General features: G+C 43.1%; 1 protein-coding gene across 1 annotated transcript; it reads right to left on the bottom strand.

Annotated features, from left to right (window-relative positions):
• Positions 1-9,726: 9,726 nt before the first annotated feature.
• On the bottom strand, positions 9,727-47,782 carry oxtra (oxytocin receptor a). Its single transcript, XM_073072488.1, has 3 exons — positions 47,573-47,782; positions 45,841-46,942; positions 9,727-10,535 (listed from the first exon to the last, which is right to left on the bottom strand). The coding sequence occupies exons 2-3, from the start codon at positions 46,751-46,753 to the stop codon at positions 10,273-10,275; spliced, it is 1,176 nt and encodes a 391-aa protein (XP_072928589.1). The 5' UTR covers positions 46,754-46,942; positions 47,573-47,782; the 3' UTR covers positions 9,727-10,272.
• Between the last annotated feature and the right edge of the window lie 19,970 nt (positions 47,783-67,752).

Here is a 67,752-nt window from a genome sequence, read left to right as displayed (position 1 = left end):
AGTGACGCTGACTGGCGGCCGCTCTTCCTACTGACTCTCCCTCCAAAGCTGCCCCTGTAATCCTCTCCCTTACACTTAGAACACAAAATGGGACCACAGCATGGGAACAGGCCCTTCAGTCTACAATGTTGAGCTGATCCAATTAAATTAGTAATCAAACGGGCATCCTAACTAATCACCTCTGCCAACACAATGTCCACATCCTTACGTTTTCCTCACTTTCATTTGCCTATCTGAAAGTCTCTAATGTGTCAGCCTCTACCACCACTCCAGGCAGGGCATTCCAGCCATCCACCACTCTCTGTGTAAAAAAAACTTGCCCTTCACATCTCCTTTGAAATTACCCCTCTCACCGTAAGTAACTTCTTGTTCATTTCTGACTCATGAACAGTTCAAATTACAATCTGATCTCAAGAATGGAACGCTGTGGTAACCCGGGGACCTTTTGTATTCCCTTCACTCTCCTCTCCTTTGGAGATGCTGCATCCTCATTCCTCCTACTCTTGCCTCCAGGACAATGCCCCCATTCTCCTTATTCCTACTCCCAGTGGACAATGCCTTATACTCTTTATCCTGCTCCATGTTAGAGACTGTAAGGGCAGAAGGTGTAGAAGCAGATTAGGCCATATGGCCTATCAAGTCTGCTCTGCCATGCCATCATGGCCGATTTGTTATCCCTCTCAAACCCATTCTCCTGCTTTCTCCCCGTAACCTTTGGCACTCTTACTAATCAAGCCCCTATAAACCTCTGCTGTAAATTCACCCAGTTACTTGGCCTACGCATTGGCATCTGTGGCAAGGAATTCTATAGATATCCCACTGTCTAGTTAAAGAAAGTCCTCCTTTTCTCTGTTCTAAAGGTACATCCTTGTGTTCTAAAGCTATGCCCTTTGGTCCTAGACTCCCCCACTATAGGTAACACGCTCATTATATCTAGGCCTTTCAATATTCGGTGGGTGTCAATGAGATAACCCCTCAATCTTCTAAACTACAGTGTGTACAGGCCCAGAGCCATCAAATGCTCCTCATATGTTAACCATTTCATTCCCAGAATTATTCTCCTGAACTTCCTCTGATTCCTATCCAATGCCAGCATATCCATCTTTAGTTAATGTGTCCAAACATGCTCACATTACTCCAAGTGCAGTTTGACCAATGCCTTATAAAGCCTCAGCATTCCATCCTTGCTTTTATATTCTAGCCTTTTTGAATGAATCCTGACATTGCATTTTCTTTCCTTACCACCTACTCAAGCTGTGAGATAACCTTTAGGGAATCCAGCAAAAGGACTCTCGAGTCCCTTTGTACCTCTGATTTCTGAATTTTTTTCCCATTTAGAAAACAAACTATGCTTTTATTCCTTCCACCAAAGTGCATGACCATACACTTCCCTGTCGTTCAAAGAGACTTTTATCTGCAGCAGGTGAGCCTCCTGTTACTCTCAACACCGAGGGGCAGACAGGACCATTCCCAGCCCTGGCTCTTGCTTCATGCCGTGACTCTCCACATCCATCCCGATCTTGTGCTGAGCTTTGGGTTGCAATGGGTCACATTAAACGCACCAACACCCGCCGGTCGTTCTCGTCATATGCAATTGTTGTATGTAAAACGCCTCCTCCAGGGCTTTTCTCCCCCAGACGAAGCCAGGCTCTGGAGGGCGAGAGGTTTTAGTTTTTAAATCCGCCAAGTTGCTTTTCATATTTAAATTACCTGACTGGTGCAGTATAAAAACAGGAATAAAGCACTTATGGCATCTAATCAGTGACAGCTCATTCATGCTGGGTCTCTAATAGCCCATCAATGCTTTAAAGGCTTCGGTACTTGAAGTTACAAATACCGTGACCTTTAGCTCCTTTCCCTAAAGAACTAATACATTGTTAAAAGAAAACATAGCTTAAGTAAGGAAAGATTCATTCACTACGGAAAGCATTGATTTCAATGTCATTGTGATCACCAAAATATGTTCAATAGAAGGCCCTCAGTGATGCTAATCTTGTTTCAATCAGTGAACAATTCTAAAAAGAGAATAGAAATTAACTTCACCATTTCTACCAGTAGTTAAACACTTTCTGTCAATAGATTAAATGTGTTTGAGGGTTTGGGGTCCACAATGAACGCAAATTGACAAGGCGTTTGGGGGTTTGGGGATTTTCTTGAATTTACTAATGAATTTACAACAGGGTGGAAATTAGCAAGGGTCTCCAAATGGCAGATTTTAAAGTGGAGAACTCACCAGGATACACAATTCTTAATGATTTAGCAATCAAACTGTATAGATCTATGACACAAGAAATTCTGTAGGTGTTGGAGGTCCAGGGCAACAGACTAAAAATAATCGAGGAATTCAGCATGTTGGAAAGGAGTTTACAGTCAGCGTTTCTGGTTGAGACCCTTCAGCAGGACTGGAAAGGAAGGGGAAAGAAGTCAAAATAAGGAGGTTGGGGCAGGGCAAAGAGTACAAGCTGACAGGTGATTGGTGAAACCGGATGAAGTGGAAGGTGATTGGATGAGGGGCAGGGGAACCAAGTGAGAAGCTGGAAGGTGATAGGTGAAACCGGATGAAGTGGAAGATGATTGGATGAGTGATGGGGGGACTAAGTAAGAAGCTGGAAGGTGATAGGTTGAGGTGGTAAAGTACTGAATTCTGGCGTCTTCCCTCTTCCTTTACAGTCCTGATGAAGGGTCCCTGAAACATTGACTGGTCCTCTCCATAGATGCTGCCTGACCTGCTAAGATCCTCCAGCATTTTGTGTGTTGTATAGATGTATCATTATCATTGTCATTATGGTGCAGATTTTTCACCATTTATTTATTTCTAGAGTGATTTGCATTATCATTATAACTAATCAATCAGGCTCTGTTGACAAAAAATGAAATCAAATCCTGAGAGAGAGGTGACTGGGATTGGAAGATGTAGAATCCTTGTGGGTAGAGTTAAGAAGCCACAAGGGTGAAAAGGCCTTGATGGGAATTACATTCAGACCTCTCAACGGTATCCAGGATGTGGCATTGAAATTAAAATGGGAGATAGAAAAGGCATGTTAAAAGGTTAATGTTACAATATTCTTGGGAGGATTTCAATATGCAGGGTGGATTGGGAAAATCAAGTTGGTGCTGGATTCCAAGAGAGGGAATTTGTAGAGCGCCAAAGGGGCTAGTTTTTGGAGCAATTCTGGATTGGGTTTTGTGTAATGAAGCAAATTTGATTAGGGAGCTTAAGGTAAAGAATCCTTTGGGAGGCAGTAATCATAGTTTGATGGAATTCGCACTGCAGTTTGAGAGGGAGAAGATAAAGTCAGATATATCAGTATTACAGTGGAGTGATGGGAATTATAGAGGCTTGAGAGAGGAGCTGGCCACAGTTGTTTGGAAGAAGCACTATCAGGGATGGTGGCAGAGCAGCATTGGTTGGAGCTTCTGGGAGCAATTCTGAAAGTTCAGGAAAAATTCACCCCAAAGACGAAGAGGTATTCTAAAGGCAGGATGACACAACTGTGGCTGATGAGGGAAGTCAAAGACAGCATAAAAGCAAAAGAGAGGGTATATAATATAGCAAAAAATAGTGGGAAATCAGGGGATTGGGAGCTTTTAAGAACCAACAGATGGCACCTAAAAAGCCATAAGGAGCGAAAAAATGAAACATGAAGGTAAACTTGAAGATATTATAGGACAGATATTAGCATGGATCAAAAATTGGCTGACTAGCAGGAGGCAAAGCAGTGAAATGAAGGGGGCCTTTTCTGGCAGCCTGCCAGTGACTAGTGGTATTCTGCAGGGGTCCATGTGGGGACTGCTTTTATCATGTTATATGTCAGTGATTTGGATGACAGAATCGATGGCTTTGTGACCAAGTTTGTGCACAATATGAATATAGTTGGAGGGGCAGGTGGTGTTGAGGAAGCAGGGAGTTTGCAGAAGGACTTAGACAGATTGGGAGAATGGGCAAAGAATTGGCAGATAGAATATAGTGTTTGGAAGTGTATGGTCATACACTTTGGTAGAAGGAATAAAGGTATAGAATGTTTTCTAAACAGGGAGAAAATTCAAAAATCAAAGGTGCAAAGTGACTTCAAAGGTTCAATTTAATGTCAGAGAAATGTATATAATATACATCCTGAAATGCTTTTTTCTTGGGAGTTCTTGTTCAGGATCCCCTAAAGGTTAATTTGCAGCTTGAGTTGCTGGTAAGGAAAGCAATTGCAATGTCAGCATTAATTTCAAGAGGACTAGCGTATAAAGCAAGGATGTCATGCATCAGGCTTTACAAGGAGACCACACCTGGAGTATTGTGAACAGTTTTGGCCCCCTAATCTAAGAAAAGATGAGCTGACGTTGGAGAAGGTCTGGAGAAGCTTTACAACAATGACCCTAGGAATGAAAGGGTTAACATATGAGGAATGTTTCATGGCTCTGGGCCTGTACTTGCTGAAATTTAGAATAATGGGGGGAGGTCCTCATTGAATCCTATCGAATATTGAAAAGCCTAGAGTGGAGAGGATGCATCCTATTGTTGGTGAGTCCAAGACCAAAGGGTACAGCCTCAGAATAGATGGATGTCCATTTAGAACAGAGATGAAGAAGAATATATTTAGCTAGAGGGTGGTGAATCTGTGGATTTTTTTGTCACAGATGGCTGTTGAGGCCAAGTCATTGAGTATATTTAAATTAGAGGTTTATAGGTTCCTGATTAGTCAGGGTGTCAAAAGTTACGGGGAGAAGGCAGGAGAATGGGATTGAGAGGAATAATAAATCAGCCATGATTGAATGGTAGAGAAGATCTAATGGGCTGAGTGGCCTAATCCTGGTCCCATGTCTTATGGTATCCAGCTATTTGAAAATCTTGATGGTCTTGGATCTGGCTCACTCATTAATGTGGAACTTGAGCAGGGGTTCTGAGTGCAAGCAAGGTGTGTCACTGGAGCCAGGTTGCTAAATATGGGAGAAGTGTGGGGTCGGGCTAGGGGCTGGGGTCAGTAACGTGGTTGGGTTTACCAGGAGTGTTTGAATATTTCCTGGTCCCTTTAAACGCACTGGGTTCACTGGAAAAATTATTGTATTGTCTAACCTGTAAAAGAGAATGAAATGAAAAAAATATTTAGATATCAGTAGGAGTAGAATCCAATAGTCTGGGGAACCTGCTGTTGTAGTACTACCAAAGTCCCAGGGGTGCCAGATTATCGGAGTTATTGGATGGCAAGGCTTAAACATTGCGTCAATTCAAACCAGGGGCGGATAGGTTTTTGGACATTTAGGTTAGGAAGATAGTGCTGGAAAATTGAATGAAGGCAGAAAACTAGGTGAAGCTAGGTGAAGGGCAGAGTGGACCTGAAGAGCCAGTTGGTCATCTCCTCCTATTAACCTTGTTCTACTATTTTATATTTATCCAAACAATTAGCTAGCAGAAACACAATGTGATAAATTGACTCCTTTACTGACAGAAACGTCAATCCTCATTGGGCATACTCAATCTGAAAATATTTGGTGTATCTGGGACCAGATGCTCGTATCTTTTTGATGAGGCTCAGAGCCAGAATATCTGAATAAAGATGGATTTCATAAATAAAAAGGTAGTTTACAGACCACTTTAAATAACTCTACACTGGAGATGATAGGAATGATTTTATAGTGTGAAATTATTTTTTTATAGTGTGGGCTCGGCTGCAATTGTATTAATTAATTGGAAAGTAAAATTATAATGGACCATATGGACTTCTTTCCATCACAAAGATCCAGTCAATAATGTGGTAATCCACAGGGCACGGTGCTTGTGTTATCAAGCAGTGTTGACGCAATATGAGATGAATGAATTTCTGACTCACTTAACTCACACAAAGATGAGTCATAGCTACTGTTTTGTTAGCTCACATCCACATACAGACACCAATGAGTTTAGAGTCTCTGAATAGTGCAATTGCAGAGGGGGAGTATTCCCTTCTCATCAGCTGGAGAACGCCAAATACTTTAAAACTTTACAAAGTAACCAAGCCCTTGATTTCTGAACAGAGATATGCCACATTTTCAGCAGCAGGATCAGGTTATCACTGAGATGTTGTGAACTTCAAATAGAAGATCTGCAGATGCTGGAAATCCAAGCCACACACACAAAATGCTGGAGAAACTCAGCAGGCCAGGCAGCATCCATGGAAAAGAGTAAACAGTCAACATTTCAGGCCAAAGCCCTTCATCGGGACCTTTGTGGTGAACTTTGTTGTTTCGTGACAGCAATACAGTAAAGCGATTGCGCTAACCACTATGTTTCCATGGCACTATGCGCAGTGGAACTGGCCCAGTCGACAGCATGTCTTTTGGTCCTCCAGATGGGGTGCAACCAGTCAGAGTTCGCTCCTCAGTATACGGGTACCTGCCGAACTTGCTGCAGTCTTTGCTGGTATACTAAATCTCCTGAGTTTCGGCAATATGTCTAGCAAGTTGCATTAGAATTTTGTCTTACCTCAGTTGCAAATCATTTATTGGAGTCACTGGTTTCAGATGGCTATAATGTGATTGGGTGTTTGGGGGCCAGTACATGCATCCTTTAAATAGCAGTGCGGGTGGCTTGCCTAGTGCAAGTAAATCATTCACAGGGAGGAAGCTAGGCAGACAGTCTCACAAGTATTCAACAAGAATGCTGGTAGACGTTAAATAAAGAGCAGGGACTGACAGAGTGGTAGAAGAGCCTGACATTCTAAAAATTCAGCAATGCAAGGTCTCCTGGACTGAGAGAGAGGTGGGGCCAACTGCTGGACTTTGATGAGTGGGTTGTATCATGCCCAGGGAGGTGATGCTAGCATTGCAGGTTGGCCCTCATCCCAGACTGCAAAGCAGTACCAGATGGAGACCAATGGCCTGGCCAGGGAAGACCAGGTAACAGAAGTGTTTTGAGACACAAGAGACTGCAAATGCTGGAACCTGGAGCAACAATCAAGATGCTGGAGGATAAACGCATGAGATTTTGCAGATGAAAGTCCCTTTCTCACTTCTCCGATTTCAGCCACGTGCATCCAAACAGCACACAGGCCACATTTGGTAACCTTCACCCAATCAGGACAAAGTGGCACACAATATCAGCGCTAGGCTCTACCCAGATGGGACAAAGCCATCTTGGAATCATTCCAAACCTTTGCACAAGCCACTGAGGTGAACATGAGCCATTCTACTCGAGTGCAAGGTAGGGCTGTATGTTCTTGGTGTCAAGGAACAGAGTAGCTGCACAGGTACGGTCTCCCTTTAAAGCAGCGTAAATCACCAGCAATTTCCCCCTAATCATGAGAGATTGATATTCATGTGTTGGAGACAGGGAATAATTCATATGTGCTTCACATTTACCCTCCTTTTCTTCCAGATCCTTTGACTAGCCATTTAGGAAATTTTATGCATAAGGATAAGTGCCATGCTTTTTGCCATATTTGTGTCATACACCCACCTGAACCATAATGAGATTCTATTAAACAAGTTGTAGAGCATGGACATGACATTTGTAATGTGAAGCTCCAAGTACAGTACTGGATATGAATTTGAGGAGAGAATATAGAACATAGAACACTTCAGCACAGTAGGCCCTTTGGCTCATGGTGCTGTGCTGATGTTTTAATCTAACCCTTCCCTCCTATGTAAGCCTCAATTTCTCAATCATCCATGAGCTATCTAAGAGTTTCTTAAGTGCCCCTAATATATCTGCCTCTACCACCGCCCCGGTAGAGCATTTCATTCACCTACCACTCGCTGTGCAAAAAAAAACCTGTGACACCCCCCACAATACTTTCCTCCAATCATATTAAAATTATGCCCCCTTGGTATTAGCCATTTCCGCCCTGGGTAAGAGTCTGTGGTTATCCATTCAATGTATGCCTCTTATCATTTTATACACCTCTATCAAGTCACCGCTCATCCTTCTTCGCTCGAGAGAGAAAAGCCCTAGCTCTCTCAACCTACCCTCATTAGACATGCTCTCTAATACAGGCTCTTGGTCAGTCTCCTCTGCACCCTCTCTAAAAATTCCACATCCTTCCTATAATGAGGTGCTAATGAGCGTGTTCTAATGCTGTAATGAGTGCTTTCAATTCCCAAAGAAACTCCAGTCAGAACTATTTGTGAAGCAAGGTTTGTTTAATCATGAATAGGGTCTCTGGTACAAACCAAAACACAAAGGCACCTCACATTTTCCTTTTATTTCACTGCTCTCTCCCTGCACTAAAATTTACATCTGGCTTTAGCCACTTTATTCACCCTTTTTCCCAAATACCTTTCTCATAATTGAAGTTCTCATGATTGGTCCAGCCCACTGCAAGCTTACTCCAGGAAACTCCTCAGAATGTTCACCACATTAGGCCCCTAGTTTTAGCATACGACAGAAGCTCGGCTGTGCATCAGTCTGGTGTTTCTATTGACCCTATCTTATTGTAGCAGAACACTTCTGGAAATTACATACCATGAGATCGACATTTGCTGCCATATTTCAGGTTCATACTTAGCTTGTTCTGAGTTTTGTACCCACTTTTCACTTGTAGATTTGCCAAAAGAGCTTCCCCTAACAGTCTGGAGACCAAATGATCATTATGTGTTTTTTTCACTCACAGCCCTTTTCAGATCGGTGGCACAGCAGTGGAAACTGCGAGCAGTTTCAAACTCGTGGGAGTGCACATCTCAGACAACTTCTCATGGTCTCAGAACGTATCCTCTGCAGTCAGAAAAGCTTACCAAAGCCTCTACTTGCTGGGGAGGCCGTAGAGAGCCAGTCTATGCACACCGATACTCACGACCTTCTACAGATGTGCAGTGGAGAGCATCCACTGCATCACTGCCTGGTACAGAAACTGTACAGGAAGGTCCTCCAATGGAGAGCCAAAACTGCCTAATGCATCATTGGCACTAGCTTATGTGCCATCAAAAGGTGCAGGGAAAAGACCAGCAATATCCTGAAGGATTCCATCCACCCTGCTCATGGACTGTTTGTCGCGTTCCTACCAATGAAGAGGTTATGCAGCATCCAATCAGGACCACAGGACTCAAGCCTTCCCTCAAGCCGTCAGGTTGATCAACACCTCAGTCCATTAACCCACCCTACCAACACTACATATACATCACCCAGCAACACTTTATATACATAAATCTGTCTATGTGTATAACAGTTAATTACACATTGTGTTTTATAGTGGCTTTTATATTTATATTTACTGTGTTTTTTTAAAATTCTGTTTCTGTTCGTTTTTTAATGCTTAATATGTTTTTAAGCTGCATCAGATCTGGAGTAACAATCATTTCATTCTCCTTTATACTTGCGTACCAAAACAATCTTGAATTTTCAGCCTCTCCTGGTTCTGGATGGGAAGGGATGACTCAGGACTTGGATGAATCATTTCCAATGTTGATCTCCCCATCAGATGGTTGCCCATTCCTTACCTGTGCGAGTAAATGGTGATCAATCTCTAACTCCAGGTGGCTAGTTGGGGGAGGTGAGCACGAGCCTACAAGGAGTTTCTGGGATCTGTAACAACTTAAAACAAAATTCCTGCAAGACCCCTATCAAAACTTTCAGTCCTTTCCCAATCCAGGAGTGGCATTGTAATTTGTGAGGAATTCCCATCTTGCTAGCCGCTAGACGAAATGTGGACCCAGAAAGTGATTAACTTCAGGTCACAACAACACCAAATTGATGAATGCATTCGAAATAAATACAGAGAAATCTGCATGACAAATATGACAAAGAAACTTCCTAGTAAAAGTTAAAAGTCATAGCATATTTTTATCAGCTAATTCTTGTTTCATGCCGCTAACTAAAAGACAACCAGAAGTTGGTAAGGTGTAGACAGTAATGGACATCAATGATATCTAGAGCTTTAGTCACGTTTGTGCCAGCCTATCTATATGACGCTGGCATTTCAGCTGGTTACAAAATTTCCTCCATCCAACAAATGGCAACTAATTACGTGGACCACTTCTTTCCGTGTTGGCCTCCTGAAGTGGACTTTGACCTCTCTAAAGTGAGACTGTAACATTGCCTCCACCCTCAGTAGCTATTTAGTTCAAGCTAGTTGGAGGACAAATAATGGTCCTGTGTTATCTCTGTCCTCAGAGAACTGCTGGTTGTAATAATGGCACACCAAATGAAACTAATGGTTATAAGGGTCAGTTCTATCAGTGCATTAAAGGGAATTTGAGAGGAATTAGAACTTATCACTAGCATAGCATCTTGTGAAATGGGTCAGGAAATAAGCTAGAAAGGGAAAGTTCCAGGGAACAGTCTTCACATTGCCCGGTCGAGATCTCCTCTGTCTATTGCTCCCCCTGCTGCAGCTGGAGAGAGATGCTCCTCTGACTGCTTGAGCTCTTGAGACTGACGGCAAAGGTGGAGGAATTGCTCTTCTTGCTGCAGGTCAGCTCCCCGCTGGGCTGCTCGACGCGGTTAGGCCTCCTGGGACAGCAGAGGAAGTGCTGGACCAGGTCGTGGAACAGCCGCCCGGTGAAGAACATGTAGATCCAGGGGTTGCAGCAGCTGTTGAGGCTCGCCAGCAGCATCGTGATGACGAAGGCTATGTCTAGGGGAAGATCAAAGCAAACAACTGGATGACTCCTTTAACCAAGCATTCATCACTTCATCAGTCAGAATACTGAGTCCAGGATTTGGGACATCACGTTACAAGACTTTGGGCAATATTACACTTGGAGCATTATGCGCATTTCTGGTTGCCTTGCTGTAGGAAGGATGTCATGAAACTGGAGAGGGTGCAGAGATTTACGGAGATGTTACTGGGACTGGAGGGCTTGGGTTCCGAGAAAAGACTTGTTAGACTGAGGCTTTTTTTCCTCTCAAGCATAGGAGGCTGAGCTTATTGAAGTTTACAAATTCATGAGGAGCCCAGATAAGGTTAATAGCCACAGTCTTTTCCCCAGGGTAGGGAAGTCCAAATCTGGAGGGCATTGAGTTTAAAGTGAGAGGAGAACTAATTAAAAGAGACTTTGGAGGCAACTATTTCACACAAGAGTGTGTTAAGGAATGAGACATAAAACCATAAAACATAGGAGCAGAATTAGGCCATTTGGCCCATTGAGTTTGCTCCACCATTCCATCATGGCTAATTTATTATCCTGCTCAAATCCATTCTTCTGCCTTCTCTTGGTAACCTCTGATACCCTGACTAATCAAGAACCTATCAAGCTCTGCTTTAAATATACCCAATGACTTGGCCTCCACAGCCATCGCAGCAATAAATTCCACAGATTCACCACACTCTGGCTAAAGAAATTCCCCCTCATCTCTGTTCTAAAGGAATGTTCTTCTATTCTGAGGCTGTGCCCTCTGGTCCTAGGCTCTCCCACTACAGGATACACCCTTCTCTCATCCACTCTATCTAGGCCTTTCAATATTCAATGGGTTTCAAAGAGACCCCCCTCATTCTTCTAAACTCCAGAGAGTATAGGTTTAGAGCTAACAAATGCTCCTCATATGTTAACCCTATCATTCCTGGGATAATTCTTGTGAACCTTCTCTGGACCTTTTCCAATGCCAGCAAATTCTTTCTTAGATAAGGGGCCCAAAACTGCTCACAATACTCCAAGTGTGGTCTGACCAAAGCCTTATAAAGCCTCAGTGTAATGTGCTTGCTTTTATATTCTAGTCCTTGCAAAATGAATGCCAATATTAATTATTTGCTGCTCTACCTGCCGGATGGAGAGGTAGAAGCGAGTACAATTATGACATTTAAAGAGCATTTGGACAGGTACATAGGTAGGAAGACTTTAGAGTGATCTGGGCCAAAATCAGGCAAATGGGATTGACTCATGAGCCAACTTGTTCAGCATGGAGAGTTGGGCCCAATGCCCTGATCCCGTGGTGCATAACTTTATTGCTCCATTCATGCTCATAATATCTCAGTTTGGTGTGTTCTAGTTTGAAAATCACCTCTTTCAAATTATAAGTTTTGTTTAAAAATCCTTCCACAACCTTGTTCCCAAGTATAATTTCATTTAACATTCACTGGGCCAACATTGGTTGCTCTCGCATTGAGTGGCGTTCTAGGTGACCTCAGAGGTATTTAAGAATACAACTATTCTCAGATTTCTAAACTCCCAAGGCCTTGAAACTCCCCAAAATTCCAGCCTTTCACTCAGTGTAGGTTCCTGTTGTATAAACTGAAGAGGGAGGAAAGCATTGTTCATGGTCAGATCACCTGACCCCTCCTGAAGAGAGCAGTTTGTGGAAGTCGGTCATTTTCTTTGGCAGTTTAACGGGAGCACGACTGCGTAAGTGGGTGTAAGTCAGACCGTGAGGCAGTGGGAGTATTTAAAGAGAGCAGTTAGACGGAGCGGGTGATGGAGTAGAGGGGGACAGAGTAGGAAGGCTTTGTCTTGAGAGGCTTCAGCGAGCAGAGGCTGAGGACGAGCTTCACTCCAAGTGAGGTAAGGCCAGGTAAGTTCCTTTAAAAGAAGAACGTTTCAAAAGTTGAGGCAACGTATTGGGTAGGACATGACAGCTGAGATCGGCCCCGTGGTTTGTTCATCCTGCAGCATGTGGGAAATCAGGGATACTTCCAGTGTCCCTGACGACTATGTGTGTAGGAAGTGTGTCCAGCTGCAGCTTCTGGCAGACCGCATTGAGCAGCTGGAGCTGTGATTGGATTCATACTGGAGCATCTGCGATGCTGAGAAAGTTGTGAATAGCACGTTCAGTGAGTTGGCCACACCGCAGGTAAAGGCTACACAGGCAGAAAGGGAAGGGGTGGCCACCAGACAGCGTAGCTGTAAGCAGGAGTCCCCTGAGGTCATCTCCCTCCTAAACAGATATACTGTTTTGGATACTGTTGGGGGAGATGTCTCATCAGGGGAAGGCAGCAGCAGCTGAGTTCATTGCACCATGGGTGGCCGTGTGACGCAGGAGGGAAGGAAGAGGAGTGGGAGAGTTATAGTGATAGGGGATTCGATTGTAAGGGGAATAGATAGGTGTTTCTGCGGCCGCAAACGAGACTCCAGGATGGTATGTTGCCTCCCTGGTGCAAGGGTCAAGGATGTCTCTGAGCGGCTGCAGGACATTCTGGAGTGGGAGCGTGAACAGTCAGTGGTCGTGGTGCACATAGGTACCAACGATATAGGTAAAAAATGGGATGAGGTCCTACAAGGTGAATTTAGGGAGTTAGGAGATAAACTAAAAAGTAGGACCACAAAGGTAATAATCTCTGGATTACTACCAGTGCCACGTGCTAGTCAGAGTAGAAATAGGAGGATATTTCAGATGAATATGTGGCTTGAAAAATGGTGCAAGGGGGAGGGATTCAAATTTCTGGGGCATTGGAACCAGTTCTGGGGGAGGTGGGACCGGTATAAACAGGACGGTCTGCACCTGGGCTGGACTGGAACAATTGTCCTAGGGGGAGCATTTGCTACTGCTCTTCAGGAGGCTTTAAACTAATGTGGCAGGGGGATGGGAACAAGTGCAGAGAGACAGAGGGATGTAAAATGAGGGTAGAAGCAAAAAGTAGTAAGGTGAAAAGTAAAAGTGGCAGGCAGGCAAATCCAGGGCAAAAAGCAAAAAGAGCCACTTTTCAACATAATTGTATAAGGGCTAAGAGTGTTGTAAAAACAAGCCTGAAGGCTTTGTGTGTCAATGCGAGGAGCATTCGTAACAAGGTGGATGAATTGAATGAGCAGATAGTTATTAATGAATATGATATAGTTGGGATCACAGAGTCATGGCTCCAGGGTGACCAAGGATGGGAGCTCAACATCCAGGGATATTCAATAGTCAGGAGGGATAGACCGGAAAGAAAAGGAGGTGGGGTAGCATTGCTGGTTAGAGAGGAGATTAACGCAACAGAAAGGAAAGCCATTAGCCTGGAGGATGTGGAATCGATATGAGTAGAGCTGCATAACACTAAGGGGCAGAAAACGCTGGTGGGAGTTGTGTACAGGCCACCTAGCAGTAGTAGTGAGGTTGGGGATGACATTAAACAGGAAATTAGAAATGCGTGCAATAAAGGAACAGTAGTTATAATGGGTGACTTCAATCTACATATAGATTGGGTGAACCAAATTGGTAAGGGTGCTGAGGAAGAGGATTTCTTGGAATGTATGTGGGATGGTTTTCTGAACCAACATGTCGAGTAACCAACTAGAGAGCAGGCCATTCTAGATTGGGAGTTGAGCGATGAGGAAGGGTTAGTTAGCAATCTTGTTGTGCGAGGCCCCTTGGGTAAGAGTGACCATAATATGGTGGAATTCTTCATTAAGATGGAGAGTGACAAAGGTTCTGAACTTAAAGAAAGGTAACTTTGAAGGTATGAGACGTGAATTAGCTAAGATAGACGGCAAATGATACTTAAAGAGTTGATGGTGGATATGCAATGGCAAGCATTTAAAGATCGCATGGATGAACTACAACAATTGTTCATCCCAGTTTGGCAAAAGAATAAACCAGGGAAGGTAGTACACCAGTGGCTGACAAGGGAAATTAGGGATAGTATCATGTCCAAAGAAGAAACATACAAATTAGCCAGAAAAGTGGCACACCTGAGGACTGGGAGAAATTCAGAGTCCAGCAGAGGAGGACAAAGGGCTTAATTAGGAAAGGGAAAAAAGATTATGAGAGAAAGCTGGCAGGGAACATAAAAACTGACTGTAAAAGCTTTTATAGATATGTGAAAAGAAAAAGATTGGTTAAGACAAATGTAGGTCCCTTACAGTCAGAAACAGGTGAATTGATCATGGGGAACAAGGACATGGCAGACCAATTGAATAACTACTTTGGTTCTGTCTTCACTAAGGAGGACATAAATAATCTTCCGGAAATAGTAGGGGAACGAGGGTCTAGTGAGATGGAGGAACTGAGGGAAATACATGTTAGTAGGGAAGTGGTGTTAGGTAAATTAAAGGGATTAAAGGCTGATAAATCCCTAGGGCCAGATGGTCTGCATCCCAGAGTGCTTAAGGAAGTAGCCCAAGAAATAGTGGATGCATTAGTTATAATTTTTCAAAACTCCTTAGATTCTGGATTAGTTTCTGAGGATTGGAGGGTGGCTAATGTAACCCCACTTTTTAAAAAGGAGGGAGAGAGAAACTGGGGAATTATAGACCGGTTAGTCTGACATCGGTGGTGGGGAAAATGCTAGAGTCGGTTATCAAAGATGTGATAACAGCTCATTTGGAAAGCGGTGAAATCATCAGACAAAGTCAGCATGGATTTGTGAAAGGAAAATCATGTCTGACGAATCTTACAGAATTTTTTGAAGATGTAACTAGTAGAGTGGATGGGGGAGAGCCAGTGGATGTGGTATATTTAGATTTTCAAAAGGCTTTTGACAAGGTCCACACAGGAGATTAGTGTGCAAACTTAAAGCACATGGTATTGGGGGTATGGTATTGATGTGGATAGAGAATTGGTTGGCAGACAGGAAGCAAAGAGTGGGAGTAAACGGGACCTTTACAGAATGGCAGGCAGTGACTAGTGGGGTACCGCAAAGCTCAGTGCTGGGACCCCAGTTGTTTACAATATATATTAATGATTTAGAGGAGGGAATTAAATGCAGCATCTCCAAGTTTGTGGATGACACGAAGCTGGGCGGTGGTGTTAGCTGTGAGGAGGATGCTGAAGAGGATGCAGGGTGACTTGGATAGGTTAGGTGAGTGGGCAAATTCATGGCAGATGCAATTTAATGTGGATAAACGTGAGGTTATCCACTTTGGTTGCAAGAACAGGAAAACAGATTATTATCTGAATGGTGGCCGATTAGGAAAAGGGGAGGTGCAACCAGACCTGGGTGTCATTGTACACCAGTCATTGAAGGTGGGCATGCAGGTACAGCAGGAGGTGAAAAAGGCAAATGGTATGTTGGCATTCATAGCAAAAGGATTTGAGTACAGGAGCAGGGAGGTTCTACTGCAGTTGTACAAGGCCTTGGTGAGACCACACCTAGAGTATTGTGTGCAGTTTTGGTCCCCTAATCTGAGGAAAGACATTCTTGCCATAGAGGGAGTACAAAGAAGGTTCACCAGATTGATTCCTGGGATGGCAGGACTTTCATATGAAGAAAGACTGGATCGACTAGGCTTATACTCACTGGAATTTAGAAGATTGAGGGGGGATCTTATTGAAACGTATAAAATTCTAAAGGGATTGGACAGGCTAGATGCAGGAAGATTGTTTCCGATGTTGGGGAAGTCCAGAACAAAGGGTCACAGTCTAAGGATAAAGGGGAAGCCTTTTAGGACCGAGATGAGGAAAAACTTCTTTACACAGAGAGTGGTGAATCTGTGGAATTCTCTGCCACAGGAAACAGTTGAGGTTGGTTCAATGGCTATATTTAAGAGGAAGTTAGATATGGCCCTTGTGGCTAAAGGGATCAGGGGTTATGGAGAGAAAGCAGGTACAGGGTTCAGAGTTCGATGATCAACCATGATCATACTGAATGGCGGTGCAGGCTTGAAGGGCCGAATAGCCTACTCCTGCACCTATTTTCTATGTTTCTATGAACATTATAGATACCATGGTAATGTTAGACACTGACTGGATTGTTACCCAACTGGCTAAAGATCAAAAACACAAGGGGTTCTGCAGGTGCTGGAGATCCAGAATAACACACACAAGATGCTGGAGGAACATAGCTGGTTAGGTAGTATCTATGGAAAAGAATAAAGATCTGATGTTTCAGGCCAAGGATTTTATCAGTTCTAAAGTGAGGTCTTGGCCTGAAATATTGGCTATTTTGCCTTTCCATAGATGCTTCCTGGCCAAAATTTAATTCAATTCATCTGCTCATTACATTTTTTGTTGTTTATGGGACCCAATGTAATGAAAAATGTTTAAAAATTTTGTTATGTATTCTTTCCTTGTACAGCTCAAGCTACTTGCATACGCATCAGCCAACAAAGGAGACTCTTCACACATATTCAATCAAAAGAAAACACTATTAGAACAATCACAAGTGCAAATTAGAGAGCAAAACAGATGTCTACAGTAGTAGCAGTACAGGAATCAAAATAATACTAAATCGACTAAGCAAGCTGATCTCTGCGATATTGGAGGGAGTCACAGATCTGACAAATCTACTTGGAGCCAGTTTTTTCTCTCTCTCTCCCTCTCTAACTTGACACTCGCTGACTCTCTCAGCATACTGTTCCCTCTCTCAGCACCAGTCATGATCTAGCCTAAGATAAAACGCTCTCTAAACCCCACCCCCCGCCCTGCACAATGTGTTTTATACCCTTCAAAACCCCTTGCACCAGTACTTTTCCCACTTGGTGATACCAGCTGCACCCACCATGTCTCAGCTCAGACAAACACGTCTTTCACTATATTCCACCATTATGGCTGCATTCTTATCCTCCATGACTCTCTCAGAATGTTGCTGTGGACTGGTTCTCTTGTACTTTCTCAGAACCACTTTCTCCCACTCCAAGCTAACACCATTTTGTCTTGCAGACTTCCATTTTAGCATTTACCAAGAAGGAAGCTCATTTAACTCTTCCCTTACATCCAAAACACTAATTGATTCTGACGTTACAGAATTCCAAATGGGCCACATTAGCCCTAGTATTAATCCATAAGGATGTGAATTAAATTCTCAGCTGTACTTAGGAGGCCCAATCCATTCATTGCGCAATCAATCGGCCGGACACTCCCCATACTCTCGCAATCGAACCAAAACAGTTCAGTAGTGATATGCAGATTGACTGGGTGAGATGGGAAGAGAGTTGTTAAGAATGGGATTTGTTTTCGACTCGTAAACCAAGGACTTCCATTTTAATATCAGCCATCTCGTGCCTTCATAGCACTCCTTCTCTCTGAATTCACCCTGGGCCAGTAGCTGGATAGTAAAGAGTGACTCCTGAACAGACACTGGTCCGGTGGAAAGTAATACAGGCCATCACCTAGAGCAGCCTTGAAGTGTGGTCAGCAAGGAAAGTCTCATGGTTTCCTGAGCGACAGATATTTGCCTGGGAGTTGGTTGATTATAGGGTGGGTAGTTCCTTCAGGTAATACTCCATAATCAACAGTGGTCAATGGTGGAAGTTCTGGTGTTACCTGGAGGGAAGCCAATGTTGATTTAAGTGGAGCTGTTAGTATTTGAGGGGTCTGATGTTCGTTGGTCTGTGGGAGGGGGGATATTCCACATTCATCAGAAGAGAAACATTGGTGATCAGGGGATCCCAAGGTGTTCAGTCTGATGGTGGCTGGTCCTTTGGTGGTCAGGCCGCTCATTCAGTGGTCAGGATTAGTTATGGAAGTGGCCAGAGTGGTGGCTGGTGAAGACATTAAAGGTGGCCAGCACTACCAGTTTGAGAATATCTGGTAATGGTTGGTTGGAGAGGCCTGATGTGGATGTGTTGAATGGTGGATGAGTGGAGATCTAATATCAGCCCTTGGGGACCTCATGGGGTTTGGTAGGAGATGGGGTCTGATAGCATTTATTGGGAGAGGTTAGTCTAATGGTGGGAATCAGGATAACCTGATGAGGAACCTGTTGAGGATCAGTGGTTGGAGTGTGAACTCAGGAGGTGGCAGTGAATGGCGGGGTATGGGGAAGGAAGTTATTTAATGGTTTATTATTGTCACATGGAACATGGAACAGAGACCACTACAGCACGGTACAGGCCCTTTGGCCCATGATGTGCCGACCTTTTAACCTACTCCAAGATTAATCTAACCCTTCTCTCCTATCAAGCCCTCCATTTTTCTATCATCCATATGCCTATCTATGAGTTTCTTAAATGCCCCTAATGTTTCTGCCTCTATGACAGACAGACAGACAGATAGACATACTTTATTAATCCCGGGGGAAACTGGGTTTCGTTACAGTCGCACCAACCAAGAATAGTGAAGAAATATAGCAATATAAAACCATAAATAATTAAATAATACAAAGTAAATTATGCCAAGTGGAAATTAGCCAGGACCAGCCGATTGACTCAGGGTGTCTGACATTCCGAGGGAGGAGTTGTAAAGTTTGATGGCCACAGGCAGGAATGACTTCCTATGACACTTAATGTTGCAACTCGGTGGAATGAGTCTCTGGCTGAAGGTACTCCTGTGCCTAACCAGTACATTATGGAGTGGATGGGAGTCATTGTCCAAGATGGCATGCAACTTGGACAGCATCCTCTTTTCAGACACCACCGTCAGAGAGTCCAGTTCCACCCCCACAACATCACTGGCCTTACGATGAGTTTGTTGATTCTGTTGGTGTCTGCTACCCTCAGCCTGCTGCCCCAGCACACAACAGCAAACATGATAGCACTGGCCACCACAGACTTGTAGAACATCTAGAACATCTTCGGCAGATGTTAAAGGACTTCAGTCCCCTCAGGAAATAGAGACGGCTCTGCCCCTTCTTGTAGACAGACTCAGTGTTCTTTGACCAGTCCAGTTTATTGTCAATTCATATCCCCAGGTATTTGTAATCCCCCACCATGTCCACACTGACCCCTTGGATGGAAACAGGGGTCACCGGTGCCTTAGCCCTCCTCAAGTCCACCACCAGATCCTTAGTCTTTTTCACATGAAGCTGCAGATGATTCTGCTCACACCATGTGACAAAGTTTCCCACCGTAGCCCTGTACTCAGCCTCATCTCCCTTGCTGATGCATCCAACTATGGCAGAGTCATCAGAAAACTTCTGAAGATGGCAAGACTCTGTGCAGTGGTTGAAGTCCGAGGTGTAGACGGTGAAGAGAAAGGGAGACAGGACAGTCCCCTGTGGAGCCCCAGTGCTGCTGACCACTCTGTCTGACACACAGTGTTGCAAGCGCACGTACTGTGGTTTGCCAGTCAGGTAATCAATAATCCATGACACCAGGGAAGCATCCACCTGCATCACTGTCAGTTTCTCACCCAGCAGAGCAGGGCGTTGAATGTACTGGAGAAGTCAAAAAACATGACCCTCACAGTGCTCGCTGGCTTGTCCAGGTGGGCGTAGACACGGTTCAGCAGGTAGATGATGGCATCCTCAACTCCTAGTCGGGGCTGATAGGCGAACTGGAGGGGGTCTAAGTGTGTCCTAACCATAGGCCGGAGCTGCTCTAGAACAAGTCTCTCCAGGGTCTTCATGATGTGGGAGGTCAATGCCACCGGTCTGTAGTCATTGGAGACACTGGGGCGCGGCGTCTTCGGTACAGGGACGAGGCAGGACGTCTTCCACAGCACAGGAACCCTATGGAGACTCAGGCTCAGGTTGATGACATGGTGAAGTACTCCACATAGCTGGGGGGCACAGGCTTTGAGCACCCTGGGGCTGACACCATCCGGGCCTGCAGCCTTGCTTGGGTGGAGACGTTTCAGCTGTCTTCTCACCTGTTCAACTGTGAAGCCCACAGTGGTGGTTTTAGGTGGGGGAGGGTTGTAGTCATGAGAACAGGGTGGGGGGCTATGAGGAGGGGGTTAGGAGGGGAGAGTGGAGTATGTGTTGGTTGAGGGTTGACAACAGATGAATCATGTGGGGGATGGGCAGGGGCCACAGTGTCAAATCTGTTGAAGAACAGGTTAAGTTCCTTGGCCCTGTCCACACTGCCTTCAGCTCCTCTGTTGCTGGTTTGTCGGAACCCAGTGATGGTCCTCATCCCACTCCAGACCTCTCTCATGTTGTTCTGCTGGAGTTTCCACTCGCTTTCTCCTGTCTTTAGCCTCCGTGATCTTGGCTTTCAGGTCCCTCTGTATTATCCTCAGCTCTTCCCTATTTCCATCTCTAAACGCCCTCTTTTTAGCATTCAGGATGTCCTTAATGTCCTTTGTTACCCATGGCTTGTTATTTGAATAACAAAGGACAGTTCTTGCCGGAACATTGCAGTCCACACAGAAGTTGATATAACCAGTGATGCACTCTGTGAGCCCATCAACGTCCTCTCCATGTGGCTCACAGAGGGCCTGCCAGTCTGTCGCCTCAAAACAACCCTGGAGTGCCTCATAAGCCTCCCCCAACCATTTCCTCACTGACCTCGAGGTTGCAGGTTTACTCTTCACCAGAGGCACGTAGCAGGGTTTGAGATGCACCAGGTTGTGATCTGACCTTCCCAGTGGGGTGAGGGGAGAGAAGCTGTAAGCATCCTTAATGTTAGCAAACATCGAGTCCAGGATCCTCTCCCCTCTGGTTGTACAGTGCACATACCTCTGGCAGTGTGTTCCGTGTACTCACCACTCTCTGCGTAAAAAAAGTACCTCTGACATCTCCCCTACACTTCCCTCTAATCATTCAACCATAAATGAATACCCATAAGTGCCTACAAATGAAATAACAGTACTCTAGGGCCAAGGTACAAAACACAGTACCAACAGTCATATACAGTACAAGACACACATAGCACATATAAGACAGCAGTAAAATACAGTCACACAAAAAAATATATATAGTCCCAGTTCCCAAGTCCATGAACATTGCAGCAGTCTGCATTCGAACACAATACATTTTGTCTTCTGCCGAGCGAACACTGGAGAGCAGCAGCACTGTATGCACCAGCATGTACGTCATGCCACACTGCCCCTTTCACGCTGGTGGGGCGCACCAACTCTGATGCCTCTCTCCTGGGAGACTACAAATAGGCGGGAACATGTCTTGAGGCCTCGTCCTCACTACGACTGAGGCCACGTAGCTTCCCCTCCATCTACCCCCACCGTTCGCCAATAAACCAGTGAATTGGACTTGCAGCATCCCACATTAACAATGTGCAGCGGGGTCTTGTGATCACAAGAAAAGCGACTAGGACAATCACTCGCTCTTAGGCTGCACACTTCCTTCATGCATACACCCCGACGCCTCTCAGACACAGGCGGCAGCACGATCTGCACCGGTTCCTTCAGTTTCTCTGTCAATGAGCAACTTGCTGATGGGCTATATCTGCAGTCCTTTAAGTTTTTAATGTCCAGCAGGGTCTTGCGATCATAAAAATATGTTTAAAAAGAACAATTACACCTTAGGTTAGCTCCCTGCTTTCTTATCAGGAGTCATTTTTGCTCTGGGAAAAGTCTCTAGGTATCCACTCAATCTATGCTTCTTATCATCTCGTACTCCTCTATCAAGTCACCTCACATAAACTGATTAGAAAGGCTGGCTCTGTTATAGAAGTCAAACTGGACACACTGGAGGCTGTGGTAGAACAAAGGAGCATACAGAAAATCCTGGCAATTCTGGACAATGTTTCCCACCTTGGCTGAACAGAGAAGCACTTTTAGCAATAAACTAAGACAACTGCGCTGCTCCAAAGAGTGTCATATGAGGTCATTCTTACCCTTGGCCATTATAATGTCAACTTATGGTTGGTGAAATGATGACCCCCCCCTCCTGTTAGACTGTTTGAGGTAACTTATTTTAACATTCTTTCTTACTTCTCTTCTAATACTTGTATATCTGTGCACAGGTAATGCACTGTAATTTCCTTTGGGATCAATAAAGTATCGAATAAAGTATCCTTCACTTCAAAGAGAAAAGCCCAAGCTCACTCAACCTAACCTCATAAGACAAATAGCATCCTAATAACTCTCCTCTGCTCCCTCTCTAAGGCTTCCACATCTGTCCTGTAATGAGGCAACCTGAACTGAACACAATATTCCAAGTGTGGTCATGTATCTGGATAACAGTGAAAAACATTTGTCTGCATGCCTTCCAGGCAGACCCTTCCAAATATAAATACACTAAGAGAGAGCAAAAGGACAAAATGCATGGTACAATGCGCCAGTTACAGCAAAAGTGCAGTGAAGGTAGACATTAAGGAGCAAGGCCATGTCAAGGCAGACTGACAGATCATGAGTTCACCTATATTGTACAAGAGACGTTGAAGTCCTCCCATCTCCTGCAGCTCAAGACATATTCAGTTCTCTAAAGGGACCTACTCTCTCTCTGGCCACACTTTTAATAGACCTATAGAATCTCTTAAGATTTTCCTTAACTCTACCTGCCAGATCCATCTCATGCCCTCTCTTTGCCCTTCTGCTTTCACTCTTGAGTATTGTTAATACTTTTTAATCATCATGAGATTAACTCATCCCCAATCTCCTAAACCTGATGCATGCTCCCTTCTTTTTCTTTTCAATGTCTTTCATCAGAAAGGCTCTCTCAACTTCTCAACTTGCCATGTTTACCCTTTACCCCAACAGGAAACTGCTACTCTTGAACGCTTTGACATCACACACTGCAGCTGCTTCTGAGCGTCCAACCAGAGGTGTTATCTTCTGTAAAACTGATTTTTACTATTGCAACACCCTGCAGGACATTGAGAACGTGGAGTGCTGCATGCCAGAGGGTTGCTTGTTGGCAGAGCGGCTGGGTTTGCTGTGTGCATCAGACAGACATGGAAGGAGTCGGTGAGCAAAGGAGGTGCACTCTCTAACAGCGGGTGATTGTCTCACTCACTTTTCTTGTGACCTCATTGTTGCTGTGGAATGCTGCAAATCCAATCCATTGATCTATTGGTGGACCAAGGGGGAGCTGTGTGGCTTCAGTCTTGGCAAGGACGAGATCCAAACTGGTGTCATTGCTGCCCCACCATGGTCCGCTTGGCAGAAGACAAGTCACATTGGGTTCAGCTGCAGACTGCTGCAGCATCCATGGACTCAGGGCCTTGGACTAAATATGTTTTGTGTGACGATATTTTACTGATAACTTACATGTGCTTTTATGTACCTTGTGCTGTGTGTGACTGTCGGTACTGTGGCCCTGGAGTAACGCTGTTTTGTTTGGCTGTTTTCGTGGGTACTCATGAATGGTTGAATGATAATGAAACTGGAATTGAATTGGGTTGAGTTAAAAGCCTCACACTTGCCATTCATTCCTTTGCCTTCAAACAGACTCACCCAATAGACCTTTGTTAGATCCTGCTTAATTCCCCAAAAATTAGTTGAGGCGTTTTAGAATATTAAAGGATTTTGTATGGCAGGGAAATGAAAATACGAGGGGTGATTGACAAGTTTGTGGCCTAAGGTAGAAGGAGTCAGAAAGTTTGAAGTTAATAACTAATCAGTTAATAACTCATCGGGGTGATTGATAAGTTCGTGGCCTAAGGTGATGAGTTATAAACTTCAAACTTTCTGCATAATCACTCAAAGAGTTGAACTGCATGTGCATGTAACGAGAGCTGTATAACTCATCTTCTTCTACCTTAAGCCACAAACTTATCAGTCACCCATGCTGTGGACACTTTCTGAAGGTCCAAGGTCTGTATGCTCCACGACCGCTGGACTAAGTGTGTAAATGTAGGAGGGGACTATGTTGAAAAATAAATGTGCTAGGTTTTCTAAAATTGACTCCTTCTACCTTAGGCCACAAACTTATCAATCACCCCTCGTATTCATTTAGGTGCAAAAGTCCAGAACAATGAGCCTGAATTAAAGCTTGGTGATTAAATGTTGAGCACACAAAGACTTTTTAACAAAAAAAGTACTGAAAATTTGGAAATCTCTTCCCAAAAAGCTACTGAGTCTTATTATCAATTGAAGACTTCAGAACTCAGTCTGGCAGACTTTCAGAGACAGGGATATATTAGTCAGTTGAAGTCAGGCATGTCTTGACTTGTGGAACATTGCACAAGGATGAACTAAACACCATTGTTCCTATGCCCTATCCCCACTGAAAAAACTGGGAGGAATTTGCCTTCAGTGCTGTATAAAAGTCACATCAGACTGTTTCGCACCAGTAGCAGTCACCTCTCTCCAATCACCTAATTGATTTGCCAAAGTGCATACTCAGAGGCTCAGGGTAACATCTGGAGCCCGCATTCCGGGTCTTGATCCGGTCCGTGGACTCCGGACTCTGGGTCTTGTAGCCATCCCTCCTTTCACCCTTGAGCCCAATTAGTCACACCTATGGATCACCTGATGCCCATCGGCTGGCGGTGTATATAAGGGGCTCTAAGACTGAGTGGAGCTGAGGGTTGTCCTGCCTATCTTGTTCCATTGGTTGCCCTGGCTTGGAGTTCCCCTTGTTAAAGGTGATTTCTTTGAGTAAGTCTGGCAGTCACCCTGGACCTAGTTCCCTTCCTATCCCTTGCCTCTGTTGGACAAGCCTGGCTAGACTGCTGTTGCCTGGTGGGGGACTTCTGCCCCTTTCCATCCCTTGCTGCTGATGGGTTGTGCCCTGCAACCTACCCAGGTGCCCTGTGACCTGCTCAGTCCCCTGTGTCCCTGCCTGGGAGGTCCAGGCCCTGCCTGGGAGGTCTGGGCCCTGCCCAGGAGTTGTGCGGCCTGCCCAGAGGTCTCTGCCCCTACCTATCCCTTGCTGCTGATGGGTTGTGTCCTGCTACCTACCCAGGTGCCCTGTGACCTGCTCAGGCCCCGTGTTCCTGCCTGGGAGGTCCGTGCCCTGCCCAGGAGTAATGCGGCCCACTCAGTGAACTCCAGGATCCTGTCTTGCCTGAACTCTAAGACTCTCCCGGAACCCCAGAATTACCTCGGACATCACATCCCTCACGCACACCATGGTCAACACATCTTGTCTATCGTTTAGTTGTTCCTGTCCTGCCCCTAGTACTTCAGTGCCTGCATCCTGTTATTGTGTCCAGCCTCATATCCCCTTATGACATGTCTAGGATGACAGCACAATGTCTTGGGATGAGGTGGTCAGCCAATTAGGACTGAGGTGACTTTACTCAGAGTAGCAAGTCATTGGAATTCCTTGTACAGATGGGTGCAGGTGTTCGGTCCCTGTCTGTATTCTGGCCTGTTTTATAGACTTTGGGCTGTATAGTTTTATCTGGATCTTAATGTCTGACGAAATGGCTTCTGTCAACCATGTGGTCTACTCCAACTTTTATGTACCATGTTCTAAGGTGCAGAGCTGAGTCAAGCTCACTCTGCATTCCTTCTTCCAGCCTTTCAGACAACCTCAAATCCCCGCAATTTGACTTTTGATGAAACAGGTCTATGGTGGACACCACCTCCCTGGCCCCATGTTCATCTCTGAAGCATCTGGACAGTAAAGATACCTATGTCAGGCTAATGTTTATTGACCTCAACTCACCTTCAATACCCTAATTCTGAACAAACTCATCACCGACTCTGGACTATGAGAGTCAACGCCTCCCTCTGCAACTGGATCCTTGACTTCCTGCCCAGCGGGCCGCAATCAGTAAAGACAGGCAGCAACATCTCCGTCATGTGGATCCAAAACACTGACGCTCCACAAGGTTGCATCCTCAGCTCCCTGAACACTCACATGACTGTGTGGCCAGATTCTGCTCCAACCCCATCTACAAGTTTATGGATGATACCAACTCAATGGGCTGCATCTCAAATAACGTTGAGTTGGCGTACAGGAAGGGGATAGAGCTTAGCGTCCTGCTGTCATGACAACAATCTTTCCCTCAGTGTCAGCTGCTCATTAATTTCAGGAAGGGGAGGGATGAGCGCTTTAAAGTCCTAATGGAGAACCTCACCAATAGCCTGTCCTGATCCACCCTCATAGACACCATGGCCAAGAGAGTTCACCAGCTCCTCTACTTCCCTGTCGACTTGAGAGTCCTCATGCAGGATTGTTTGAAGGTTGAGGTGGTGGCAGGAAAGGCAAATGCGATGTCAGAATTTATTTTGAGAGAAGTAGACTATAAAAGCAAGGATTTAACGCTGAGGCTTTTTAAGGCATCGATCAGACCACACTTAGCATATAATGAGCAGTTTTGGCCTCTTATCTAAGAAATTATCTAAAAAAGCATTGGAGAGGGTTCAGAGGAGAATTATCTTGGGAATGAAAGGTTAACATGTGAGGTGTGTTTGATGACTCTGGGCCGGAACTTGCTCGAGTTTAAAGGAATGAGGGGAATCTCATTGAAATCTATGAAATATTGAAAGGCCTAGATAGAGTGGGTGTGGAGAGGATGTTTCCTACACTGGGGGTAGACTGCAGCAGAGGACACAACCTCAGAATAGAAGGCTGTCCCTTTAGAACAGACATTAGGAGGAATTCCTTTAGCCAGAGGGTGGCGAATCTGTGGAATTTGTTGCCACAGGCAGCTACAGAGCTATGTCATTGGGTACATTTAAAGTGGAAGTTGATGGTTTCTTGATTAGTACGAATCTCGAAGGTTACAGGGAGAAAACAAGAGAATAGGGTTGAGTGGGATAAAAATCAGATAAGATGAAATGGTGAAGCTGCCTCAATGTGCCAAATGGCCCAATTCTGATCCTATGTCTTACGATCTTAACAATTTTTATCAAATGCACCTCAGAAAGCATCCTATCTGGATACATAAGGCTTGGTATGACAACTGCTCAGTAAAACAGTCAGCATAATCAAAAACCCTAACCAGCCCGGACATTCTCCCTTCTCCCCTCTTCCACTGTACAAAGGTCTAAAAGCAGATACCACCAGGCTTAAGGATAGCTTCCACCCGTTATAAGACTATTAAATAGTTTCCTAGTGTGATAAGTTGGACTCCTGACCTCATAATCTGCGTCATTATGATCTTGAACTTTATTGTTTATCCACACTGCAATTCCTCTGTACCTTTTACTCTTCATTCTGCATGATTATTGTTTTACCTTGTTCTCCCTCAATGCACTGTGTAATGATCTGATCTGTATGAACAAGCTTTTCACTGTATCACAGTATATTTGACAATAATAAGCTAATTCTAATTCAATTTCCAATTCCAACTCCATGGATGCACACTTAAGACACTGAAGGCAGGTATCTCCCTGTGATCCTTCTGGATTTGACATGCCAACTGTTAGGAGACAACCTAGTCCTCCGGTGTTTGTCCACAGCAGAAAGATCACGGATGGGATGATGCCATGGATACATCACTGTCAATCTCACTTTCTCCACTCTTTGATCTCTGACAACATGTTAACGGATGGGGACAGACATCATTGAGTTGACGCTTAATTGAAGTCTACAAACTAATTCAAAACCTGATAGTGTTGAACAATAACTCATTATTTCCCACTGATATAAGAAAACAACATTTTAGTTTTAAATTGATCTCTGGGGACTAAAGCTAGAGGCACTTTTCAAACTAAGATCAGGTAGAGGGAAACCTGGAACTCTCCACCTCTGGTGTTTGTACAGCAGTTTTCCACATCAAATTGATAATCTTTTGTTGGCTATGACTATCTCGAAACGAGAGAGGGAGCAGCTTGATGGATCTGTCATCCACATCTGCCATCCAAAATCCATTTGATCCACTCCTGGAGCTCCCACTCACCGTCTGTTTATATTAAACTTCTGAACTTGGTTAGCAACTGAATTCCTGGATAGTTTGTCTAGTAACACCATTAACTTGACTGATGATTTTCCTCCTCAATCCTTTACCCAGCAGCAATTTATCCCAGTTCAGTTGAAAGATCATTGGCTCATGACATTAGTTTTGTTTCATTCCTACTAGAGTATCACCACTTTTTTTCTAACCTTATTTTCCAATTTCCAGCATCCACAACATTTTGCTTTCGGTGTTAATATGATCCAATGAGGGAATTGTTCTTTTGCACAGTACTTTTGATGATCTATACCACATGAAATGCAACTTGACATCACACCAGAGACTGAAACTTCCTGACTAAGTTGGAACAGGCTCTGGCACATGAATCAGGTTGGATCGCAATCACTGAATTCAGAGCAGTGCAGATAAGCTGGTTGTACTTTACAGGACTGCCGGCAGAGGGCAGCAAAGCACACCTGTAATTGCATCGATTCAGTGGACAGCACTCGATCAGAAAGTTTTTGAGCTTAGACCTCACCCCAGTACACAAGCAGGTAATCCAGTTTAGCATTTCACTACCGAATTTAGAAACGGGAAGTTAAAACCAATTTGCTGTTAATTCTTCTCGATAAATACTAATGCTAACAATTATAAACACAAGACAATCCGCACATGTGGGATATCCACAGTAACACACAAAATGCTGGAGGAATTCAGCAGGTCAGGAAAGGAATAAAGAAAGGAGTAATGTTTTGGGCTGAGACCCTTCATCAGAATGGAAGAATAGGGGGAGGGGGAGGAGTGCAAGGTAGAAGGGGAAAGGTGAAACAAGGGGAATAAAGCATAAAGCTGGGAGGTGATAGGTGGAAAAGTAGACTGAAGAAGGAGGAATCCAATAGGAGACCAGAGTGGGAGAAAGTGAAAGGGTTGGGAAATACCAAAAGGAGGTGATGGGTAGATGAGGAGAAGGGGTAAGAGGAAAGCCAGAATGGGGAATGGAAAAATAGAGAAAGGGGAGAGAAATGACCGGAAGTTAGAGAAGTTGATGTTCATGCCTTCAGGTTAGAGGATACCCAAACATAACATGAGGTGTTGGACCTCCAACCTGAGAGAGGTCTCATCGTGTCAGTGGAAGTAATTAAAAGCATATTGTTTGAAATTGCAAGCTGCAAGTACTGGAATTTCTACTGGTTTATTATTGTGTCATGTACTGAGTGTACTGAGTATTTTGAGTACCATCCAGACAGATCATTTGTGCGTTGAGGTAGTAATCTGAGAAATGGAATGCAAATTAAAGTGCTACAGTCACAGGGAAAGTGCAGTGCAGCTGGACAGGTATAATACGACAGTCACAGTGAAGTAGACTGGGTGCTCAACAAGTTCATATCTTAGCAAATGAGAAGTCTGTTCGATAGTCTGATAGCAGCCGGATAAAAGCTATCCTTCACTCTGGCGGTGCATGGCATCAAGATTACTGGTGGTGGTTGAGGTGTCTGTTTTGAGCTGCTTTGGAGTGGGAGCTTTGTCACAGACACTGGGGAAGGATGGCAGGATTTTGCCTCTGAATGTGACACAGTGCTTCCTCAGAACTCCAGGGAACAATATCCCACTGTTACCAGACTCTTGAACAGATTTCTTGTATGATAAAATGGACCACTGGCCCCAGAGTCCATTTTGTTATGTTCTTGCACTTTATTGTTGACCTGCTCTGCACTCGTTTGGCAACCTTTACACTTTACTCTACATTGTTATTGTTTTGCCTTGTTCTACCTCAAAGCATTGAGTAATGAATTGATCTGTGTGAAAAGTATCAAAGGCAAGCTTTTCACTGAATCTTAAACCATAAGACATAGGAGCAGAATTAGTCCATTTGGCTCATCAAATTCGCTCCATCATTCAGTCATGCCTGATCCTTTATTCCCCTCCTCAGCCCCACTCCCCAGCCTTCTCCCTGTAACCACTGATAGAATGACAGAGGGCTATGTGCTGGGAAATTCTGCGCAATTTCGAGAGTAGTTTACATGGTCGGCACAGCATTGTGGGATGAAGGGCCTGTAATGGGCTATAAATTTCTAAGTTTATGTTCTATAATGCTGTGTTCAATCAAGAACCTATCAAACTCTGCCTTAAATACACTCAACGGCCTGGCTCGAGACAAACACAACAGGGGAAAAGGCCCTTCAGCCCATCGAGTCTGTGCTGATCATCAAATCATCATTTACATTAATTCCTCTTTGTTTATTCTCCCCAGATTCCCAGATTCTACCACTCACCTACACACTAGGGCCAATTTACTTTGGACAATTAACCTACCAGCTCTCACGTTTTTGGGTGTGTGTGTGTGTGTGTGTGTAAGTAATCAGAACATGTGGAGGAAACCTCTGTGATCACAGACAGAATGTGCAAAAGCATCACAGAGGCGACCCAAGGTTGGGACTGAGCCTGTGAGGAACTAGCTCCATCCAGGTTTTTTTTACAAGGTTTATGAGTGTACTGGAGGATGAGATCAGAGCAAATGCTTCAAATGGAGAGCTGAAATGGTGATGGAGGAGAGAGAAAATGCCTCTGTCTAGGCTGGAGATTACTGCCATTCTATTGTTTGGGAACAGATAATCCGTATTTCCTTACAACACAGCCTGTTCAGTCTATACTGGTTTATAGAGTGTGACACCATATCCCCTCTAATTTTACCTGTTATTTATTCCCCTCCAGTTTGATGCCTATAACAGAGCCAGCCTTTCTAACCAGTTCATGGAGCCTATTGGCATCACCCGTGTTGATGACATTGCCCCAGCACACCACCGCACAGAAGATTGTACTTCTATTCTAACCCACAGACTTTATTTTTTGAGAAACTTATTCATTATTTGAGAAACTTTATTCTTTGATGGGTGTCAGTGACCTGAACGGGTACAAAGGAATTTAAAACAACACAATCTAAGAAATGGAATAGAGACAAGGTCTGCACAGGATATTCCCAAAAGAAACAGGAAACTAACAAAAATACCTTTAAAAAGTTACTAAAATGAAATCAAAAACCGGATACAAAAATAAATCAAATCAATCATCTGGATCTTAGTAGATTTTATCACTCTATTTTCACTTAAATTCTCCAGCAAATTAAATTTAACTTACCTCCGTGGAATTTAAAGCTGTTGCCAAGTGTCAGACCAAGACAGGACAAACATTGTGTGATTTTGGTGTATCTGAAGTACACATAAACCCTTCCTCTTTCCTCCTTCTTTCTTGCTTCTCCATCCCTCCACATTCCGTCTCCATTTCTAGATTTTCCACTCCACACCCCCCCCTTGTCTTTTTTCTCCCTCTCCTTTCATTATGTCTCCCTCTCTCTCCCTGTCCTAAGGTTTGCTAGGCCAACATACTCTGGAATTGCTTTGGGTCTTTATTGTGTACCCAGTGTTGTTTTTTTGGGGGGGGAGGTACTGAAATAATTAGGTGCAAGTGTATCTCAGTACCTTTATAACAACTCTTTACCATGGTATAGCCTAAGCAATGACAACTGGTGTGAGCAGCAGCCTTTAATGCAGGGTTCTGAACCTGGAGTCCATGGATCCCTCAATTAATGGTTGGGGTCTATGGCATTAAAAAAAGGTCGGGAAACCCCTACTTTAAAGAGTGACTGACACACAATTACATTTTATAATACCTCTTGTTAAGCTGCAGGATAAATACAAGAATGGGGGGGGGGGGAGTCTCATTGAAACCTTTTGAATATTGAAACTCCTAGGTACAGTGGACGTGATGTTTCCTATAGTGGGGGAGTCTAGGTCCAGAGGGCACACCCTCAGAATAGAAAGATATCCCTTTGGAACAGAGAAGAGGAGGAATTTCTTTAGCCAGAGGGTGGTGAATCTGCGGAATTCATTGCCATAGATGGTTGTGGAGGCCAAGTCACTGGCTATACTTAAAGTGGAGGTTGATAGGTTCTTCATTAGTAAGAGTGTCAAAGGTTACAGGAAGAAGGCAGAAGAATGGAGTTGAGAGGGATAATAAATCAGCCGTGATGGAATGGTGGAACAGACTCGATGGGATGAATGGTCTAATTCTGCTCCTATGTCTTATGGTATTAAAAATCAAAACCTTTAATCAAAGCTGGCTTGGTTCGGGAAGACTGCAACATTTTACCCACATAACCTTACCTGCAGTATGTTTTCTTCCGACTACCAATACGGCCTAAGATCTAAAATCTTGTGATAATCCATTAAATTGCAGGACTCTTTGGGACTTTGCTAAGTAAATAACCTCAAGATTTGGGGGAGTAGGTTTAGGATGGAGATGAGGGGGAACTGCTTTTCCCAGAGGGTGGTGAATCCGTGGAATTCTCTGCCCAGTGAAGCAGTGGAGGCTACATCAGTAAATATATTTATGACGAAGTTGGACAGAATTTTGCATCTAGGGGAATTAAGGGTTATGGGGAAAAGGCAGGTAGGTGGAGTGGAGTCCATGGCCAAATCAGCCATTATCTGATTGAACTGCGGAGAGGCTCCTATTTCTTATATTCTTAAATGAAAATATAAAAAATACTGCAGATGCTGGAAATCTGAAAACAAAATATGCTGGAAGCATGCAGCAGTCAACAGCCTGAACTTTCTGAGTCAGGCTTTGGTGTGCACCTCAAGTTTAAGCCCTGCATCTTCGATTTACTCCCAGTTCCTCACATGATAATTTAATTTCTCAACACATTTGCCAATAAGATGAATGAATAGAGCATCATCTCATGGGAGCTCACTTACCAGATGTCTTTCCTAATTATTACAGCACAATCGGGGGACCTTTTCCTGCTCTTCTTCCTCTGTTTAGCAACCAGATCTGGCTGAACTGCACGACCATTAACTCCTTTGACCTATACTCCTCTTGTGGCAGCATAATCCAGTGTCTTATTAACTTCGTTGGTTGCACTTGCTTAACATTAATTAAAGTTATTTCAACGTTCTTTTGGTATGTTTTCCATCTGTTCCTACACGGAGCACTTTACACTTTGACATCATTTGGGAAGCAGGCAGGGGAATGGGATTAAGGGAGCTAATAGATCAGCTGTGATGGAATGGTGGAGCAGATCCAATGGATCAATCACTCTCCACTATCAAGCAACCTATTCTGATTTCATGCTTCCTATAACCTGTGTGTACAATTACCCTGTACTGACATTCTGAATACAGATTTCAATACAGATCCTCAAGTTAACCAGAATATTCTGCCTCAACGGCTACCGTCCCATTGCACTCACATCCATCATCATGAAGTGTTTCGAGAGGCTCGTCATGAGGCATATCAAGACCCTGCTGCCCCCCTCACTGGACCCCCTGCAATTTGCATACTGTCTCAACCGTTCAACAGACACCATTGCCATCATCCTCCACCTGGCCCTAACCCACCTGGACAAAAAGAACATGTACGTTCAAATGCTATTCATAGACTTCAGTTCAGCATTCAACACAATCATCCTTCAGAAACTGATAGGAAAGCAGAGCCTACTGGGCCTGAACACCTCCCTCTGCAACTGGATCCTAGACTTCCTGACTGGGAGACCTCAGTCAGTCCGGATCGGGAGCAGCATCTCCAACACCATCACACTGAGCACGGGGGCTCCCCAGGGCTGTGTGTTCAGTCCACTGCTGTTCACTCTGCTAACTCACGACTGTGCTGCAACACACAGCTTGAACCACATCATCAAGTTCGCCGATGACACGACCGTGGTGGGTCTCATCAGCAAGAGCAACGAGTCAGCATACAGAGAGGAGGTGCAGCGGCTAACGGACTGGTGCAGAGCCAACAACCTGTCTCTGAATGTGAACAAAACAAAAGAGATGGTTGTTGACTCCAGGAGGGCACAGAGCGATCACTCTCCACTGAACATCGACGGCCCCTCAGTAGAGATCATTAAGAGCACCAAATTTCTTGGTGTTCACCTGACGGAGAATCTCACCTGGTCCCTCAACACCAGCTCCATAGCAAAGAAAGCCCAGCAGCGTCTCTACTTTCTGCGAAGGCTGAGGAAAGTCCATCTCCCACCCCCCATCCTCATCACGTTCTACAGGGGTTGTATTGAGAACATCCTGAGCAGCTGCATCACTGCCTGGTTCAGAAACTGCACCATCTCGGATCGCAAGACCCTGCAGCGGATAGTGAGGTCAGCTGAGAAGATCATCGGGGTCTCCCTTCCCGCCATCACGGACATTTACACTACATGCTGCATCCGCAAAGCAAACAGCATTATGAAGGACCCCATGCACCCCTCATACAAACTCTTCTCCCTCCTGCCGTCTGGGAAAAGGCACCGAAGCATTCAGGCTCTCACGACCAGACTATGTAACAGTTTCTTCCCCCAAGCTATCAGACTCCTCAATACCCAGAGACTGGACTGACACCAACTTACTGCCCTCTGCTGTGCCTATTGTCTTGTTTATTATTTATTGTAATGCCTGCACTGTTTTGTGCACTTTGTGCAGTCCTGGGTAGGTCTGTAGTCTAGTGTAGTTCTTTTTCTGTGTTGTTTTTACGTAGTTCGGTGTAGTTTTTGTACTGTTTCATGTAGCACCAGGGTCCTGAAAAACATTGTCTCATTTTTACTGTGTACTGTACCAGCAGTTATGGTTGAAATGACAATAAAAAGTGACTTGACTGGACTTACTAGTTCCCAACTCTGATGAGATCCAAACAATGCCTGATATCTATGTTTTTAATCTGTTGCAGCAATTCATGCAGTACCTCTTCAGATTTGAGTTTAATCTGTGGTATACGGAAAGGAATTGCGAATATATGCACACATATCTAATTTATTATTTAAAGCTAATAGTATTGTAGAGCCAATATAGAAAATAAAGGAACTAATGTAAGCTATTTGGCCCTCCAAGTTCAAGCTTATTGTCTTTCAACCATACATATGTATTGTGCTCAATGAAACATTGCTTTTCTGGGGTCAAAGTGCAAAACACAGTACATACAGTGACAGAATAATATCAGCTCAAGTCCCTGAGTGGCATGGTCTGAAGAGTGACAGGTTGACGTAAATTGTGAGGTGCATGTTTATGTAAGACAGTATAATGTTACTGTCAGTATAATAATAAATTAATATAACTATGTGAAACAGCGGCAACAGTGACAAGCGACCAGTGTAGGATGAGTTGGGATATGGGCATGGCGAGGAATTTAGACAGGGTGTACCTGTGTGCTGGGTTTCTGCAGGGTGTTACCCTCTGATTGAGGAAGTTTCTCCGTGTCTCAATCCTAAATAGCCCAGCCTTTATCCTGAAACAGCACCCCTCGGCCAGGGAAGACTATAAGACATAGAAGCAGAATTAGACCATTCGGCCTATCGAGTATGTCTGCTATTCAATCATGGCTGATTTATTATCCCTCTCAACCCTTTGCTGTCAGTGGACCAAGCACTTTAAATTGAGTAAGTTACAGTGAGATCTAAACTCTAGAGAACTCAGACCTAGTTTACCCAATCATCTCTGTTGTTTTTATTTGAAAGGACCTAACACTGCAGATGCAATCTCACCAAGGCCGTGTTGCTGCAAGAAGATACTTTTGCTCCAATACTCAAATATTCTTATAATAAAGTCCAACGTACCATTTACCATTCTTATTCTGCACGTTGGTTTTGAATGAGTTGTGTACACTTTTGAACATCAACATTTCCCAATCTATCACCACGGAAACAATACCCTTCCATTGTGAGCACCAAAGTAGATCACCACATTTTTCCCACATTATTTTCCATATTTCTATTCAGTCACTTTCAAATATCTCCCAAACTTCTTTATACATCCTCCTTTTCCCCACTAGTCCAATCTATAGACCAACTGCCCATAAATGGGATGAATAAAAGTAAGTACAATGGTCAGAATGGACAATGTGGGCTGAAGGGCCTGTTTCTGTATACAAAGTTCAAAGTAAAATTATTATTGAACTATGTATACGTCAGTATATACTACCTTGAGATTCATTTTATTGTAGGCATTTTTTGGGAAATAAAGAATCCAATAGAATTTCTGAAAGAACTATAAGTAAAGAAGACAATCAACCAATGTGCAAAAGGAGTCAAATCATGGAAATAGAAAATAAATAATAATGCATTGCAGAGTCCTTGAAAGTGACTGTGTAAGGTTGTGGAGTCAGTTCAGCATTGAAGTGAGTGAAGTTATCCACGCTGGTTCAGGAGCCTGATGGTTGAAGGGTAATAGCTGTTCCTGCACGTGAGGCTCCTCTACCTCCATCCCGATGGCAGTAATGAGAGGAGAGCATGGATTGGATGGGGAGGACGGTGTCCTTGATGATAGATGCTGCTTACTTGTTTGTAAATGTGCTCAGTAAAGAGGAGGGCTTTGCCTGTGATGGACTGGGTGGTATCCACTGCTTTCAGTAGACTATTCCATTCCTTAGTATTGATGTTTCCATACTGCACCATGACACAAGGAGTCAGGATCCTCTCCACTGTACATCTATAGAAGTCTGTCAAAGTTTTACCTGACGTGCCTAATCTACGCAAACTTCTAACAAAGTCGAGCCGCTGTTGTGCCTTTGTGACAGCACACCCATGCTGCTTCCAAGACAGATCCTCTGAAATGATAACACTGAGGAAATTAAAGTTGCTGACTCTCTCCACTTCTGACTCTATGATCAGCACTGGCTCTTTCCTCCTCCTGAAGTGATTCTCTGACTCTATGAATGACATTGTTCACTTGCACATCAAGTTTTATAAAATCTATAAACTTGAAAATATGACATTTTGTCCCCTCAGTCAAGTTGCTAATGTAGATTGTAACAGGCTGCAACCCAAGCATTGATCGCTACATACTCCACCAGCCACAGCCTACCTACCCTGGGGTAGGTGCTAATATTGGTATTAGTTTTTATTGTCACATGTACCGAGCTACACTGAAAAACTTTTGTCTGCATGCCCTCCAGACAGACCATTCCATGTGTAGATTAATTGAAGTACAAGAACAAAAACAGAATGCAGAATATAGAGGTACCACTGCAGGAAAAGAGCAGAGCAGCGAGATGCTTAAAGTGCACGGAGCACGAGAAGGTAGATTGGGAGATGAAGAGTTCATTTCTTTTAATGTAGGAGAGGCCCATTCAAGAGTCTGGTAGCAGCAGGACAGAAACTGTCCTTGAATCTTGTGGTAACATTCTCATCTTTTTGTATCATCTGTCTACAGGGTGTGAGGGTCCTTGATTATGTTGTTTGCTTTCCTGAGATAGCAGGAAGTGTAGACAGAGTCAAAGGAGAGAAGGCTGATTTTACTCTTAGAATGGGTTGTGTTCACAACACTCTGCAATTTCTTGCAGCCTTGGGGAAAGTTGTTGGGATACCAAGCTGTGGTGCTTTCTGTAGCGCATCTGTAAAACTTGGTGAGGGTTGTCTGGTTTAGGTTCTATTTCCTTAGGAAATAGAAGCATTGGTGTGCTTTGATGGCCCTAGAGTTCATGTGGGTTCATAAATAAAGGGGAACATTCCTTAACTAATTTCATGCAAAAGTGAGATCTACAGATTTTTGGATATTGGAAGAATTGAGGAATTTGGGAAAAAGGCAGGAAAGTGATGCTGAGGTATTACATCAGCCATGATCATTTTGAACAGTGGGGTGGGCTCAAGAGGGAAAATCGTCTACAGCTGATCCTGTTCCTGATCTCTTCCAACATACACTCAATTGCAACTTTATTAGGTACACCTGTACAGCTACTCATTAATGCAAATATCTAATCAGCCAATCACGAGGTAGTGATTCTATTCACTAAATATTTTCCATGTCATGTTGTAGCTCCTCAGTCTTCCAAAAAAGCCAGCCTGAGGGTTCTGCCACTTTCCTCATGCTCCATCTACACTTAGGCTCCCACATGTGCTTAGGCTGATATCCACCATTTGACTTGGCATACTTTAGTGACATCGCTTCTGTGGGTTGAGCTAATTTGCAAATGAATGCCTCATATTTTCTGATGTCCACTCAGTGGCCACTTTCATAGTTACACCTGCTCGTTGATGCAAAAATCTTATCAGCCTATCACGTGGCAGCAACTCAATGTATAAAAGCATGCAGACATGGTCAAGAAGTTCATTTGTTGTTCAGACCAAACCTCAGAATAGGGAAGAAATGTGATCTATGTGACTTTGACGGTGGAATGATTGTTAGTGTCTGACGGGGTAGTTTGAGTATCTCAGGAGCTGCTGATCTCCTGGGATTTTCACACACAGCACGTTAAACTTTACAGAGAATCGGAAAACAAAAAACGTCCAATGAGGGGCAATTCTGTGGCTGAAAACGCCTTGTTAATGAGAAAGGTGAGAGGAGAATGGCCAGACTGGTTACAGATGATAGGAAAGCGACAGTAACTCAAACAACCACATGTAACAACAGTGGTGTGCAGAACAGCATCCCCGAATGCACAACACATCGAAGCTTGAAATGGATGGGCTATAGCGGCAGAAGATACAGCACACTTAGTGACCACTTTATTATTTAATATAGTGGCCACTGAGTGTATATTACAGATTATTCTAGCTTTCCTGGAAAAAAAAACACACTATCAGTGGTTAAACAATTCCAGAACTACTAGGAACCAGCCAAATAAATACTGAATTATTTATGAAATGAATATATTATTTCAAAGTGATTGATAGTGGCATGGCAGCATACTGGTTAGCTTAACGCTTTAAAGCACCAGTGATCAGGGTTCTTTTTCCACCACTGTCTGTAATTCTCCCTGTGACGGCGTGGGTTTCCTTTGGGTGCTCCGGATTCCTCCCACAATCCAAAGACTCACGGGTTAGGGTTAGATGTACGGGCTATTTTGGCATCAGAAACATGGCATCACTTGTGGGCTGCTGCCAACATATTCATGATGCAAACGATGCACGTCACTGTATGTTTCGATGCTTCAATGCACACGTGACAAATAAAGCTAATCTTTGAATCTCGATTGGGAAGATCATAGCTGTGACTATCTAAACAGCCCATGCTAAGGTCTCTGAATAATAATCCACCTGTTTAGCAAGGGGACAGCTGGAAATCCAGCCGCAGGACGCCCTGCGGGCTTTGATTTATAATTTATAGTGTAGCCAGGCTTTGCTTAAAGGTGTCATCTGGCCAAGATGTCCACTTGTTTGACCTCCCCTTCAGCTCACAGAATATGTGCCCATTAAGTTTCTGGAAGTGCAGTCTAATAACTGCTTTATGACAGAATCTGGCTATCAATCGAAGGGCACAATTAATAGGGGATTACTTTCACTAATGAGATTTAAGGACTGGGAACAAAAGGAGGAAAGACTGAAAAAAACATGGGTGAATTAGAAGAAATAAATTCATTGTCCATTCAAGTACAGGAAGTGAAATTCAAAGAGGGATAATGTTCAAACAGAAAGAGAGAGAGAAAAGCAAAAGGCAGTACCTTCCCATGTTACCATAGGTTATATTCCCATAAAACCAAGCATGTTGCTAATTCTGTAACTAAAACTTGCCAGAAAAATGACAAACTTGATGTTTGTTTCACGTACTGTTTTTATTTAGTTTTCCTAAGAGTTTCTGTTGTGATGCATTGACGGAAGGGACCAACAACTGCTTCAAAGTTTATATTGGAACCAAGCGGTGGCGGTAAAAATTGCCAAAACCAACTTCTAAAACATGAAACCATTTTTACCAACAGACACATTTCTATGACAATAAGGCTTAGGCTAATAAACTGCTACATTTGGTCAATCTTGCTGTATGCTTCTGAAACATGGACTAGAGAAAACGTGGACTAGTTCTGAAAACCAGAACTCCAAAGAAACTTAGAAGCAACACAAATGTGGTTTCTTAGAAGAATGTTGAAAATATCATATAGAGATAGGGTAACTAATGAGACAGTACTCCAATGTGCCCATACAAAAAGATCTTTAATGAGCACATTAAATAAGAGGAAACTTAAATTTCTGGGCCATGTCATCGGAAAGGGAGAAATAGAATGCCTTACATTACAAGGCCGTATGCCTGGGAAACGCGGAAGAGGAAGGCAAAGAAGAAAATAGATGGACACTGTGAAAGAACTAACAAATCTAAGTGTGCGAGACATCATTGACTTTGCGTGGGATCGTTCGATGTGGAAAGCCGTGATCGCCCAAGCATGTAACGTGTGAGGCACACGAAGAAGAAGTTGTGATGCAGGAAACATGGCAGCTAATTTGTATATAGTGAGGAGCTGCAAACAGTAATAGCCCTATCATCCGCTAAGATGTGATATAGGTTGAATGGCCAAGTTAGATCGGGGCACTGAGGTAACATTTAACTGTCACTCAATCTGTCATGGTCACAGATCACCGATCCCCACCAGAAACACCAATGCCCAGTGTAACGACCTGGTTCATATCTTTTTACTGTTATGCTGTTCTGTATTTGATCTTTGCACTGTTCTCTGCAAGCTGCTTGCTTGGGTTACTGTTGAAGATAAGAGATAGGAGAATGGTGGGCCGTCCAGTTAAGATGGCCAGACTAAGGGTCAGTTTCACTGGTGATGACACAAAGGTTGGGCTTGGGGCTTTTGTTAAGGGGTAGAAGAGAGAAGATGCCGGAGAGAAGAGGTTGTAGGATTTAACTTGGAGCGGGGCCATGATTCGACGAACCCCGGGGTGAGATCGAAGGAGGATCGGCAGTGGGGAAACCGTGAGCTCCAACTTGTGCACGTTAGACCGTTTCATTAAAATGGGCCCTTTTCTTTGCTCTTTCTTACTAACCCTTGAGTCAACCCTTGAGTCTTACTAACCTTGTAGGGACAGGTGTAGCACTTAAGCTTTCAGGGATAAGTGCCAGGTGGGAGATCTGTGGGGAGGGACGTGTGGACCACGCAGTCGAGGAGGGAATGATCCCTGCAAGCGTAAGTGCTACACCTGTCCCTACACCTCCTCTCTTACCACCATTCAGGGCCCCGAACTGTCCTTCCAGGTGAGGCAACACTTCAGTTGTGAGCCTGTTGGGGTAATCTATTGCATCTGGTGCTCCCGATGCGGCCTCCTCTACATCGGCGAGACCTGACGCAGATTGGGGGACCGCTTCGTCGAGCACCTCCGCTCCGTCCGCCACAACAGACAGGATCTCCCAGTTGCCACTCACTTCAACTCTCCCTCTCATTCCCATTCGGATATGTCCATACATGGCCTCCTCTACTGCCATGATGAGGCCAAACTCAGGTTGGAGGAACAACGTCTCATATACCGTCTGGGTAGTCTCCAGCCCCTTGGTATGAGCATCGAATTCTCCAACTTCTGGTAATTCCCCCCCTCTTCCTTCCCCATCCCACCTTCACTTTCTCTCCTCTTCTAGCTGCCTATCACCTCTCATGACTCTGCCTTCTTCTACTACCCATAGTGCTTTCCCCTTAGATTCCTTCTTCACCTCTGCTGCCTATCCCCTCCCTGCTTCCCCTCCCCCACCCCTAGATCTTTCCTCTGATTGGTTTTCCACCCTCCCCCCACCTTCTTTATAGGGCCCCTGCCCCCTCCTTCTTTAGTCCTGACGAAGGGTCTCGACCCAAAACATTGACTGCTCCTTTCAACGGATGCTGCCCGATCTGCTGAGTTCATCCAGCTTTTTTGTACGTGTTGATTTGACCACAGCATCTGCAGTGTACTTTGTGTTCTAAATGCTGGAGGATCTCAGCAGGTCAGGCAGCATCTATGGCAAGGAATAAAGAATCCATGTTTCGGGCTGAGACCCTCCATCAGGACCGCAAGATGACAGACTGTAAATAAATTTACTTTGGCTTTGACCTTGACAGCTTGTTTCTCTATCTCTGCTCTGCTACTTAAAACTTTCTAACTTTACTGAGTTCTGCTGAAAAGTCAACCACGGATGCTGCCTGTCCTGCTGAGTATTTTAAGCATTCCCTCTTTGTATAGCAGAGATGGTATTAAAATGCCTTGGGCAGGGTCTTGGCTCGTGGTGCAGCAGCCCTTCAGCTTATCAATGGGTGTGACAGACTAGATTCCACATTCACATGGTCAGCCGAAACTGGAAGCATTTTGCAAAGTGTGCGTGTTACTAACCAGGCATGGCGAGCACCTCAGAAACAAAGGATTGTGAATTGAACTAATGGAGATCTTGTAAGAATGCAGAAAAAGAAGAATTGTGCAATATTAGCTTTTATTTTAAATCCCTGGCTATAACATGTTCAGTTTGGTTAAAGCAGCTCTAAAAGGATATGATACATATGAAGTGATGCTCAGCAAACTTTAATATTTGAGTTTGGGACCAACAATCTGATTGGTATGTATCAGACTTGTTCCTAAATTTTTATATACCCATCGAGCAAAGTCCCAATTGGTGCCATGTATACACAAATCAAATATTTCTCTAGTGCCTTGAGCTGCTGTAACTAATCCCAGTTCCAGAAGCATACAGGAAGGCAGAGATCATTGCTGCCCAGTAGACCATGAGTTCTTAGTATGGTTTGAGGCCTTGATCTTCAAACATTCTTTTCCCCAATGCATCAGTTCATTTAATTTACAGAATTTTAGAAGACATAGATGGAAACAGGGTCTTTGAACCTTGGAGTCAACACTAGCCACTCAACACCCAACACCACTATTACTAATCCTACACTAATTGCATTTTATTTTCCTCACACTATCATTAACTTCCTCCAGATTCTACTCACTCAACTACACATTATTGGCAACTCACAGCAGCCAATTAACCTACCAATCCACATATTTTTGGATACAGGTGGAAGCAGGGCTACTAAGTGGGATTCAGGAGTGTGAACTATTTTCATAAGCAGGCAAGTCTATTTAATATCAATGTTTCACTGTTACTTAATTTTCCTCTGATAAATTACGGTGGAATGTAAATATTACTCTTGGCAACTTTGTAAATAGAGATGGATGTTTATGGATAATCACAAAGCAGTAATTCCACTATTGAAACAGATAATGAACAGAGTCATAATCACTCAATCACGGCTCGAAAGGTAATAATTGCTTTCAGGAGCCCTGAAAGAAGCTGGTGCTTGTAAAAGCTTTATATGTTATTTTTGAAACATGTAAAGAGACTCACAGGATTAGTTTAATTTCTATTTCCACTTTTTCAAATTTTAATAAATATGGTAAAATTCACAGACACTTATGGTGAATGGTTAGTGAGTGGAATAATCCCACTTCAGGTATTTATTTGCATTTGGTGTTATAAGCATCAAACCCCATCTACACTGATCTCATTCTCTCTCTCATGTTCCATTAGACATAGAATAAATGGGAGGCTCTCTGAGGGCTACTGGTGAAATACCACTACTCTGATCATTTGGTGGACAGCTTAGTCAGCATGGACAAGTTGGGCTGATGGACCTATACTCCTCTCTGTCTCAATGACTCTTCGATAAGTATCAATCACCCCCACTCCTCTAATACACTAGGGGAAATTTATAGTAGAGAATTAAACTTCCAAACAGCACATCTTTGGCCAACGGAAGGAAACCTGAACACAATCATGGCACACATGCAAACTCCACACAGAGAGCACCTGAGATCTTTGGATCTAGGAGGTAGCAGGTCTACCGGCTCTACCACCCTGACATGTAATCTTTGTGAGCTCATGAGTGCTTTAGGCCATGCAATAAATGGAAATAGCCAGTATCTATAATGAGAAATGAATTTATAACTGTTCAATATTAATATATATACAGTTATATAGACACGTATATGGAAATTAATTTATAACTGCCGAATATTAACACAAATGGTTAACACATGATAATTGTAAGAGTCAGTAAGCATTGTAATCTGTCAGTTTTTAATATATAAAGGCAGAGTTTATGTTGGCTTGCATTATTAACATGTATTAATAATACAAATTTGATCAAATTGTCTTAACTTGTAAAAACAAGTGGGAAATTGTAAACATTAGTTATGTCAAGTAAAAATTCAGTTTTGTGAAAAGGCTGGTTAATAAAGTAATCTTAGTCAAATTTGATCCAAACCCCCATACACTCACAGAATGAACCATAACACAAATCAAAGCAGTGAGAGTGAAGAGGTCCATCAATATTGTACATTTGAGAAGGCTCTACAAATAAGTATATCTATTCTGCTTTTTGCTCACAGGCACCAGGAGGTATCTTTAAAAAATTACTAAGGAATTGACAGAATGCACAAAAGAAACAAGTAGAGACCTATATTAGGACATCTCTTGGTGAAAGTATAACTCTGTTTTCACTAGCTTACCACTAACAAATACATGAAGGAATAGTTTTTAAGGAATATGTATTAAGTAGTTAAGTCCTTCTAGGGGAAATTGATTTCCCCTAGTGTCTGTTATTAAGGACCTCCAGCACCCAGGCCATGCCCTTTTCTCACTGTTACCATCAGGTAGGAGGTACAGAAGCCTGAAGGCACACACTCAGCGATTCAGGAACAGCCATCCAATTCCTAAGTGGAAATTGAAGCTTTGGACACTACCTCACTTTATTTAATATACAGTATTTCTGTTTTTGCACTTTTTAAAATCTATTCAATATATGTAATTGATTTACTTGTTTATTATTGTTTTATTTTATTTATTATTATTACTTTTCTCTCTCTCTGCTAGATTATGTATTGCATTGAACTGCAGCTGCTAAGCTAACAAATTGCACAACACAGGGTCGGTGATAATAAACTTGACTCTGATTCTGATGCAACACTTACAAAATACCAGCAGGTCTGGCAGCAACTATGGAAAGGAATAAATAGTTGACATTTCGGGCCAAGACCCTTCATCAATACTCTTCATTGGCTCTGCATTTCCAGCATCTGCAGAATCTCCTGCGTTGATGAAATTGATTGCTCTGGTTTATAAATGATTTGCGTTTACGGAACATTCTTTCAGCAGTATAAACAAGACAATTTCAAGAATAAATTGCGCCAAATTTCTTGATTAAATTCCACACCAACTAATTAGTATAGAATTTAATCAAGAAGCAACCAGTAAGCAATTAGTCTACATTTACTGAGCACTTATGTAATTAGTTGGTTTTAAAGTGGCTGTATGCACATCAATCAATATGTAATGATAATTCATCATTAAGCAACTGGCCAGTAAACTATATATAATGAGTTGGTGTTCGTTTTAAGTAGAAGTAAATAACGTGAGAATACGTAATCAGCTAGTTTCCTTACCTGTTAGAGATATCAGGTGTGCAGTATATTATGCTGTCATATTGAGAAACATGCAACTAATATCATTTTGACGCTATAATTAATATAAATTTCATTGCACCCTGGTGTATTGAAAATAAACTAATCTAACTCTGACATGAATTTTGAATAAAATATCCAATAATGTTGAATACAGTAGGACTGTTGGACTAATGTAATAATCAGAATAGCTAATATACAACTGTCAGAGTTATTCATATAAGACTATAATATAGCCATGAATCAGATTAATATGGAATGGTCCATAATCACTGTAAATGTTAAACAAGTCATAACTAGAATGAATAGAACGATTAGTATAACTATCTTGAGCTCTTTTTAATTAATGTGACTGTCGGTGTATAAAATAAGAAAATTACTTATGACTAGGCAATACATAATAACTTAGCAATAGTCGGGTCGGTTCGCCGAAGAGGCAATACGTACGACTCGGCTATTTAATGGCTATATTATCCCTGCCCTGTTCCTCTTTTAACTCCTTTCGCCCACTGTGCAAGAGTGTCTAGGTGTACGGGAACGGCTTTCGACTTCCATCGAGATGAACTTACTTTCATGAGGCGCCTTCTGATCCCACGCGTTCCACATCTGCACGATGAAGAACGGAGTCCAGCACACGATGTAAGCCAAGACGATGACAAAAGTCATTTTGACGGTCCTAATCTTGGCGCGGGAGATGATTTTTACGCTGCTGACCCGGGACATCACCCCTTCTTTCGAAACTTTGGCCTCCTTGCGGGTCTTGAGTTTAACGTTCTGCCAGATTTTGAAACTGATCAACGAGTAGCAAATGATTAGCAGGATGACCGGGATGATATAGACGGAGAGGGTGATCCAGGTGATGTACGCCTTGGCTCCCCACGGCTGCACAAAGACACCCCAGCAGTCGTAAGCGCCGGAGTCCATCCTCCTGAGCGAGAAGATGAAGACTTGGGGAAGGCTGAAGAGAAGGCTGATGGCCCAGGAGAGGATGACAAAGACTCGGTTGGAGTTCTGATGCAGGGATTTCAAGGGTTGGCAGATGGTCATACAGCGGTCAATGGACATGACGATCAGGAGGTAGGTAGACGCAAACATTCCCACTACCTGTAAGTACTTCACCGCCCTGCAGAGGAAATCGGGCGCGTAGAACCTGAAGGTGATGTCCCAGATGAGTTGAGGGAGCACCTGGAAAATGGCCACCACCAGGTCGGCGATGCTCAGGTGCTTGACGAAGAAGTAGATCCTGGAGGGCTTGTGGCGGCTCGAGTAGATGGCCAACAGGACTCCGATGTTGCCGCTCAGGGCGAGGATCAGGATAACGGCGAGCACGGCCACCTCGATACGTGCCACCACCTGGTTCCTCACGACGATCGCCGCCGAGCCGTTGCAAGTCACCGTGGCATTGTTGCTCGGCACTGCTGCCCAGCCGCTGGACGTGAAGTTCCACGCCCCTGCATCGAGCTGCTGGCAGGATGCGGCCATCCCCCTCCCTTCTCACCTCCAGGACCACCTAAACATCTATTTCTTCTTTCTCCCGGCCGCTCTTGATTCGCTCGGATCGACCGAACTGGTTGCGAGTTCCGTGGTAACTTCCTTCTGCCTCAGTCTCGCGTCCCGGGACACAAGCCTCCGGATTCCCCGTCAGTTTCAACCGACGCACGTCCGGGGAGACTGGAAAACAAAGCACCCCGTTCAAATCCCCAGTTCAAAACACTGCAGATGCATCTGGAACAACAAACAAATTGTTGGAAGAACTCAACGGACCAGCCAGGATCTGAGAATGCAAATGGCCAGTGAACTTTTGATAACTAAATGAAGGACCTCAACCGAAAACGTTGACTCCATTTTCCCTCCATAGATACTGTCAGACCCACTGAGTTCCTCCAGCAGTTTGCGGTTTTAAAAAAAATAATTCTTAGTAATTCTTAATAATTCTTCAACAAAATGAGATCCGCTCCATCCCTCCTTTTAATGGCACGAACTCATTAGTCTTGTAAGTTAACATTTGGTTCTCCCCTTCACCGTTTTTCCAGCAACGAAACTATGATGTTTCACTGAAAACAGACCCCAGAAATTAGGCTCCCACCCTTCATCACCAAATAGCGGTTAGCGCATTTTCCTTCTTTTTAATCTCGAGCCGTTCGAATAATTTAGAGCTTGATCACGATCCACCCGATCTTAAGGATCGAGCAACGCCGATCTGGATAGAAAAGTCACACTGCAATCGAAAACCTTGCAAAAATGATTAACCCTGCGCCGTATCTTGCAAATAAACGAAACTGGGCGCAGTTGAAAACCTACCTATGTGTGGCGACTGGGTACGGAAAAGGACAGGTCTGGAACCCGAGTCGTTAACCCCAGTGAACTGACAGCCGCTGCTGTATATGGAGTATCAGACCGCTAACATCTACACACCGAGAATATCCGACGCTTTTCGTTGATGGAGGGGTGGGGTTACTCTTGGTTAGTAAACTGGAAAAAAACGAAAGCTTGCAGAGACTGACTTGTTGAGCTTCCAGCTCCTAAATATATAGCAGCTTTAGGAGATGGATGGGGAGGAGATCCGTACGACGGTCCTCCGACAGGGGGAGCCAGTGACAAGGCACAGCCAGTCCACATCACCCGGACCTCGGCTCATCCGGGGAAAGAAACGGGGCAAGGGAAAGAGGGACGGAGAGCGGGGGTAGTGGCGGTGGAAATCAGTCCGGAGACAATAGGAGGGGAAGTAGGAAGAGGAGAATCTACCAGGCGGAGGTGAGCAACAGCTATGAGAAGCAGAGAAAGGGCGAGGCGACGGAGAAGAAGTGATTGAAGGAATGAAGAAATAAGCAAGAGAGGAGGAGGGGTCAGACAGACGAGAGGACTCAAGAAGATAAAGGATGGCTGATGGGGACTCCATGGACAGAAGGTCTGTTTTTGTGCTGCATGCGTAGAAAACAGATCACTACAGTACAGGAAAAGGCCCTTTGGCCCATCATACCGTGCCTTACACAATGCGAAATTAAACTATTCCCTTCTCCCTGAATACGATCCACATTCCTTCACACACTAAATATTCCCATGTCCATCTAAAAGCCTGGTGAAAGCCCCTACTGTACCTGCCTCAAACCTGGCAGCTGCTCCCAGGCACCTGCCAAACTCTGTGTAAAAAATGAACCCCCCCCACATATCTTCTTTAAACTTTCCCCCTCTCACCTCAATGATATGCTCTCTAGTAAAATATTTGACATTTTTGCCATGGGAAAATATTCAGACTGTTTACTCTACGTATGCCTCTCTTAATAATATAAATCTATCGCGTTCCCGCTTTGTTTTTAACAGCTGCATGGACCAACCATTCTCCGGGCAGGAAACTTTTACATGGCCTGAAAACTGTGCAGCACTTTAAATGTTTTTGTTTGTTGTTATGTGCATATTTAGAATGACAATTGAAAAATCACATACTTTTGACTTGTTAAATAAAGGGTATAATAAAATAAGGAACATCAATGGAAATCCTTCAAGTTTTGCAAACTGTTACACTTAGACAGCATCAGCCTGCAGCAGGCTGGCGGTTTATGGACAATGAGCTACCAACTTCCATTCTGTGTTTATTGTTACAATTTACAACAGTGTTATAACGTGAAACACTGACAATATAAATATGTCAAAGCTCTCAAATGTTTCCAAGTGAAGGTTCTGTTATATTTATTATTAATAAAATTTATGGATTATACTCATTAGCATATTATTAATTACAGGGTATTTCACAATTATATTAACATAGATCTCAAAAGTATATTTGCATCATTTCAAAGCTATATTAACATATAAAAGAAAATTCCAGCTGCGTGGTAACAAAGGTTTCGTGCACAGGAGCATTTCAGTTACTGCGCGGCCGCGCACCCACACAGCTTAGAGGAAACAGTTTTCCAGTCCTCAGTGAGGGTTTGATAGTGGAAAAGGTGAGAAGCTTCGAGTTCCTGGGTGTCTGCATCTTAGAGGATCTATCCTGAGCCTAGGATAACAATCATGAGGCAGCTCTACTTCATTAGGAGTTTGAGGAGCTGTGCTATGCCACGAAAACCTCTTGCAGATTTCTAAAGGTGTGTAGCGGAGGGTGTTCAGACTGGTTGCATCACCACTTGGTATGGAGACTCCAGTAAGCTGGATCAGATGAGGATGCAGAGGGTTGTAGTTTCAGCCAGCTGCACCATGGGCACAACCTCCCCATCATCAAGGACACCTTCAAGAGGCATTACCTCAAGAAGACAGCATCCGTGACTATAGACCCTCACCATCCAGGACATGCCCTCTTCTTGTGACTACCATCAGGGAGGAGGTACAGCAGCCTGTAGACACACACTATTAGGAATGGGTTCATCTTCCCTGCCACCAGATTTATGAATGGCCCATAAAGATATGGACATTACCTCATTATTCCTCATTTGCATTATTTCTTTATTTTTTAACTTATAGTAAGTTTATGTCTCGCACTGTACTGCTGTTACAAAACAACAAATTTCACGTTATGTCAGTGACAAAAGATTTTAATCCAATTTTGATTCTGACTCTAATCTCTCCCCTCAGCCTCCGACACTTCAGAGAACACAAGCACATAGGAGGGCCCAGCCTCTTACCCTCACCCTGCCAGTTTCTATCATCGCAAATTATCCATACTGGCCTCAAAGAAAGCCAAGAGGAGGGAAAGGGACAGGATAAAGGGAGAAGACCAGAAAGAGACGGATCGGAGAGTGAAACAGGGATGAGGGGTCAACAGAGAGATAGGAAAAGGAGAGAGAGGCCACAGAAGTGATGGAGGAAAGGCGCATTGCATTCCCCATTCTCATATCTGCTCCCACCCCTTCTACCCATCTCCACCCTCTGGTGCCCTTCCCCCTTCCCTTTCTTCCATGGTCCACTGTCCTCTCTCTCTTTAGTCTTTCTTCTTTAGTCCTTTATTTCTTCTACCTATCACCTCCCAGCTTTTTAATTCATTCCCCCTTCCCCCACCCACACACCTACCCCCTCACCTGAGATCTGTAGCATCTCAGAAAGTAGTGGTTTTAAAATAGAAGAACGTGGATGAAAGGGTAGTGACGCTGGTATCATCCTCTGTGTTAGGAGGGGGCGCATTCCTCTTGTTATTGATTAATCATTTGCAATACAGTTTTTGCCTTTCTTTTCCAAATCATCAATCCATGGGACTGCAAGTATTCCTCATTCTATGGGGACGTTCTGAAGATAAAAATAACGATCAGCTTCACTTGTCACATGTACATTGAAACATAAAGTGAAATTAATTGTATTGCATCAAATCAAATCAGTGAGGATCGAGCTGGGCAGCCTGGAAGAGTGGCTAAAATTCTGCCACCAACATAGCATGCCCACAGCTCACTGACCCCAACCCATATGACTTTGAATGTGGGGGGAGACCAGATCACTCGGAGGAAACCCACACAATCACAGGGAGAACGCGCAAACTCCTTACAGGTGGCGATGGAAGTAGACTCTCGATTTGTGATCGTTGGCCCTGTAAAGTGTTGCACCTACTGAGCCACCCGGTTTGCAGTTAGTTTGTATGAGCCTGAACACTTGTACATTCCACGGGTGTCCCCTGTACATTTAGCAACTCTACTTCTAGCTTCCATCATCCGGAACCCCTGGCAACTCCTCTCAGCCTCCCTCTCTTCATTTAAGATTTTCCTTTTAGTCAAATGCCTTCTCTGAGTCAATACTGATTCCACTTGACAATTGCTGCTGTGAGGCACCTTGAGCGACTCTGCTACGGTCATTATCTGTTAGATAAATGCTAGTTGTGGTTGTTGTTGTTGTTATCATTCACCATACAGTTAAGTATAGACAAGCCACAGTGAACCAATCAGCCTCAACCCGAGCAGATTTGAACAACCATTGGATAAAACATGAGCAAATAAAAACTGCAGAGGCTGTACGCTGACATCATTGAGGAAATATGTCCAAGTCGCCATTCATGATTTTAAGAAATCGCAGAGCATCTCACAGCCGATTAAGTGCTCTTCAAATCTAGTTACTGCAGTGATGAAAAGGGATATGACAACACATACTGAAATATACTCTGCATGCTTGTGCTAATCTCCAGTGATAGGTTCACAAGGCAGCTGTGGAATTTAAACATTGAAAATTATATAAATCTGGGAATTACAGTAATGACGATTGTACATGCTTTGGATCATTGTAAGCGATGCCACTGAGGAACAGTCCCTAACTGATTTGGCTTGCATGTAACTTCATTCCAAATCAATGTATTGACTCTGTCTTCTGAAATTCTCAATTAACCCTTTACTTTCCAATTGCTGCAGAAAAAAAAAGTGTAACTAGACACACTATCAGGTACCAGGCATGTTAAATGAATATTTTGCACAGTAGCCCCCTCAGAGTCCCTACTAGTAGCTGGGGAGAGCAGCTCCACAGATTAGCCAGGCCTAGTCACACCCCAGAGCCACACAGAGTGCAGTGAGCACGCACAGAAGGTCCCGAAGAGGAACTACAGAACATGTGGCGTAGTGGTGATCAGTAAGCATGCATTGGCTCTATCGGCTGACAAGTCAATGGTGCAACACTACAAGAAGCACTGAGAATGGTAAGAGCTGAGAATATATTTTAGATCATAAGGCATAGGAGCCCAATTATGCTATTTGGCCCATCGAGTCTTCTCCACCATTTGATCAATGGCTGATCCATTTCCCTCTCAACCTCATTCTCCTTCTTTCTCCCCATTGCCTTTCATGCCCTGACTTATCAAGAATCTATCAACCTCTGTCTTAAATACACCCAAAGACCCGGCCTTCTTAGCTGCCTGTGAGAATGAATTTCACAGATTCACCACCCTCCTCCTCTCCATTCTAAATGGACGTCCCTCTATTCTGAGGTTGTGCCCTCTGGTCCTAGATTCCCCCAATACAGGAAACATTCTCTCTACATCCACTCTATCTAAGCCTTTCAACATTTGATAGGTTTCAATGAGACACGCCATCATTCTTCAAAATTCCACTAAGTATTGCCCAGAACCATCAAATGCTCTTCACATGTTAAGTCTTTCATTATTGGAATCATCGTTGTGAGCCTCTTTTGAACATTCTCCAATGTCAGCACATCCTTTCTTAGATAAGGGGTCCAAAACTGCTCACGATACTCCAAGTGGGGCTTCAACAGTGTCTTATAAAGCCTCAGCATTACTTCCTTGTTTTAATATTCTAGTTCTCTTGAAACAAATGCTAACATTGCATTTGTCTTCCTCACCACAGGCTCAACCTTCAAGTTAACCTTCAGGAATTTCTGCTCAAGGACTCCTGCATCTTGAATTCTTGAACTTTTCCCCCCGTTTTTATTCCTTCTACACAAGTGCATGCCCATTCACTTCCCAACACTGTATTCCATCTGCCACTTCTTTGTCCATTCTCTTATCCATCTAAATCCTTCTGCAGCCTCCCAACTTCCTTAAAACTATCTGTCCCTCCATCTACCTTTGTATCATCTGCAAACTGGGGCACAAAGCCATCAATTCCATCATCCAGCAAACATGAGGAAATCTGCAGATGCTGGAAATTCAAACAACACACACAAAATGCTGGTGGAACACAGCAGGCCAGGCAGCATCTATAGGGGGAAATACTGTCGACGTTTCAGGCCAAGACCCATCATCCAAATCATTGACATTCGACTTAAAAAGAAGTGGTCCCAACATCAAATCCTGCAGAACGTCACTAGTCACTAGCAGCTAATCAAAAAGGCTTCCTTTATTCCTACTCTTTGCCCCCTGCCCATCACCAGCCCTCTATCCATGCTAGTATCTTTCCTGTATTACCATGGGCACTTGTTAAGCAGCCGCATGTGGGCACTTTATCAAAGGCGTTGTGAAAATCCAAGTACACAACATCCACCCACCGATTTTGCTTGTAATTTCCTCAAAGATTTCCCACAGATATGTCAGGATTCTAGGAAGATCATTAGTAATTCCATCAAAATCTCTTCAGCTACTGTACCTCTTTGGAACCTGGGGGTGTAGTCCATTTGGTCCAGGTGACTTATCTACCTTCAGAGCTTTCAGCTTCCAAGCACCTTCTCCCCAGTAGTAGCTACAGAACTCACTTTTGCCCCCCCCATTATTCTCAAACTTCCAGCCTACTGCTAGTGTCTTCCACAGTGAAGAGTAGTGCAAAAATACTTAATTAGTTCATCTGCCATTTCCTTGTTTCCCCTTTACTACCACTCCAGCATCATTTTCCAGTGGTCTGATATCTACTCTTGCCTCTCTTTCACTCTTTATATAACTGAAAAAAATTGATATCCTTTTGGTTATTGGCCAGCTTACCTTCATATTTCATATATTCCCTCCTCTTGGTTTTTTAGTTGTCTTCTCTTGGTTTTTAAAAGCTTCCAATCCTCTAACTTCCCATTAATTTTTGCTCTATTATGTGCCCTCTCTTTTGCTTTTATGTTGGCTTTAACTTCTCTTGTCAGACACAGTTATGTCATCGTTCCTTTAGAATACTTCTACTTTATTCTGCATTATTCAAATTATTCCCAGAAACTTCAGCCATTACTGTTCCTGCTAGTGGCCCCTTCTAATCTACTTTGGCCACTTCTCCTCTCATGCCTCTGTAATTCCACTGTAATAATGATACATTTGGCTTTAGCTTCTCCCCCTCAATTTTTACGGTTAATTCTATCATATTATGACCACTACCTCCTAAGGGTTCCTTTATCTTAAGCTCCCTAATCAAATCCAATACATTACACAACATCCAATCCAGAATAGCCAATCCCATAGTAGACTCACCCACAAGCTGCTTAAAAAAGCCATCTCATAGGTATTCAACAAATTCTTTCTCTTGGGGTCCAAAATCTGCAGCAACTTGATTTTCCCAATCTATCCGCAATCCTCCATGACTATCGTAACATTGGCCTTTTGATATGCATTTTCTATCTCCCATTGTAATTTGTAGCCCACATCCTGGCTACTGTTTAGAGGCCTGTATATAACACCCATCAGGGTCTTTTTACCTTGCAGTTCATACAACAATTCCACACCTTCCAATACTATGTTGCCTCTCTCTAAGGTTTTGATTTCATTTTTTTACCAACAGAGCCACGTCAACCCCTCTGCCTACCTGCCTGTGCTTCCAATACAACCTGTATCCCAGCTATAATCTCCTTTCAGCCACAACTCAGTGATGCCTACAATGTTATACCTGCCAATCTCTAATGGTGCTACAAGACCATCGACCTTATTCCATATACTGCATGCGTTCAAAAAAAATACCTTCAGTCTTGTATTTGTCACCCTTTTGGTTTTGTCCCCCTGTTATACTGCAACTCATCCCAAAATCTGCAATTTTGCCCTGTCACTTGCCTGTCCTTTCTGTCAGTCTCACTACACACTGCCTCTACTTGCATTCCAACTGCCCCATCCTCAGCCCTTTTACTCAGTTCCCCATCCCCCACCCAAATTAGTTTAAACCCTCTCCAATAGCTCTCGCAAAACTGTGTGCAAGGATATTGGTCTCACTAGGGTTCGGGTGTAACCCAAACCTTTTGTGCAGCTCATACCTTCTCCAGAGGAGATCCCAATGATCCAGAAATCTGAAACCTGCATCAGTTCCTCAGCCATGAGTTCTTACCCTCACTGGCACGTGGCACAGGCAGTAATCCAGAGATTTCCTCCCACAGTGCAAAGACATACTGGTTAGTAGACTGAGGGTTAAGTAGGTGGGTTGCTGGGCAGTGTGGTTCGTTGGGCCGGAGAGGCCTGTTCTGGACTGTATCTCTAAATTTAAAAAAAAGAACAATAAAACTGAGGAAGGGCCAGAATAAAGCACTTTAACTGCCAAGTGGATAATCTCGCTCAGTGTCATCTGGTATTCATAAATAATTAGATAGCTGGACTAGGGTAATAGCTAAGTCCAGCTATCTAATTATCTGAGGAGCCACACACAAATTGCTGGAGGAACTCAGCAGGTGAGGCAGCACCTATAGAAGGGAATAAACAGCCAAGGTTTTGGGCCGAGACCCTTCATGAGGACTGGAAAGGAAGGGAGAAGAAACCAGAGTAAGAAGGTGGGGCTGGGGCGGAGGGGAAGGAGCACAAGCTGGCAAGTGATAGACGAAGCCAGGTGATGGCTACGCGGGTGAGTGGGGGAGGAGAATGAAGTGAGAAGCTGGAAGGTGACAGTTAGAAAAGGTAAAAGGCTGAAGAAGAAGGAACCTGATAGGAGAGGAGAGTGGACCATGGGAGAAAGAGAAGGTGGAGGAGTACCACAGGGTGAAGATGGGCATGTGAGAGAAAAGGGAAGAAGATCCAGACTGGGGAATGGAAAAAGAGAGAAGGGGGAGGGGGGAGAAATTACCGGTAGTTAGAGAAATCGATGTTCATGCCACCAGGTTGGAAGCTACCCAGACTGAATATAACCTCTTGTGTTTATGGTGTAACCATCTCCGTTGAGTGATCACAAGAACTGACCCTTACAGCCAACTGGTGTAGAGAATTTCAAAGGTATGCTGTCCTCCAGGGGAAGAACTTCCCCTCACTCAGTTCTGGTCATTGAATCCTTTATTCTGAAGCTGTACCCTGAACCGAGACTGCCCAGCCAGGATAAACATCCTCCCTGCTTCATCTTTCCTATTATTCTTCTAAATCCTTCACTACAATTTGTTTGACAAATACATTCTTTCTTAGGTAGTGGAGACTATTATTTTATTTTTATTTCGACATACAGCACAGAACCACCCAATTACACTCATGACCGACTTTCCTACTAACCCGTACACCTTTGAATGCTGGAGGAAACTGGAACACCTGAAGGAAAACAATACAGTTGGGGGAGAACAAATAAACTCCTTTCAGGTTGGCACTGCAATCACGTTACACTATCCATTACCCTACCATGGACAGATATAAACTTTGTAAATCTGAGTTGCCGAACGCTACAGTCCAGGTGCAGTGTCAGCGAGGGCTTACACAATCACAGTAAGATTTCCTTCTTTCTATGTTTATATCTCATTATATAAAGATTGACATACTAATTCCCCCTTTTGAATTTCTTAGTGCACTGTATATTAGGCCTCAGTAATTCGTGAACAAGCATATGGTATATACTCTGACAAAGGGTCTTGGCCTGAAACGTCGACAGCGCTTCTCCCTATAGATGCTGCCTGGCCTGCTGTGTTCTACCAGCATTTTGTGTGTGTTGTTGTTGGTATATACTCTATGTCCCTTTGAACATCAACTCTATCCAATCTCTCACCATTTTATTGTATTGCCCTTGTTAAGATTTCCACTGGTACACTGTGAGGTATTTTATTTCAGCAGTGTTCTGCAAAAGCACTATGTCCTGCTAGTGAGAGTGTTTTGGCTTCAGCTAAAGGTAAGGAGCATATTGACCAAGTTCGGAACGTTGTGTCAGCCAGTCGGGGTTGTCTTAGTACATGTTGTAACTTTCTGCCCGGTGGGATGCAAGGGAAGATTCCAGAGAGCTGTGCGGGATCAGATTTCTGAAGGACAGTGGCCCGGTTTGGGGTCTTTCAGTGGGAGCAGGGAGTGGGGCATAAGGAAAGATGCTGCTGAGTGCCTTTTGAAGGAGAGACCCCGTTGTAAGAAGTGCTTTATGCAGACAAATGGCTCCAAGGAGGAAGTGCCAATACTCCTGAGCTAGCCAATTCGTTCAAGACGGTCTTCGAGGGAAGTTCAAATGTGGCTGTTGTCTTTCATGCAGAATGTGGGTTCAATGTTTGAGTAGAGCAATACACCCGACTAGTCCAGAAATGAGCTCCACTGTTCATGTGCACATTGGACTGGTTTAACTGTAATGGGAACTTCTATTTTTTTTCTCTGTAGCTGTTTGTTAAAGTAGAAAACTTGGTAAATATACTTTGTTTGTAATTTTATACCAGTGTACGATCTGTCATTTCCTGGTGAACAATAACTGTGTATGGGTCAGTATTTACAAAGCATTTGCTACAATCAATGTTCCTCAATTGGAACATCCTAACCTTCCTGATTGGTGGAACCCTGAATCATTCCGATTCTAGACATATATTGTTAATGAAAGGCGACCTTCTCACTGCTGAGTCATATGGTTGTTAGCAGAGCTGCCTAATGAGCCAAGTTTGTATATGAGCCCGGTGAGAGGGTTGCATACTAAATGCTTTGCTTTTCTCTTATGTGTATGTAAATAGATGAGCTCACAACTTCACATGTTATATCTAATCTGCCCGGTTCTTGCCCAGCCTTCTCCATATTCATAATCCCGACCAGTTTAGTATTTTCAGCAAATATGGAAATATAACATTTCCACAGCTAAATCATTTCTTCAGGTTGTGTCTAGCCAGGGACCCAAGCACTGATCCCTGTGGTAACTCATGTGTCGGAGACTCCCTACATGAGAACATCCAAAAGTTTCCCAATCTTTGCTTTTCATCCAATAAACAAAAACTCCATTTTAAAAGGGTGTTAATCTGATCAACCTTTAGTTAGCAACCCCATCCCTCTGTATCTAGTATCTGCACTATAAACACTTTAAAACACTTTTTATAATGTTGTTAACATTGTAAATACATGGTGGTATTTATGTATCTACACACATTTTATTCCATATGCATAATTTGGTCTCTATAATTATTTATATATAATTCTTTATTCCTGTAGTTGTTCAGTGTTGTTTATTTTTGTTGCATGTCATACCAACACACCATGGCAACTTACTAATACATGTAAATGTATCTGATGGATAAAGTTAATCCTTGAAGCCATGTCAGTACATTGTCAGCAGTTCTACATCATCTGTTGCTGCTGACCAGTCTTCAACATAGGGTCCTTATCAAAGGCCTTTCACAACCAATGCTTCCCCCTTATCTATTCTACAAACCAGTTTCTCATAGTCCTCCAGCTGATTAGTCAAACACTATTTTCTTTTTGGATATCCATGTTAACGCAGCTCAACCCTGTTAGGATATGCTTTAGAGAGGCTTCAGCCATTGATCCACCACCATTGTTAATCATTTATTTCCTTTTTTTCCCTCTCCCTCTTTTCTGAAAGAGTAGAGTTAAATTTGCTACCTTCCACTTCATAGAAGCAATGCCAAAACCTATGGAAAAATGGATTAGTGTTCTGGTAAGTCTACTACATAAAAAGAACATAGGACATAGAACATTGAAAAGTACAGCACAGGAACAGGCCTTTCATCCTGCAATGTTTACACTAAAAAAAATGCCAAGTTAAACAAAATCACTTCTGCCTATGTATGATGCATATCCTTCCATTCTCTGCATATTCATGTATCTATCTAAAAGCCTCTCAAATGCCACTATCATAAATACTTCTACTTAACAGCATGTCCCATCCACCTACAACTTTCTGTGCAAAAAATCTTGCCCTACCCATTTCTGTTAAACTTTCCTCCTCTCACCATAAGTGCATGTTCATTGGTATTTGACATTTCTGCATTGGAGAAAAGATGCTGATCGTCCACTCTATTTATGCCTCGTAATTTTATAAACTTCTATCAGATATCTCCTGTAACCTCTGAGGCTCCCATAGAAATCAACCAAAGTTTGTCCAACCTCTCCTCATAGATCACAGATAGGATTAACTTGGTTGGTAACCTTCATTCATTCAGGAGGATTTGCCCCCTTATTTGAAGGTGGCTGTCCTCTGGCACATCGTCATTACCAGAGTTGTCAATCTTCAAGAGTAATTATGGCAACCACAAGGCACTACAGCACCAGTGCAGACAATGCTTTTATATAACGCTTCCATCAGAATGATATATCATCAAGGAATTTATAGAATCGGGGGTAAATCAGACAACATTGTGCATATGAAGGTAGCAATGATGAGACACTGTGATGCTCTCTATGCAGCAAACAAAACTACTAACAATTCTACTAAATATACCTTATCGGGAGTATGATCATTGCAATCTGCAGCCTGCAATTGCCCAGTGGAAAGTGTGATTTGAACCATCTGTACAACCTGGTGTTTTTGGGGTATCCTGAAATATTTGGTGAACTGGACTCTTGAGAATGCAGGTACGGCCGCAGTGGCCATTGCTGGAGAGCTTTTGGGGCCAATGGAATCTTTGGGCTGGAATGAAGCAGTGGGGTCTGGGCTCAAGAATGGATAACAAACTGATGTTAGGTTGGTTTAAGCAGTAAAACAGATTAAGAACATTAAGGTTAGCTCTGGTTCCCTGTCCACAGATGTTCCTTTACCTGAAGAGCATTTTCCATTTTTATTGCAGATTTCCATCATCTGTAGTTTTTTTTTTTGCTTTTTGACCAGTGAAATAGACTACCAGTCAAGTCATCCTGTGTTGCTCTGTAGTTTGCAGATGGTGGTGGGTGGATGGGGTTTGAAAGAAGATAAAGAAAATTGGCTCCTTGAATTGTGAGCTGTCAGTATGAATTGCTGATCTGTAGAGTCACTTCCCATTGGAATATATTCTGCACAATAGTGCAAAGCTGATAAACAAATCTTCCTCTTTTCCAGTTGGTATAACTATGTAAACTCAATGGGTAATTACTGATCACAAGAAAGCAATTAGTCCTCCCAGTCTGAGACCATTCAAGGATCAGCTGTATTCACCACATACAATTACATGGATTAGGAAGTTGCTGTGTTGGGCAGGTGCAACATATAATAAGAAACAACATTCAACAATAAGGAATGACATATAAAAACTTACATATTAAAAAACTAACAATGTTAGAGGTTAAAGGTTGGATATGGAATAAAATGTGCATAAGCAAATAAATACCAGCATGTATTTACAAAGTTCAAAGTAAATTTATTATCAACATATATGTCCCATATATAACTCTGAGATTTATCTTCTTGCGGGCATACTCAATAAATCCATAATAGACCCAATGAAAGAATCAGTGTTAACAGCATTATAAAAAGTGGTTCTAAATGTCTACAGTGCAGCGCAGTGATGGGGGAAATAGATAGAGTGGGCTAATTAGAGTGATTGATCAGATTAACTGTTCTGGGGAAGAAACTATTAAGATGATATGAAGTATTTGTATTATTGTCCCATGGAAGGAAGCTTTTAACTGATAGACTTTCCTGCTGATGTCCATCAGCCTTATTGGAAAGGAAACCTTGCCATAAAACACATAAGTGGCCATTGTCCTAGCGCTATATGTAAGGAAGTCCAAAGACTCTGAATACTCATCTGTGAAGAGATATGTTTGTGTGGTGTTTAACTGATTCCGTGAGAGGGAAATGTCTTTCCTTAAATTGGTCTAGCATGCTGCAAAGGCAGAGTAACTGCTGCAGGTTGTCATACTGGCTGACTGGTCAGCAAATCTACCTCACCTGCATCCACCCTGCTTCTCTTACCAATCCAAACCATTCTTGTGGGGATGTTTTTGCTCTGGAAATAACTCATAAGGAATGGATTGGACAGAGAGTAAAACTTCCCCTTTGCTTCTGTAAGGAAAGAGTTACATTTGATACCTCCTTATATGCTAAAATGTGTAAAGCCAAATGGAAGACAAAAGACAGTTAGTTGGGGATGTGCGAATGCTTTGAGAAAGTACAGGGGCTCCCTTCAGCATTGTAGTGTTCAGTTCAATAAGTATAAGTGTACAAGATGTTGAGAGGCATTGATCGTGTGGATAGTCAGAGGATTTTTCCCAGGGCTGAAATGGTTGCCACAAGAGGACACAGGTTTAAGGTGCTGGGGAGTAGGTACAAGGAGATGTCAGGGGTAAGATTTTTTACTCAGAGTGGTGAGTGCGTGGAATGGGCTGCTGGAAACAGTGGTGGAGGCAGATACAATAGGTTCTTTTAAGAGACTTTTAGATAGGTACATGGAGCTTAGAAAAATAGAGAGCTATGGGTTAGCCTAGTAATTTCTAAGGTAGGGACATGTTTGGCACAATTTTGTGGGCCGAAGGGCCTGTATTGTGCTGTAGGTTTTTTATGTTTCTATGTCTATTATTTGAGTATTATTTTGTTTCTTTCTCTATTTCATTATGTTTTCTTCCTTTTTGTATTTCATTTTTTAAATAGTTGCAATAAAGTAATTTTTGCAATTTTTAACATGTGTAGAGTTCCTCCTTTGTGGATGCTGATTGCTGCTGAATCAAAAAAGAACAAGGAGCAGATTTTAAAATATTTTCATCTTAAGTTGCAGCATGTTAAATGCAGATAAAACTCCCTTTACATTAACCTGTCAAAGATTCCAGGCTAAGCAACGTCTTCAATGCAGAAGATAAGGAGGCAAGTAGGCTCATCAGAATACATGTGGAATAACAGTTCAGGGATCTTGTTTGCTGAACTTTGAAAGTGGGCTCTCACATTGTTAGCTTTGGTCATTCACGGTGTTTTATTTTTCATATCCAATGGAAGATGGCACCAGCGAACAGTGCGACCAACAGCAGCGTCCTTCAGACAGTCACAGAACTACTGTTTTTACTTCCTCTTTCAAATACAATTCCATTACTAAGCTGCCTGCAATTGGAACCTGTGATTGACTTTTTGATCGTGTGATTTCGGGTTGATTGAGCGGTCTGGCGCTGTGAGATCGATGAGGTTTCAAGCAGAGTGTGCAGCTTGGAGACCAAGAAGCCTGCAGGTGATTCATCCATCTGAGCTTTGCTCTTTGCATCTACCGTTACAAGCAGCTTTTGGTCTCCAACTTGAAGTTCATGCAACAACCTTAATGCACTCAGGTTAGATTCTGGTTCTTTATGCTCACAAAAGCCAAATGCTTGCAACTTTTCTTAAGTTCTTTGAACTCTCTTCTGGCTTAAAGCCAAGCCACGTGTTGCAAGTAACTGCCTGATTAACATATCAGAAGCTTTCTCAGATATGCTGCCACCAAAAACTGTAGTAGTTTTCGTCACTTTTCTGATCCCTTTGAGCAGCATGGTCCTTAATTTGTTCAATATGCTTTGCATCCAGAGACACAGAGGTTGGCACCAACACCTGCTTGTCCTCTGTTGGGCAACGGTTCACAGTGTCTAGCTTAGGCAGAGTTGTGGCATCATCCAGCACCTTTCTTAATTCATTTTCAGTTGGCTTCATTGCAGGAATGTGGCATGCAAATTATGGATGGATCTCCAATCATTTTGTAGTTGCCTCAGCCAATCACGTCCTCACAATGCTGATCCTCCTGTTTTTATCACATACAAGCTCAATGTGGCTTGTTGGTTGTTCTATTTCATTGTAACGGATGTCGTTCCCACCGGAGTTATCTTTCCTCCAGTATAAGTTGGATATCTGCAGCCATCAGTTTAGTATCTTTGAAGTACCTTTCAAACTCAATTTTTGGAATGACTGAAACAGTTGAATCAGTGTCCAATTTCATTTTAATTAATTTACTATTCACTTCCAGCATAAGCCATATTGTTTGTTTATTGCTAATTTTCAAACTGTAAATCTCAAGGCTGCACAGTCCTGTGTCACTCTCATCATTGTCAGATTTTTCATCAACAGTATATAGATTAGTGCTCTTTTTTAAACCGTAACTTGACTTCTCATCTTTTTCTCTTTCCTGTGCAGACCATTTATTTTTTTTCTTCCTGACATGCTCCTTGTACATGTCCTACTTTGTTGCATTTTCTGCAAGTTTCGCCTTTAAATCTGCATTTGTTTGGTGAATGTGAGCCCCTGCCAGAGTGGTAACACAATTTGTTCAGCCAAGCCGGTTTCTGTTTAGAAATTGCAATTTTGTTCACACTCACTTTCATTCCTGACTGCAACTCAATTGCGTCTCTGCTGTTTCTATTGAAACAGCAATTTTCAGTGCTCTTTTACAAGTAAGCTGTGCTTCAGTTAGGAGCCAGTTTTGAATGCTTTATTTTAAGATTCCACAAACCATCTCTCAGTGTATCATTAAGCCCATTACCAAACTGACAATGCTCAGATAATCTCTTCAATTCAGCCACGTATGCTGGAAAGAACTCCCCTTTCTTTTCATTTTGCTTAAAATGTGCACGCATTACTTTTAAAATAGCAGCAAAGCTAATTTCTGCCGGTTCGGTTGGAGCAGTCAAACTTTGAAGCAAACTGCATGCCTTTAAACCAAATGCACTCAGCAAAATTGGCAGTCACTTTTCATTGAGTATTTCATTTGCTTCAAAATACAGTTCCAATAGCTCAGTACATATGAGCCAGTTACTCATTGTGTAATCAGACATGTCAATCTTTTGGATGTAGCCAGCCATTTCTGATTTTATTTAATGATTATTATCATCTGGTACTCACTTGTGAAATCTTCCATTTATAGCCTTTTTATTTGCTCAGCATAACAAAACTTTCAATTTCCAGGTACATTTACATTTCTTCTCCTCACAGATATCAGTTATCAGAACACTTACATCGAAATATAGACATCACCACCATGTCCTATACAAAAGCCCTTATTAGTATAGCAGACAGGTTTACATCTACATACTGCAGAAAAGGTTGCCATGTTTTATGAAAACTATTTGTTTTTGAGTGTACTATACGTGTTAAAAAGTCCAAAGGAATGTATTCCATGATTAATTTACGCCAACCAGAAAGTCCAGCGGCCTTTTCGGATATCTAACTAAGTAAAATGTTCTTTATTGCACAAAAAGTCAGGATGTTAAAATGTTTTTCCTGATGTCCATTAATAATACGACTGCTGGGTCCAGTTCAAGCTCCATCTTCAGAACCTTTTCCATTTCACCCAAAATATCACTCCAGTATGCCTGAAGTTTGGGACAAGTCCAGAAACAATGGGTGAGAGTTCCATATTTCCTTTACATTTAGAACACATTGGAGAGACCCCTGTCGTAAATTTCGAGAGATGACCTGGAGTCAGATGGCTATACGCAGAATTCTGAGTGGCAATGCTTTAGTTGTATTACAAAATGAAATTTTCTTTGCATTATTACAGATGCCTTCCCACATTTCAGCTGTAATTTCTACTCCCAGCTCTTCCTCCCAGACCCTTCCCAGCTGCTCAGCCTCTCCACAAGAACATTCCCTCAGGATGCTGTAAAAAGTACTAATGGAGACTTCAGCCTTAGAACACCATTTATAGCCTTTAAAAAAAAACTTGATTGTGTCTTCCCTTCTGAAGACTGACTGTCCAGGTGCTGGGCTGGGCTGTTTCCTTTAAATTTGACCATTCCTCGCAAATTGCTTTTAGTTCAAATGTTTCCTTAAGACCGTTAGACACAAGGAGCAGAATTAGGCCATTCAGCCCATTGAGTCTGCTCCACCATTCCATCATGGCTGATCCCGGATCCCACTCAATCCCACTCAGCTGCCTTCTCAGCATATCCTTTGATGCCCTGACCAATCAGGAAATGATCAACTTCTGCCTTAAATATACCCATGAACTTGACCTCCACTGCAGTCTATGGCAGAGCATTCCAGAGATTCACCACTCTCTGGCTAAAAAAAATTCCTCCTTACCTCTGTTCTAAACGGTTGACCCTCAATTTTGAGGCTGTGCCCTCTAGTTCTGGATACCCCTACCATAGGAAACATCTTCTCCACATCCACCCTTTTCAACATTCGGCAGGTTTCAATGAGAACACCCACGTTCTTCTAAATTCCACTGAGCACAGGTCTAAAGCTGCCAAATTCTCCTCATATATTAACCCCTTCATTCCTAGAATCATCCTCGTGAAACTACTCTGGACTCTCTCTAATGACAACACATCCTTTCTGAGATATGGGGCTCAAAACTGTTGACAATACTTTAAGTGCTGCCTGACTAGTGTCTTGGAAAGGCTCAGCATTATCTCCTTGCTTTTATATTCTTGAAATAAATGCCAACATTACATTTGCCTTCTTTGCCACAGACTCAACCTGTAAATTAACCTTCTGCGAGTCTTGCATGAGGACTTCCAAGACCCTCTGCACCTCTGATGTTTGAACCTTCTCCCCATTTAGATAATAGTCTGCACCATTGTTCCTTTTATGAAAATGCATTATCATATTTTTCCCAACACTGTATTCAATCTGCCACATTTTTGCCCATTCTTCCAATTTGAAGTCTTGCTACAATTGCATTGCTTCCTCAGCACTACCTACCCCTCCACCTATCTTCATATCATCCACAAACTTTGTCACAAAGCCATCAATTCCATTATCCAAATCATTGAGAAACAATGTGAAAAGTAGCGGTCTCAATACTGACCTGAGGAACAGCACCAGACACCGGCAGCCAACCAGAAAAGGCTCCCTTTACTCTCATTCACTACCTCTGCCTGTCAGTCATTCCTCTATCCATGCAGTATTTTCCCTGTAATGCCAAAGGGTTTTATCTTGTTAAGCAGCCTCATGTGTGGCACCTTAACAAATGCCTCTGAAACTCCAAGTAAATGACATCCACTGCCTCTCTTTTGTTTACCCTGCTTGTTACGTCCTCAAAGAATTCTAACAGATTTGTCATGCAAGATTTCCCTTTACAGAAACCATGCTGACTTTGACTTATTTTATCACTAGTCTCCAAATACCCCGAAACCTCATCCTTAATATTAGACTCCTCGCTGCACTTCAACGGGTCATTAGCTGTCCCAGGTTCGTTTTAAAAATACCTCGTAGCCAATGCTATGTTTGGTAACTTCAAAACATTAAATTAACTCAAATGAAGATCAGAATCTGAGAATACAGGTCTAATTTAGAAGTTAAACCCATATTTCAGACCCTCCGCATCTTCCTTTGAATTAATGTAATGTTTTTACTTACAGAACATAACACTGTAGTTTGATGTTTTATATTCTGTTTTCATTCGATCTTTGCTATTTGTGTGACTTGCTCTTTTTATTTGCATGTTGAGTGATGATTTCTCTTTGATGGGCTCCATGATGTTTCTTTGTTTTGTGGCTGTCTGTGGGGAGATGAATACTTCTAATCTTTGAATATTTCTTCATCCTTTCTGTTGCTGTTCCTTTTTGTGCTCTGGGCGGCATTTTTTTTGCCGTTTCCTGAGCAGTTGTCTGTTCTTTTCGTATGAGGCCAAGTTGCTAGCTTGATGCCCAGAGGGCTGCTGGCTGGAGGAATTGGACAGGGCACCTTGAGGGCAGGCAGCAACAAGCTTGGGCACATCTGCCATCATGGTAGGTCATCGGAACCGGCACCACAGAAAATCCAGGTTCTGTTGTGAGCCTGAAAGGCTGGAGGGGGAGAGGAATAGACCCACTGGAGTGCCTCAGAACGCATGGCTGCTGGCACGTACATGCAGTTATCAGGTGTGTCATCTGGAGCAGGCTCATGCTGTCGGGCCAGGTGGATCTGGTTCTCACAGTCCTAGGCAACTGGGGGAATGTATCTGAGAAAATGGGATGATAGGCTCGGGGTTGATCTCTGTTTCCACCGGGTGGAACAGTCGTACCAGGGTGTTCACCTTAGTGTCCTTGGAACTGGGTTGGTAGGAGATGGAGAAGTTGAGTTGCTTTAAGAGGATGATGTGGTTCAGTTGGCGGGTTTATTGAATTAATTCTACTAAAATGAATATTTTACCTAAATTTATATACCTCTTTCAAGCCGTACCTGTTTTTATTCCTAAGTCTTTTTTTTTGATTCTCTAGATTCGATTCTTTCTTCCTATATATGGAAGAACAGAAAACCCTGATTAAATAAAGCCCACCTTCAAAAAAGCAAAAAGAATGGTGGCCTTGCTTTACCCAATTTTAGGTTATATTATGGGGCAATTAACATACGAAATCTTACGTTCTGGTTATATTATATTAATCGTGAGAATTGTCCAATATGGGTCTTTTTTGAAGCCAATTCTGTTATGAAATTTTCTATTATTTCCCTTCTTGGATCCTCTCTTCCTTTACCTGTAAATAAATTAACTGACAGTTTGGTGGTTAAACACACTATGAGGATCTGGCTACAGTTTAGGAAACATTTCAGTTTATTGAGATTTTCTCTTTCCAGGTCTATTTTTTCTAATTTTTTTAAACCATTTATGACTGATCTGTTTTTTAGAGAATGGGATAGATTAGTCATTAAACGATTTCAGGATCTGTTTGTTGGAAGGAATCTTTCTTCTTTTGAGCAGCTTTCAGTGAAATATAACCTATCAAATTCCCACTTTATTCGATATCTACAGATTAGAGATTTTTTAAAGATCTAAATTACATATATTTCCAACTAACAACACACACAAAATGCTGGTGGAACACAGTCCTTACGAAGGGTCTCGGCCCGAAACGTCGACAGTGCTTCTCCCTATAGATGCTGCCTGGCCTGCTGTGTTCCACCAGCATTTTGTGTGTGTTGTTGTTTGAATTTCCAGCATCTGCAGATTTCCTCGTGTATATTTCCAACTAGCCTGGATAAGAACATAATAGATGTAATTTTTAATTTGAAAACTTTTGAAAATGGCTCAATATCTTATATTTATGGTCTGTTGGGATTGAGAATAGCTCCTTTAGATAAAATTAAAAAAGATTGGGAAAAGGATTTACAGACTTCATTATCTGATGAGACCTGGAGGGTTATTTTCAAAATGTTTAATTC

Source organism: Hemitrygon akajei, chromosome 19 (genome assembly GCF_048418815.1).
Source record: "Hemitrygon akajei chromosome 19, sHemAka1.3, whole genome shotgun sequence".
NCBI classification, from domain to species: Eukaryota; Metazoa; Chordata; class Chondrichthyes; order Myliobatiformes; family Dasyatidae; genus Hemitrygon; species Hemitrygon akajei.
This window is presented reverse-complemented; position numbering and strand designations above follow the sequence as displayed.

Coding starts and splice junctions, on each gene's coding strand:
- oxtra (XM_073072488.1), bottom strand. CDS start 46,753: ATGGCCGCATCCTGCCAGCAGCTCGATGCAGGGGCGTGGAACTTCACG. Junction 10,536..45,840: donor TCAGAAGGCGCCTCATGAAA/GTAAGTTCATCT, acceptor ATCTTCCCCTAG/ACATAGCCTTCGTCATCACG.